Raw genomic sequence first — 62464 nt, forward strand, 5'->3', positions numbered from 1 at the left:
AGTCAGAGAAAAAGCAATCCAGCTTCACAAACAGCAAATGTGAGTAATTCCTCTCCCCTCCTCTCTCTGAAGCCCTGAGAGTACAAAGCTCCATTTCATTTTAATCCAAATGTGTTTCTCTACAGGTTGGTGGAGATCTAGTTAAGATTTTCTCTCTCCTTAGCTCTCAAACCCTGTTTGTAATTCCTGTCAGCTTTCAGGGCCCTTTGACCATTCTGCTTTTGCTTTTCTATTTTTAAGCAGCAGTCACCTATGAGAGACACGGGAGGCCGAGACGCTGCCCTTCTGCAGCCCCTTTCCCAGGAAAACACAGCTGCGCTGACCTGGCCATTTTATTTTTGCACTGGCTGCAAAGCAGGGGGGGTAAGGCCCCGGGGAGCCAGGTCTTCCCCGGAAAGGAGGGGCCGCCGCGCCGTGCGCGTCCCCACGTTGCGCGGCAGCTCTGCAAGGTGCTGGTTCCTCGCGGACGGCGCAGCCCAGTGCCTCCCCGAAGTGCTTGAGCTGCTCGGCGCCGGTGCTGCCCTCAGGCCCTGCTGCAACCAGCCATGACCCACGTCTCTCACCTTCTTACGATAAGACGTTGTTTTAAGATCTCTGCCAGTTACCAGAAACTGGCACCTTGCTGGCAGGCACTTTCTTGCTCCACTGGATGGGTGCTCTTCCCATTCCCGGCTGTATGCATACTTCGGGCTTTTATTCCCTCCTCTCAAATGGAAAGAAACGGAGGGGATACTTGTGAAAAGTATGTTTAGCACAAAATGCATCAACAGAGTAACTGCTGTCTCCCTGTTAAAAAGATCTCATAATACCTATTTATATCAAGTGCACGCAGAAACAGTTACAATCTTTCTTCTTTTGAGTTTCCATATTTCAGGAAACTGCTTCTGCAGTTAAATGCAGTTTCCTCATCTGGGGCTTAAGCTAAGCTTTCTGCCTTCATCCTGCCCAGTCTATAATTTAAAAATAGAGCTTTTAAAACTAAATATTCTCAATAGTTTCATGTATTACGTTTACTAAAACCATTCATTCACAAAGTGCTAAGCAGGCAGCTCAGAGGTGTGCACGTTAGCGAAACGCTAAGCGTTCCCTTGGTGCTGGAGGAAAGCCCTGTCCACGCAGACCTTCCAAGCGACACAGCAACCTTCAGGCATTGGAGATGATTTCTGTTGTGACATGCCGCTCTCGCAGGTTCCTTGAGCTGCTGGAAGCCTCATCATAACAGTATTTAAAAGGTGCATATCCTGCCAGCAGAGCATTGCACAGAAATGCGTGGGTGAACGCACATCAGCCTCCCATCCTATCTCAAATAGGAAAATCTCACGTTATATGGGAACAACTTTAATTTGTATTAATAAAACTCAGTTTTATTAAAAAACCCTCTGTATTTAACTGAAAAGTTGGATCCATCCCTCTGCCTCATGTGCACTGTGTGAATCAGCCCCCAGTACTGCTACTTTTTCCAAGATACACCAGTAATCCTACCTTGACACAAATCACACTTTGTTAGATCCCTCAAATCAAAAGAAACCAAACTCCAGTTGAGGAATTGAGCAGGAAGCAGAGTTCAGAGCAGCAACGGGAGAACAGCGCGAGCACCACCGCAGCAAGCCGGACTTGCGGGGGGAGCAAGGTGGCTTCGGGGCTCGAGAGGCTGCCGGAGCACCACAGATCTGCCGCGGCCCTGTGATTTTCACGTTGCAACGATCCCCTCTGCTCCGTTGGTATCAGCTGGATTTTCAGTTTATGCAAACAGCTTGTGGTGGATTGCACAACGCCTGCGTTTGGGGTGAAATTCAGCCCTCCACAGAAGCGAGCACAAGATCCTGCAGCCACGCGCTCCCCACCGAGATCCAGGGCAGCACACAGGCTTGCTGCACGGCTTCCCCTCGCTCGGGCGGGCGCGGGCTCTCCTGCACAGATGCTGCTCGTAAAGAAAAGATTCTTCGTAAACAGCATTCTTATATTTCTTACCTGTTTTAAACAACTCGGGCCGACCATTCAAATTAAATATCCCAGACGGGGACTTTCCAGGCAGTGTTTTATGAAGGCGTTCCCCAAACCCCACCAGAGCGTGTTTGCATCATATCCCCTTGCGAAGGCACTAGCAGAGTTTCCCTGTTTTGTGCCCAGCCTCCTATTTTCACAAAAGTCACAGGATACTTAAAACGCTGGATGCTCCTACTTCCCGCTAAACTGCATTCACAAGTTACGAGGGTGCACAGACCTACACACACACGCATTCACGCACATGAACACTGCGATTTCGTAAGGCTCCATCCTCCCAAGAAACCAGCCGGAGGATGTCTGAGCTTTGCCGGCTCCTCTCCTGCCCTGCACCCAAGGTAGGACCTGCCGTGTGTTCCCGGAGACCGACGTCAACCGGAGGGGGGACGCTCGGCTCCTCCAGGAGCGGCTCGTGGGTTCCCTGATGCAGGTCGGGGTACTTTGCACCCCCCCCCCCCTTAGCCTTAGAGACTGTTGCATGAGCAGTTAGGAAAAGAGTCCTAGGTGTAGTGTAAAACCTTGAAGTCACAAAGAAGCACAAACCAGAAAAAAGTTCTTCAGAGAAGGAAATTCCCACAGGTTGAGTTTTGCTTAGGGAAGTTAACCTCCCTGCCTCGCTCCTGAGGCTGCTCCAGAGAGCAGCACAGGACAGAGCACCGTGAAACTTCATTTAGGAAATACACGTGCGCTGGATAAACAGCAGAGAATGGGGACAGCAGCCAAGGAATGAAAGAAAACGTCACCTCACAGTTAGCACTTCCAGAAACATATGGGGTTGCAGCACACAAACAGAAGCCATGGAAGTGCTTTCTTGCATGACAGGCACCTCATTTGGAGGCATGCCTGTAAGCAATGCTGGTCTGCAGTGTGACTGAAATACAGTTTCCAGGCACCTGTGCTCATGGAAGCTGGTCTGCAGTGTTGTACAGCACTCTGCCACAAGGACTCGGCTCCCGCTGTGCCTTTCCATCGTGCTCTCTTTTGCTGGGCTCTTGAGCAAAGTTGCACCCTCTTCTCCAAGCTTCCTTGATAAGCGGCACTGAGCTGCAAACAGGAACTATTGGAAAAACAAACTCAGACTACCAGGCTCCAAATTGCTAAGTGATAAAAAAAAAGAAAAAGCAGCAAGTAGCTGAACCAATTGCTTCTTAATCTGCTAAAAAGAGAAGAGATACATTTGCAACAGATTCATTTGCTATGCAAGCTGCTAAGGACTTCACTGCTATGCTTCCCTTCCGTGCCACAACTTTCCACTTCATGGCTAGGGCTGAAGCTTTCTGAGCAGCAATGTTTATAACCTCATTTGCTTCACTAAGTGAGCTATGGAGCATGCTCTGGGATGATGCTTCTGTCAGCTAGAAGCACCTGGGAACAGTAAAGGGTGATGTATCGTTGCAAGCAATGTTGTTATTTGCAACTGTGTTTAATTAGGTAACTGAAGCCTGACATTTTCTGTGGTCAGACCTGTGAAAAGAGCAGCTGGGAAGTGCTCAAAGCAACTTTCAAAGGCCCATGAGGCTGCTTCCCAGGTCTATTGTTTCTTGAAAACTCTTATTTTTTTTTGTCTTAAAAAAATGAAAATTACATCTCTGCAGATTCAGCCCTTGTTGGGCAAATCCCAGTGAATTTAGTGAATTAAGACTTGGTGCTTGCTGTTTTGTGATTCTTCACTGCACTGTAGGGGAAGAAAATAAGACGGATGTTCCAGAAAAGAGAGGCAAAGCCGTGTCAGGAGGAGTGCGGCAAAGAGGGTGGCAAGCTGCAGCCTCCTCCGCTGGGCTGGTGGGCAGTGCGCAGCTTGCGTTGCGGTGCAGCTAGCCCGGTGCCTGCTGCCCTCAGGCTCTGCTCACAGAGCGTCCGGGTCCAGCGGGGCCTGCAGGCCACCACCTCTTGTAGCCCTGTCTCCCATGCAGAAGGCGTTCAGGTGTCCTGGCCCGGGTGGGCTGGCGGTGCGACCCGTAGTGTGGCTCCGGCTGCAGGTTGATGGTTTGTGCCCGTGCCCTGCTCTCGGCGTTGCCGGTGGCCGGAGGCCGTAACGTGACCTCCCGCAGGGCTTGCGGGTCGCCTTGCGCAGACGTCTAACCTTCACGTACGCTGCACGAGGGACCCAGGCGCCCTATCAAAATGACCTGGAGTCCACGCTCAGGACTGGGTGCTGAAGCTCAGACCTCGCAGCTGCTAACCCATCGATGCCCAAGCCTCCTCTGTGCCTGGCCCAAAATCTCATGAGCCTGTTGTCAACTTTAGTCACATCCATTCCCCTCTTTGGCCGCAGCACACACCACGCAGCAAAGGGGGGGGGGGAGAGCGACTGGCTGTACTTTCCAGGCCCCCATGCTAAACCGCTCTAAGGAAAGCTCCTGGTGCCAAGATAAGCCCCTTCCTGCTTGTGTTTTCAGGTGCTGCAGCCCAAACGTTCCTGCTTTGGAACTGTGCGTGCTCCGGGCTTGGAGCGCCCCAGCCGCAGCAGGCGCCCGCGGCGGGCGGCCGTGGCGGCAGCGTTTCCCGCAGCCCCGCACGCGCGGACTGAGCCCCGCTCGGCGCCCGAGCGGAAGCACTGCTGCAGGACCCGGCACAAGAAAACCCACAGCTCGTTAGTGTCGCACTTTGCTCCTTAATTTTAGGAGGGGGGATGTGGACAGCGCTGAAAGCAGGGAAAACCCTCTCTGACACAAAGAAAGAAGCCAAGGCGGCAGGAACGCCCCAGCTCCGCAGCCAAGGCAGCCCGGCCCCCAAGAGCTGGCACAGCCCCTGCCAGTCCTCAGCCCCGACGTGCCCGGCCCAGCTCCACCCCGTGCTGTTCATAGCGCCACTTCACCAAAAATTTTGCAGTGGTGCTCAGGACAGTTACGGTGCCCAAGCGAACGAGGCTTTGCCAGAGGCACCTCTTCACCGGGTGAGCCTGGAGAACGTGCAGTGGAGGGGACCGGAGCCCCTCCGCGAGCTACCGAGTCCCCTGGCAGGGGTTAGTTCTCCCTGGGACAAAGACATGTTTGCGCCAGGACCAAGGATGGCGAACCGTGGCCCCTGCAGCATGGAGATGTGTCACCTTGCCTTGGTGCCCAGAGCCGGGCTCAGCCAGGCGTGCAGACCACGGCGGATGCATCCACGGCAGCTGCCTTCGAGACAGCAGGCCCTCTGTGTCAAAGCTTCACGTCCACGCCACTGCGGGACCGTGCCATAGCAGCTCTGCTGTGCTGGAACATGCTTCGGAGGACTGGGCGTCTCTCACTGCTGCAAAGCAAGGCCATCAGAGCCCAGGGTGCAGCTGGTCCCCCGTTCGTCTGCCAGTACCACGACGGGCAGTGAGCAGCTGAGTACTGGCTTGGGAGCTGCAAAATTTCAGGGGGGGCTTTTGCTCTGTTCACTCAGGTCCCTGTGCTGTGCACATCCCTGCGGATTCACCTTGGCCTACTTATGTTTCTGAGCAAGTGCAATGTATTTACTAAATGTGAGGGTTTTTCTAAGGTAGCACCGGGCCGTAGGTACAAGATCCATCGCTGCAGCTGCGCGCGGTCGGTCGCCTCGGCCACCTTGCAGCCCCAAGTGACGCGGTGCCGCGGCGGAAGGTGGGCAGCAGCGGAGCGAGCCCAGGTGCCGCGGCTGGGCGGCGAGGAGCTGCGCGCCCACGCGCCCCGCTGCCCACGCTCGCAGCCGCCGCGGGCCTGGAGGCACCGGCAGGACCTGCCGCTGCTTCCCCGCGGGGGCAGCCGCGATAGCTCGATGCGCGTTGTGGTTGGGGTGAGCAGGAGGACAAGCTGTTAGCTGCAGATCTATAATTTATGGCAGCTTGTAAGTGGCACCCCCTCTCCCTGCCCTCCAGCATCTAAAAAAAGCATAAAAGGTCCCTCATCTCCCCGGAGGAGGAGGAGAGCGGCATCCATTTGTGCTGCACGGTGCAGCAGAAGGCTTTTTATAACTCCCCGGGGAAGCGCTGTCATCTGCCCTCTGCCAGCTCGGCCCCTTCGCACACAGACTTTCAGTATGTGGCAGTCGTGCGGAGCGCTTCCGCCGGCAGCTCCGTGCAGAGCTCCGCAAGGTCACCGCGGGGCTCCCCGCGGCCCCCGAAGGCCCTGGGGCGAAGGATGCGACCGAGGAGCCCTCCCTCAGGAGGCGGCAGGGAGCACGGAGCGTGCCCAGGCATGCAGCGAGGAAACCACCGTCCCCGCCGACGGGGACCCCCGCAGGCTCGCCACCAGCCCGGCGCAGGGATCGCTTCTTGTAACGATCTCTCAGCCTCTATTAACTCTGTTCTGGTAGCCAGAGGAAGAGCAAGAAGATTAGCTGCAATATAAGAAAGCATCACCATACGTAAGGCTGTGAGTGAGGCAAAGCTGAAAACAGAGGTTATTGGATGTAGCAGCTCTTCCCGAGTCTGCTGCTGATTGCTTTTATGACCTTGAAAAGTCACTCCACCTCTGTTTTTCCCCTCTTTAAAAGGGAGTAATTATGCCAGCTTCATGAAGTTCTCTGTGATCTTTAGTTTTTAAGTACATAGGCTGGTTTATACATTAGTGTATCACAACAATGAGAACTGGAAGTAGTCAACCATGTCAAAACACATCAAATTCAAAACTGATAAAAGGAAATACTCTTTTTTTTTTTTCAAACAGCGTCATTAGGCTTTGGAACTGCCAGCCACAAGCTGCTACCTAAAGCCAAAAGATGAGCTGCATGCACCCGGATACACACAGAAATCTGAGATTTTTGCCTGATAGAAACTAAGCAAATAAAGCTTTAAAGAGATGTGGTGGGATAGAGTCGGGGGGGGGGGTCACACATCAATTGCCTCGACAGCCTTGAGAAAACAAACCCAATGCTTCTTGCAGTGACCTAGCCCACCAAGTCTCAAATGTCAGCAGCAAGAAACTCAGCTGTAAACCTTCCTTACTCTCTGAAACAACACAGTTCATTCCAAATTTTGCACTCTTTGCTGGTAACAGCAAGCCTTCCTCCTTGGAAAGGCGAGAGGACAAGTTCCCACAAAGCTGGGCACGTTCAGCCTGTCCACAAGAGCTGACTTTTGTCCGGGCAGACAGAAGCTCTCGCTAGACAGCGAGACTCCTGAGGAGACACCGAGGACAAAGTATATTTGCTGTTTGGCTGGGATTCATTTGAGCTGTTTTCTAAAAGCACGAGCTGAGGCGATGGGGAAGGGCTGCAGCACGCTGCCTCTCCGCAGGTGAGCGAGCACGGGGCCGGACAGGCATGCCAAAGCAGAATGACTACTTCTGCTTTAAAAGTTGCTTCGCAGTTTCCAGCTTCGTGACAAACCACTTTGATTAGAAGACTTTAGGAAGATGCGTTTCATCGGCGTCACCCTTTCAGCGCGAGGCTGAGCTGAGGAAGCCTCGTATGGGCACGTGGAGCGAGGCTGGGGCAGGCGGTGCCTCGCCAGGGCGCTGCCCCCCCGACCCCGCGCTCCGCCTGCAGAGCAGCCTCGTTCAGCATCCTACAGGCTAAGCATGCTGCCGGCTCCGGCCGGAGTTAATCACAACACAAACATCAAACGGAGACTTTTTAAATGAAAGGGAAGGACAGCAGCGTTCTAGCTCTGCCTTTATTTGTTAATTCCGATTATGAGCCCCCCCCTTGCAAGGGAGCGGCCGTGGCAGATAACACCGTTCGCTAGGGTGCTCTGAGTGTTAAGTGGGGAAACAGGCAAGTCTCACATCCTAATCCCAAATCAGACATTGATTTGCTGTGCGGCCTCATCTCCTGAATTTCTCCGTGTATAAAATGGGGGTGTTAGCCTGAGGGGTGCTTCACAGAGGAACTAGCGTTAAGCAGCCTGCGCAGCCTGTGGGCGTCCTGGGACAGCTCCGAGTCCCAGCGCCGGGTCCCGCTCCCGGCGAGGATTACGTGGGAAGGTTCGAAGCATTGAGCAAAAGCGCATTGATTCGGCCTTGTAGTTTGCTGTGGACTACAGAACTATTTGCTTTAGAGTATGGATACTTCTTTCATGTGCATATTCAATCTTGTCCATTGTTTTTACAGTACAACTAAAACAGGCTAGGATTTGCTTAAGGTTTAGAAAAAAAATTTAAAAGAATTTATAGAGCAAATTTGATCATATTTAGCATTAGCTGATATCTTGTCAACTTCATTTCCCATCATTTCTCAATTCTATTTCATCATTTTATTTCATTTCTAATGAGACAAAAATACAATATGTAAGTATTAATCACAGAATGGAAATAGGGAAGAAAACATTAAAAAACCTTCAAACCTTTGGTGTCAGTATAGTTTACGCCAAGCATTGCATTTAAAAATGCCAGAATATTAGATGACGTTATTTTCAATATTGTTCATTTAAAAGTTTGCATTTGGTCAGCCAAGCACAAATCAACATATGACAGACCACAAAAAAATACCAAAGTAAATGGAAACTCTGTTTCTGAGATGAAACAGAACAGAGTAATTGTTTTTTTGCATTATCCTGAAGATGTTTGTCAACATTTTAATTTAGCTAAATAGCTACCATTAAAAAAAAAATTTTTAAAAAAAACCTTTTTGTTGCAACAAAATCACATCCTGTGGGGGGAAAAACAGTCAAAACCACATTTTCCAGCACCACTAAGTACTTCTGAAACATTCCTCTACAAAAGTATGCGGGAATGCGTGTCGCACGTGCAGAACACCAGATGAGCGCGTTACCCACGCGTGGGAAAACAGAAACACGTCGCTGCGACCGAGAACGTTTCCTCTGGAACAGGGTCCCCCCGGCACGGGGACCCCCGGCGTGGCCCGCCCGGCATGTGCCACGCGGCTCGCCCGGGGGCGACTCCGTGTCTGGCGCGCGCAGACGGGCCGCGCTGCGTGCAGGCGGGAGGCTTCGGCGCGGCCGACGTTTCTCCCCGCGCTGGAACAGAGCCCGTCCCCGGTAGACGGCGGCTCCCTGGATTCCACACGCGCACGCTGAAACGCGGCCGCGCTGCGTCCTGCCGCGCGCCGGGGAGCTGTCCCGCTTTCGCAAGTCACGGCTCGGAGCCGGGGGCTGTGCAGGGCTCAGTTTAAACCAGCTGGCAGTTCCCAAAGGAGCTAAACAGGTCGAGTGACTGCACGCCGCGGGAGGAACAAGCTCCCCGGGCCGCTCTGGAGAGCTGAGGCAGCCCAGGCGGGCGAGGACGTCGCTGCAGGTCTGCCGACGTCTGTCCCCCAGGTGGAAAAGGGTAGTTTTTGTGTTTAAATGACTTTTTATAGAGCTGCTGTCAAAACTGGCAGATAGAAAGCTTAATTAGGAGTGATCTCAAGAATGAGGCAACGTGTAGGTGTGCGAGGGACCGTGTGCAGCAACGGCTGCTTTAAACCAGAGCTCGGAGTAAGCAGGTTCGATCTGATGTTTATCAGAGCTTCTTATCTCCTGAGCTGCTAAAATTTTCCCTGTACTGTCAACTGTGTTCTGCAGAGCAGCGAGCATTAAAGAAAACGTGGCTTCCAGCATGAGCAAGGATGAATATACCTGTCCTGTTTCAGACTTCTCTGCTTGGGATGAGAGGCATGAATTAGCTTTCCTCATCGGAGCGACAGTTATTTATCTGCCCCAGTGAACAGAGCCCGGGTCTCTTCCTCATCTGGCACGAGCCTGAATACAGTTCTTCTTGCTAGTACTGAATCATAAATGACTCACTCCAAACTTGGATGTGAGCACAAAGTATACATTTGCAAATTGGCTCGTGAGGCACCGCTTTGCAATGTAGGTGGGATATATTACATACTGTAGCAGTCAAGTTCTGCTCTTTTCTTTCCTCCTCCCTTTTCCTCCACGCAGGATGGTTGTCGGAGCCTAGGATTTTGGTGTCGTTTTCGACGCTGCAGAAAGAAGTCTCAGCCTGCTCGGGTGAATGTATCATGTGGATGTCTCTGGCTCTGCTTGTGACGGGAGTTCTTCGCTGAAGATGGATGATTTAGCTTTACTTGACCTGTTGGAGTGTCCTGTGTGCTTTGAAAAGCTAGACGCCACAGCTAAGGTGCTGCCATGCCAGCATACCTTCTGCAAGCCATGTCTGCAGAGAATCCTGAAATCCCAGAAGGAACTCAGGTGCCCGGAGTGCAGGACTCTAGTCCTCTGCAGCATCGAACAGCTACCGTCCAACTTGCTCCTAATTCGTTTACTGGATGGTGTCAGATGTGGGCAGAATGTTGCGAGGTTTGGTTCAATTCAGAGATCTGGAGTCCTGTCCTCCCCTGCCTCCATCAGGAGAGTCCCGAGAGGTTTACAGCTCAACCAATATAGACTGGCACCAAATCCCCGGATCCACATGGAAGGGGTAAGGAGAGCCCACATTTTTTTACTCTTTCCATAAACATAGAAAGTTGTATTATTGTGTACCAAGAGCTATGAAACTTTCATGTTACTGATTTTGCATGAATGTTTTAAGTAAGAGATCATTAATTTGTTTGCAAATCTGGCTGTTATTTCCCTGTGATATTTGACTATTTTGAACTTGTCACAACAGTAATTGCCTTGATGCTCAAGCTGATTCAAAAACAACTTGTCTTTCTCCTTGCAAAAACTTCACAGCAGCTGTTTTTCTCAGGAGTTTTCAGGTGCTTCCTGACTTTTGGGGGAAGCATTTTAGATGCTCCAAATTTCAGGCAACATATTGATTTTTGATTGACAGCAATTAAGTCAGTTAAGTGCAAAGGTGTAAATGTTAGAGGTGGAGAAGGGTATTATTTCCCTTCTCTGAGCCTCAGTTTCCCCATCCATTAAAAAAGAGGGAAAGGACGTAGTGACACCTAAGTCCTTGGCAAAACACTTTGATACTAACTAATGAGAAATTTGAAACAAGTTACCTGTTATTTTATCTAGGGACTGATTTGCTAGGTTAATTTTAGAATTAACAGTTGTTTCTGTCACTTTTTGTAAGCGTACTAAAGCTTTCCTTAAATAATTAAGTCATGTTACTAGATTTGTTAAAGCAGCTTGGCTCAGATTGAATTTGGGGTGAGACCAGCTCGTGGTTTCATTTGACCTGCATTATATTCCGGAAATTCCACTTCTTCCATCTGAAGTGTTCTTTGTATAAAGTCCCTACAAAGCTTTCACAACATTCAAATGCGTAACTCAAACGTTTGTTACATCTCAGGGCATTTTCAGAATTGCAGAGATGCAAACTTAAAGACAAATATTTGCCTGCATAATGTAAATGTCCATACTTGCCTGTGTGGTTGTACAGAAGCGCATACTTTAAAGTACACTGTACCTTGTGTGAGTGCGATGTGGTATATGTATCCTAAGGAATCTTTGTGGTGTTGATCAGTCATCTGTGATGCATCACACACAAAAAAGATACATCTTTGGAGCGCAGGTCTCAGGTTCTCCCACTAGCAAATGCAGCACATATGAACTAGAGTCTCTTCTTTCCTTCTTTTTTTTTTTCTTTTTCTTCTGTCCATGCCTCAGTTTCAGCCCAGGCTTGGTGGTGCTCAGTAAAAGCAACGGTGTTATTTTTATTCCTGTTGCAGCCCTTACCAAGATCCTTTGCTTCTCTCATTTCCATACAGTGATTTTTTTTAGGACCAGGCAGAAGCACAGCAGGGCTCTAGGCAGCACAGGTAGGCTTGTGCCACCTCTGCGGCAGGGGAAGCTCAGCGATCCCCGGATCTCTTTTGCAGTGCAAAAGGGGAAGATGCCTGCCCACCTGCAGCTCCTGCCGAGGAGACCTGCCTGGCTACGGCCAGTTACGTTTAACAGACAGAACTTAGCTCAGTCCCCAAAGGCACTGAGCAATGTTTGTTAGGTAGCACTTGAGGAGGGGAGGACGGGAGACGCAGCACGAGGAACAACTCCTGTTGACGCTACCGCGGCCAGCGAGGCATGCCAGTGCGGGCTGCAGGGCGGGCTGCAGGCTAGCGTGGTGACTTCCCCAGCTGGAATCTCCAGGCCCAAGATAAAAAGCACAAATGTGCTCATCTTTTCTCCTTCTCTCTATTCATACATTTCACATTTCTCTTACTAGGTCTCAGGACAAGTACAAACTTGTTATTATATAATGATGACATTCATCTATTGCAGCTGCCCAAAACATTTTAAGATCAAATGCTTGGAGTCAGCAGAAATGGTGAGGAGAGAGGAGAGGTCTCAGCAAGAGCACTGCGATTCTCCAGACAGCTCCGGCTAGCTTTAGTGAGTAGCACGGGGATAGTCCTTTAACTCCTATGCCTGTGTGACAAAAGGATATAAAAGTACATCACACTGAAACTCTCTTAGACTTAATTAGTCAGTTAATTATAAAACACTTTGAAATCCTCAGCTGCAAGGTGAAGAATGCAAAATATTAGTCACCTTTTGGATCTGGTGGTTTTAAACACATGCAGAATGGACCGCACGCTATTTCAGCTGCTCCAGCGGGATATTGAGGCGTACAGACCCTTCACTGAACTGAAGCCTGGTGATGTGCAGCTCTTGCTCTAAGAGCAGCAAGGAGTCATCTTGGAAGTGCCTGTGATATAAAGGTACAAAGAAGTAATAAGTGGTGGCTTGTCTCTTCCTCACAACATGGAGCGCTTGAATTTAAGTGTTTTTATCACGGGAGTAATCTGGATAATCAGAGGCCTCTAAACAATTTGGACTTAAGAGCAGATACTTTTTTGCAGTCAGCTTTTATAGAACAAAGTGGTACCAGATTTTCAGCAAATTGGGAGGGAAGGTGGTTTTGTGGTCACTGTGGGCATCTGAAGAGCACCCTCCACCTCTCCGGCCCGGCTTGAAACCCCACCAGCAGCACTCGGGCTGGCTCCAGAAGGACTGTGGCTGCCTGACCTCCCACAGGAGGGTCTCTTAAGAAGTTAGTGTTGGCAGATATTCATAAAATATTCTGAGACTTTAAGTTAAAGGATCCTTTACTAAATCCCACTGATACCTTTCCATGGGCTCGAGACCTTTGAAGTCCCAAACCCTATTGTTATTATCATTTACCAAGCACAAAGGCATCTTCCAGAACAGCAGTCTAGTCTTACAGGTATTTTTAGACATCTTTTTTAGAAAAGTAAGTTTAAGTTTCTGATATGATAGCTCTATCTTGTCTCTTCCTCTTCAAGGTTTTGACAGTATTCTTAAAATGACTTGATTATCAAAAAACACCAAAACAAGGGGGAAAAAAGTGTTCAATGATAAGTAGTAAAATGCGTTGGCCAGATGCACAGAGGACTCTTGAGTTTCTTGATTTCAGCCTAATTGTTTACATTCAAATGATAAGCTATGGCAATTCAACTAATTTCCTTTCCTCTGTTAGAGATGTCTGAAAAACAGCTACCAGTTCTTATGCAAAAGAATAACCTGCTCCTGGGAGGAAACTGGGACTACTTTTCATTTCTGGGATTTCCCATCTGATGCAAAATAGCGCATGCAGTCCCAACAGCCATCTTGCAAAGGCTGTGTAGAACTCCTAGGGAGGATTATTAACATTTCACTCTCCCCGCCCGTTCCCTATCCCTGTTTGCCTCCTGTGCGCCAGGAGGCAAACCCACACGCCCGCGCTGCCATTTCGTCTCCACCCAGCACCTCCCCAGCCCCATTCCGATCTCTTATCTCTCACCAGCACGCGGACAGCGCGTTCCTGCTCCTGCCACGCAGCGAACAGCTCTCGCATTCCCGCAAGCAGGCTGCCTACAGGCTGGGTCTGAGAGAGGTGCTTTGCATGTGGCAAAACTGAAGGAACTGACCTCACCTCTGCTTTGGCAGTGGGGTGCACATTACCTTGCAGGGGGTTTCAGCTCATATACACATAGCCTTAGCGACAGTAGCTTTGGGACAGAGGGGCACAGAGTTAATTAGTTTTAAAGACTGCTTTCTTTGGGCTTGGCCTGAAGTGCTCTGCCCCAGTGCAATGAAAGGCCATTAGAGACGATCCTTCACTTCCTGCTACAAATACTCACTTTTTTTCCAAGAATCACTGTGAGAACTACTTTGTGCAATCCTGCTCCACCACAGTTAACACCACCACAGCTGCTTCCTTGGGTGCACTTAAATGCAGTACCCATTACAGCTGCACTGGAGGATCGGTGATCTCCAGCAAAAGACTGCCCCAATTTGCATCAACTACTAATTATCGTTAATACTATATACTACAGCAAACTTCAAAGCAAATAAAACTATATAATACGCACCATGCTGCACTGCAGTCAGATACATCATCCAAAGTAGGATACAAGACATGTTTTGTTTTCAACAAGAAGTTATTCCATAAATAAATTTCCTTTACTCCATGGAGCAGAGAAAATCACAAGTTTGACTGAAGTTTCTCCTCTCAGAAGAGACATTTTCTTGCTAGCTTGTTGCTCTTCATCCCCATGAGCTCAGGAGCACCCATGAAACCAAAAAATAAAATAAATCCCATCATCATCAAGCAAGTCAAGAGGTCATATGATTCCAAGCATAGAGTGCAAGCAGGAGCCAGCAGAGCTGCTAAATTAATATTATCAATAATATAAGATATGGGCTGCAGTCAGGAATTTCACAGAGTCCTAAAAAATAAGGAATATTTTAGTTACAGCCCATCCCAAATTATTTCTTATCTGGTAGCATTTAAATCACCTTTGAGTGTACTTCATACATACTAGTATGGGATGGGTGCATTCTGGTTGTGTGTATATGGACAAAGCAGCGTATATCCAGGATACAGCTGTACATGCACAAATCAGTATCAGAAAGACACCTTCAAAGTGCAGCCACTTAGCCAGTATTGCACTAAGACAAATTAGCACTGCCACTAAACTATTCCAGAGAAGTCTGGCTAGATTTTTAGATCTTTAACATCTATGCAGAGAGAACAAGACTTTGGATTTTCAACATATAAAAAGCTGTCTGGAATTCAAGAATAAAAGGGTTTGCTAGGAGGTGAATGCATAAATAATTTACATGGAATCCTTTGAACTCTTAAGAACCTCCCCTAGCATGCACAAAGATCTGGTTACTTTTTACATTGAAGTATCTTCCTTATCTGGCTTCAGTCCTAACATAAACTAAACATGATTTTGCCACTGATGAGAAGAACAGAGAGATGCTGCATGCTGAAGCATATACAAAACTGCCATGCTTCCCTGATGAATAACAGACCTAAACTACACCCCACACACAGTGATAATCCATCCAGGCCACTAAACAGCTATTTGGATGAGAAACTTTGTCATGCAAGAAATACAGAGGCAAAGTGAGCCAGAGGAGAAAAATTAAGAGTGTGAAAGTTTGCCCTTGGAGAACACAGAACATACAAATTAAACTGGGACTTATGCTAGTTTCTTTTTGCATGAACTGAGTGCTGTAACATCCCCCTCCAGCATTTTGTGGGAGATAGACAGATACCTCCTCTATTGGGATAAAAATACGCTACACTCCAACGTTGCCACCTTCACATAGACATCTATAAATAGCGACTGCGCCTTGGTATTTTCTTCTCCTCCAGAAACATCTCCAACTCATTTTTTTCAATTTGATAAACAGGATTTAGATTGCTGGATCTTTTTGAAACCTTATTCAAAGCGACCTTCATGTTTGCACCTAGCAGGAGCAAACACGTCTTCTGACCCACACACAGTGCAACATCGCTCCAAAAAAACAAGCGGTTCCTGTGCAGCCGTGGTAATGACTGAATAACGCGAGTCGCATCAAGCGGGGGCCAGATGAATGCTGAGCATGCATACAGAAATTTGTCTCCTACAAATACACATCAAATCCAGCTTAGGAGGTGGCACAGGCTCCTTTTCCTCTGGAAAGGGAAACCGTGCTCCTGTTGTCTCACGGCTGCTGCAGGCAGTGGCCTGCGTGCTGAGCTGATGCACCACAGAGCACAAGCCCTGCCCAGCTGTGCCATCAGCTGAAGATGAAACCCATTTCTTGTGCTAAAAATTTTGTGCGGCCTTGCAGCCGTCTGGGAGAAAGGATTTACCCCAGTTCTCCAGTTCTCCTCCACAAAATTCAGAGTCTGTCTCATTCTTAAAAAAAAAAAAAAAAAAAAAAAAAAAGCTAAGCCTTCTTTGACTAGTTGTTTCCCCACTGCCAGCTTGCACCTTCTATAGATCTATCACTGTATGTCTTTTTCCTCTTTTGCATATAGTTTTAGCATACCATATGTACTGTAAGGAGACGGTCCCTTCAATATTGAGTGCCTGACAATATGCACCCCAAAAGATGTGGCAGGTTCAACAGCACACGAACAAGAAGCTGTATGGCAGCTATGGCCATTGCTGCAGACGCTGAAAAACCAGCTGCTGTTGCACACACCATGGTAGCAAGCCAGTCGTTCCCTTTTGTTCAAGGGTGGCCTAAAGCAAAACTACAGCCTCAGAGTTCAGAAATGAGAGTTATTTCAGGTTCCCTGTGAAAAAGCTTGAAAATAGAACAGAGTTCGTATTATGAAGAAGGATGGAACACCCAATTTTACTTAAAACATGCAGAGCCACTATTACACTCAAGCCAGGATAGGATAAGTGATGGGTGCTTTCTGCACAGAGCTGGAATGGGTGTGTAATAGTCCTGCAATGGTTAAAATCTGCGCTTTGGTTACTGGCAAACTCTCCTCTGTGCTTTCAAGGGGTGAACAAGACTCCTAGCTAATGAACCTGGCAAATAGCAGGGGGCACAAAAATTCCTTGACTGACCTCATTACTGAGTGCTTGGAAAGCCTGCAGTGATATTTATCTTTCTTTTGTCACAGGTCAGCCTCCCTGTGAATTGCACAAATGTTGAATACTGTTACTAATGACTATTCCCCAGCCATTTAATGCTGTCCAGAAGCTTCCTTACGAACTCTTACTGCTTAGCATCAGGCTAAGCATGGCTCCACAGGACAGGAGCAGCAAGGCTCCTCTCCAAGCAAATCAGGAATACAAATAGAAAAGAGGATATTGTGCGGTAAGAAAAAGCAAAACGACCTCCACCATGAAATATCGGGAGCCAGTTTCCCCGGTTTTACAAAATTAGGTACTGAACTGCAAACACGTAAAAGTGTTTTAATTTGTTACCAAGGCAATGAGTCAGACTCAGATGGCAAGTCAAGAATAGAATAACAGGATTTCTGCAGTGTGGTAGGTTCACCTATTAAATACTGCGGTCAGGGGGGAGGCTGGAGGCTGAGACTCTTCGTCCTCCGTGTTAAACCTTCCCCACTGGTAGCTAGCCCTCGTCTTGGGGACCATGAAGCTGCAGCCCTTTAGAGGGGACAGGGAAGAGGCACCTTCATGGGCTGGCTACGCTTATAGTCCGGAGGCGAAGCTAAAAAGTGATCCGAAAGGAGAGGCTAGACCTTGACAAGAACGATACTGACCTATTGCTTCAATTTAAACTCTTCTCTTGCTCTTTCCTTCTGTGTTCTTCTCACAAGTAAAACCAAAGCACTTGTTTTTAAATGTTGGATATTGCTTTGTTATTATTTTTGGTGTAGTCAAACTCCATTTAGCATCAGGACTCCACTGGCAAAGGCACTGTGCAAACGAACAAAGAAACATGACTTTTATTCTTTTTCAAAAAAGCACTTTTCCTCAGGAGCTTGTAAAGTGGATATTTGAGCTTACCTTTGCACTTGATTTGGAGAACCTCCATTTTGTTTTGATGCCAGGATGGAGAAACAATTTAGGGCTCTAAGTGGAGAATAAATCAGATCACTTTAAGAGGATTTGCTCTGGGGCCCAGACAACTGATGTATCCAGAATTTCTTACTAGCTTTGCAGAGAAGAAAAAACAAGCCTATTTGGAAAAAAAACAAAACAAAACAAACATATTTGCTTGGATCTTGCATAGCTCACTTCTAGAATCTGTCTCATTTGGGAAATGGAACTTCGGAAAGGAGAAGAACAGCTTCTTTCTCTTACACCCGCTCTGGATAAGAGTAAACACATGCAAGATCACATTTAATCTTCAATCTGGAACTGATGCTGGTGCAAGGCCCAGCAGATCATCAGTTTCATGATGATTATTCATTTACCATCAAAATGTCTGCCAAGGAGATGTTGCAGAGTAGCAGAAGGACTTATCATCATTCAGCACTCCTCTGAAAAATTATGAAAACCAATCCTCTGGTTGTAGGGCAAACAGCAGTTGCAAGGCTCTGGCAGTTTTTAACAGCGGTAAGAACGGGGCACAAAGACACCTGCATTTTGCAAGCTTGCTAACGCCATGCTGAGCAGGTGGAGCACTGACTAGTTCAGCTCACAGTGCTCCCTTCCCTCCGGCAGGACAGCTTGGACTTGGAAAGCGTTCATCATCTCTAGCCTTGCGTCCCTTCAAGCAAGGGAGCACTGTTATTCCTGGCGGAGGGCAGGAGGTGATAGGAGAGTTAGTGCATTTCCTTTTTTCTAGCAAAAGGAGACTAGTGAAATAGCAGGAACAGAGAATGAGGCTCAGATGAAGGGAACAGAAGCAGAATACAGATTTCCTATTTGTGTTTTAAACAGCCTTTACTAAGAACTGTGACTCTGAAGCACAGAGCATCATGACTGGGCATGCCGAGCACTGACACATTTTGTTTTCGAAGCAGCTTAAAGCCATGACACACAGTTTAACCACTATCCCAGACTGCTGACAGCAGCAGAGACGAAAAATCTGATAGCATAGCCGTGAATGGAGGAGGCATAAAAACTTCTATGCCGACAATGCAGCTGAGACACAGCTGCTGTAGACACCACTAACAGCAAAGTTACTGCACCTCTCAGGAGGAGGTGCCTCACCATAGACAGTCCTTCCCCCTGCTGATCTCGTCTCCTTTTCCTCCTCAAGGAAAGATGCCTTCTTAGGCCTGTCCCTGCTCTGCCTCTGCCTAATAACGCTGTCTGCACAGAGGGATGTGCACTTACGAAATGGAGCCAAGTCCAGGTGTAATCCTTGCTTTGCAGGCGTCTTGGCACTAATTCTGCCTACCTGAAAATCACTCCCTGTGGTTTCACACCAAGTAATGCCTAATATGGCATTGTCCTCAGCTGGAGATGGTGTGAAGCGCTCCTGAGACACAGCCGAGGCGCTCCACCTCAGGGGTGGGTGCATTTCAGCCGTGAGTCATGAGCTTCTGCATGCAGAATTCTCGGAGCTCCTTTGGGATAAAAGCTGCTCTGTTTTCTCTTCAATCATTTTTCCCATGTTCTGTTTCACCTCTGCAGTACAGAACCAGAATGACAGCAGGCAAAGTTCGGAAGTGACGTGAGTTTTGATGTGGATGCATATCAAAAGCATATTAGTTGAAGATTATATAAGTGCTCCCATTTACCACTGATGTCACACCATAAGCAACCGTGGAGGTGCGCAAATGTAGCAACAGAGAAATTAGCCCTGTAAGCCTCAGCGACAGGCTCTAATACAAGGTTTTCGTAATCCTTTGGTTGCTTTTCAACTTTTTAGTCTGTAAATTACACCCACTTACACCTGTAACTTAAGAAACTGTTTTCCATATCCAGTTAAATGCATATAATTTACATCTCCAACTTCCCCATGAGTGAGCAGCTGCTCACACAAGGGTGCAGTGCAGCTCATTAGCTTTAGCCACGAGCAGCTTTAGCCTTATGTCTCGGAGACTTGAAAAGGAAATAAGGCAGATTTGGTAGGCACTATTATGGCACATTAACAGGAAAACCAGCTTTGTTCTCCTTGGTGCACAAACAGTCTGTGCTTGGAAGATGCGAGCAATCCTCCTTCGGGGAGAAATAACGCAGAAACCACCCAACTGTCTGAATCCTCCAAATATAATTATATGAAAAGATAGAAATGACAAGTTCACTTTTGATGGTTTTGTTCTATGTGACAAGGCTGAAGTTATCTCCTCTGTAGAAAAGCAGAAAAACAGAATTGTAATGGCAATTAATTTACATTCAAATAGCGCTTTTCATCCAACCGGATCCTACAGAGCCCTAAAAACTGTGCTAACTGATCACACAAAGGAAACGGGTGTAGGACTCATTCGTCCCATCTAAAATGCAGTCAATCTTTAGCATGATGTTCAGGGATACCTGCAAAAAGTTAGTAATCAAAATGAAGGGTAGTTTTTACAGACTATCTTTCTTTGCAAAAAAGCTGATGTTTCCTTTGGAGTCAATATGTAAATAAGAACCAGTTCTCCATTTACAGTAATTAAATCACTATTCATCATGAATGTGGCTTGGATATTGCTCTCAGATCTGCTCTGGACTTCCTGTTTGCCTTTGGGCAAGTCATTCAAACTCTCCCTGCCAACATTCCCCAAACATAAAGCAGGGATAATATTTCCTTCACCCCACCCTTCATCTGTGCTGTCTTTTTAGATTACTTACTCTTCAGGGCAAGAACTACTTGTTATGATGTTTGCACAGCACTTGGCCCAGTGGTAACCTCAGCAGTGGCCTCCAGGTAATACCATAATATAAATGACAGCAGTGACAGCTGGCCATCTAGCTCTTGTCATTGAGTTCTTAGACTACGTGGCTGGGTCAGAGCACAAGTTTTCCATTTCCTGCGTGCTTCATATATTCTGGGTATTTCTGTGCTGTGAAACAGCCTGTCACATGCACTGCCAAGGTCCCCACAGTGAAAATCACATATATATATGTGCATATGCCATAGATATATAGGCCTAAGCAGCTATCATCCGGCTCTGGATTGCTCACGTAACCAGAGGCTTTGAGAGAAGAGGCCAGCTGTCCTTGCGATGGGGATTCCTGAGCAAGCAAAGTAACTACAAACACACCACTAACAGCTGGCAAACGCTTGCTTTTAACATCACCAAACATCAGTTACATGCAAACTAAGCTTACGCAAAATTCTTTTGCTCTGTTGCACCTCCTTTTGGGTCACAGCACTGCTCCTCTTCACTACAGGGGTGTGCTCTGTTCCCCAACGCCCTTGCTCAGCCTGGGCCAAAGTAGGGACCAGCCTGCCCTAACACATCTACAAACAGCCTTATCCAGCTGCAGTGCTCAGCTGCAGTATCTTGGGCAGTGAAAGGTGCCTTCACCTATTGCTTATCACCTCTTTACGTCTTGTAGGAATTCTTTAAATATATGGAGAAATGTTACGTAGGAAGAACTTCCTCCATCCTTTGATACTGATACTCTTTCTTCATGGTGGGGGCAGGGAGAGGATCTTTCAAACACCTCAGTCAAGTTTAATATTTGAACTATCCTTGGACTCCCGCTGACCAGGCATTGAGCCAGGATGGTGCAGTTAGAGGCACACAGGATCCAGTTTCACGTTTCCCTTAAAAACTCAACAACTACCAGCTCCCAGCATTCGTAAGCTTCAGTGCTCAGCACGGCTGGATTTTGGTCACCTCTAACTGATACCAGAAAAGCTCCAAATGGCTCCAAAGAATTAGAGGCTCCAAAATAAAAAAATAATCAAAAAACACTTGCAAATTGAACCTGAAGTGTCTAGTGGGAGAGAAATCAAACTGGAAGACATCCAGGACTGGATTTCTTTTCTTCCTGGCAATGATTAGCACCATCCTAGAAATAAATTGCTCTTCTCAAGGAGGTTGTTATGTGTTACAGAAATCAGGCATCTATAGCAATATCACTGCCTCTGCACAGCGTGGATATTTAACTCTTTTGCACAAAAAATGCAGTGCTGGAACAGAATACAGAGTTGCAAGCGCAGCGTGGGAGCGTGTCACCTTCCATTTCGGCTCAGGATCACACACCAAAGAATGACTATGTCTCCACTCTGCAGTACCTCTGCTTCTCAATGTCCTGCTATGATTTTTGGGTGGCACATCGGGGGCTAGCCTTGCTTTTCACAGCTCATTTACAATATTCCAGTTCTATTTCTGGTCAGCTGATTTTCTTCCAGCCTGATAGTGACTGCAGCCTGATTCCTTAACACTCAGTGTAGAACAGTTCTCCAACTGCTCCTAAAATTTCTGACCTTCAGAAGCCAATGGTCTATGGACATTTAGCACCTGAATCTGTTTTCTTATACGCAAGACCCTTGGGAATAATTGTCTTCCTGCAAGTGAAGTTCACCCACAAAACCGAGATCAGAATCAGGCCCTTATTATTTAGTGCAAAAATATTTTGTCAGTCTGAGAAGAGACCACCAGCTTGAGATGGCTTTCGGTATTCCAGGGAATAGATGCAGGTAGGAGCAACTCCAGGGCATCCCCTTTGCAGTGTTACTAAAATCAGAGCTGGGAAAACCACTTGGGTGCAAACCCAAACTTGTCTGAGACAATTCCTAACCAAATCTGCCAAAAGCCCCTTCAGCCTCGGGAATCCATCTCTACCACTTAAATCAGCAGTGAGCTAGCACAGGGTTACGTGGATGGGCAGTTAAAATGTTGCTGTCAAACAGAGGTGCATTCACCTCGGCTGAAGTAAGAAAATGTCCAAACAAAAAAAACAAACCAAAACAAAAAGTGTGTTCCTAAGGTTCACTCCTACTGAAACATATTTTCTTCCCCTTTGGAAGGCAGCAAACAGGGTAAACAAAGTATTTGCACAGTTCTTCCCTGGTGGAGACTGCCGTTCACTAAGATGGACACGCGGCCTGATTTTATTTTACGTTACTGGAGTCAGAGTGCTCGGGAAACGGGAGGAATCCGCTTTGACATCCTCAGCCCAGTCTCACGGAGTTTGTTTGTGCTGAGCCTTGTTTGGAGATGGGATGAAAGCGTACTCGGCTTCCAGCTGCAGGGAAGTTCACGCTCCCCTTCCAGTGCCCCCCCCGCGTACCGCGGCAGCAGCCTGCTCTGCTCGCGGAAACGCGGAGCGTCACCAGCCGGGTCACGCTGCCCGGCGCCGCGCTTCGGCGTGGAATCGCTGCCCGGGGCCAGCAACACGCTCCGCGCTGGCCAGAGATCTCTTCAGAAATCGCTGTTCTTCCTAACTGTATTTTTCTTCCTTTCCTGGCAAGTTTTGATGTGTCTCTCTGGTCATCCCTCTGCCCTTTCTTTATACTAGTGCCTGTATATTGTGTGATCCTATAATAATCTGGTGACACTAACAAGGAAGTTATAACTAGTTCATTTAAGATAATTACAGTGTGCATTTCCCCCAGCTATGAAGAGACGGTTTAAATTGCTTCCTTATGCACACACATAACATTTTTAATTTGCTTCTTTGTTTTATATGGAGGGAGACTCAGATGTGTTGGATGATTGCCCTAGCACAGTTGATGCCAGACACTGAGAATAATAATAATAATAATAATAAAATATTTTCTCCCATATCAGCCTCAAATGCACTAGCTATGGGGAAAATGCACTGAAGTGCATCTGCTGTCATCACTGCTGGTGGTACAGTGGCCAAGGAGAAAAAAAAATAACTTGCATAGAGATGGTGCACTACATTGCAGCAGTGACGTGGAGTTTCTTAAGCCTTCAGTTTACCTGCTGTATTTTCTCACCTGAAATTCATAACTGTTCTGTAAGCAGATTCACAAGGTTCTCACTAGCCCCAATGACCAGCCTCACTTGCTGCAAGGAGTGGGCAAAATTGTTTTCTAGCCATGCAGAGAGCTTGAGATACCTCCCAAAGGGCTCTGTAATGAACAATTCATATTTCACTCAGGCATGACGGAAAAAAAATGGAGAGAAAAAAAAAAGTAGTAGAAAAAATGAAGCAGGGTAAGAAGCAGGCAGCTGAAAAAGTTATGCCCAATCACAAACCATGGAGATCGAGAAAAAGGCTTTTTGGGGGAGAGAGGTAGTTCTTTTTACAGTAATCAAAGGCACACATTTCCACTAGCTAGAAAAATTGCATTTCCTCAGCCCTGAAATACACATGAGTTCAGGTTTATAAACTCTAACTGGACAAATTCCCAAAATCTTGCAAATTTGTAAAACATCACATTGGTCTATTCCTACTTGATATCACAAAAAGTATTTCTGGATGCTTTAATGTACTAAATTATTCCCTTTTTAATGTACTAATTATTCCTTCAACTTCCAACTAATTTTAGAAGCTTTCACATAAGAGAATGTGAAAGACATGCCTCTTTTTCTTTAATTTAGTCCAGAAGTGCAGTACTGCATGCCATCACGGAAAAAAATCTTTTCCTTTCACTAGTGCCTATTATTTTTTCATACTTGCTGCTGCTTCAATACTGGACAGCAATTTGGGGTTCTAAATACATGCAAAGTTGATAGGAGTGGAATGATCCTGAAAATAAAATAAACAACCAGAAATTTATTCTGCACAGGTTTTCAACAATTTTTAATTAAGCTTTACGTGGAGCCTTTTGTAGCATTTTTCAAGCTGAATTTAACAAGAGATGCTGAAGCCAATGTTTGGGCAACATTTGGGCTGAACATCTTGCTGCCACCAGCAACTCATGAAAGTTTAAGCAACTAGACAAATTAACAGGAAAAAATCCATCAAAAGTTAAATACAAGGACACCATGTCCGACTCAGGAACTCGGGCACACTTCAAGCCCAGGAACGGGACCGGCCGTGCACGCAGCCCCATCCTACCTCCAGGCATACCTGTTCTTTATTGCTGAGTTTAATTAGCACGCTGGCTTCTGCTGCTACAATTAACCTACTTTAAATAAGGCTAACCAGATTTCTTGTAGAGGATCCAGTGCAAATCTAAGCATGGACAGAAACCAATCACAGCCTGAGCAAGGAATCAGGATTTAGATGTGCTCAGAGCTGCCGGCACTGCTGTGTATAAGCACCGTAGGGAACGATAAGAAAGGACAGGAGATGGCTGTAGAGGGTTTCTACTTGCTTCTCTCAGCAGGGTTGTTTAGTGCAGGTTTATTTAGTTACTTTTCTTTTATACATCCTCTGAACACGCTAAAAAACGGTGACCCGGATGCATGTTTTTCTGAATGCTTCAGCTAGAAGATGGAGCGCGTGAAACTCCTCTGAAGGAGGAGAGCAACCTGTACAGTGAAAACTTCGTCGGTAGCTCCGTGGGGGTAGACAAAGGCTTGTTTTATATCCTAAAAAAAGTTGAGCAATCAATGGGGTTTTTTTTGGCTCAGTTTGGCTCAGTTTGAGCAGACAAACAAAATCTAAAAAGGCAAAGTAAAACTTTGGAAAAAAATGACTTGGATCTTAAAAAATAATAGATTGAATTGAAAGAGGTTTTTGATGAAATTAAGATCTTGAAAAGCTTAATTCCAAGTTAATTTCAGTTGATTCCAAAACGAAGTGCTTTGTTTTGCTATGGCTCTTTTAGTCCTTCTCCTCTTTTTAAATGACATTGATTTTTAAATATTACTGTTATTAAAGTATTAAAATATTAGAAAAAATATTTTGGCAGTTCCAAAGAACATATTGTGAAAATATCAGTTATCAAGTGCTGAAACAGTTCAGCGTGATTACAATTTTCCCTTTTCACAAAATTAGAAACATGCATCAAATCTAATGTGACTCTTCATAACAACATCAGTCCTTTTGAAACTTAATTCTGAGGTGTTTTTAATTGGATGTTCGTGGAACACGACTGGTCTCCTGGTTCTAGCCCCTTCTAGTGGAAGGGGAACATTTGGCTGATTCTGTTTGCAGTGATAACAAAAGAATGAACTGCTGGATTACACCCAGATTTGAGCTACCTCCATTTCTAATCCAAAATCCTAGTGAACTGTAAAGCCAACAGAGACATTCCTTGGATTACAGTGAGCTTTGGAGGTGAATAGAGTCACACACGATGAAGAAGCATCAGCATTCGTGTAATTCGTTGACAAGATGGCAGTGATGGAATAGGCTAATGCTGCTTCGTGGAGCTCAGAATTAGCACCAACTTCCAGAATACAAAAATTCTAACTACTTGATAAATGAAGAGAAATGAATCTCATCTGTGGTCTCTTCCTGTATAATTAAGCATAAACATAAGTGTTTCTCATGAATAATGTGCAAAGGCAAATTGAGTATTTTTTCGACGCTGAAGATGCATATAAGCGTTAACTACTACACATTTATCTCCGTAAAAGGTTTGCAAGAAATGTCGATGAGTGGATAGAAGAGCTCAGCTATCTGAAGTCCTGTGCAAAGTTAGGGCTGTCTCTCACATGCCCAGATTGAATCTGCTGACCAGCTGAGGAATTGTGGAGCTAGAGGGGAAAGCAGAAATGAGAACAGAAGGAAAAGTGCAGAAGACAAAACGTGGCGTGCGGGCTGCTGAATGGCAGGCTTAGACAGAGGCTCTGCCAGGCACAGGAGAAAACCTGCATGAAGGAAAGGCAAGAAGTGAGTGGGAGGAGAGGAAGGAAGCTTTAGGAACCGGAGGATGGCTAGAGAGAGGGGGGCGTGAGAGGTGGCGTAGGAAGAAACGACACAGAGAGAGATGTGCAACCACGACTGCAAAGCCCTCTCACAGTGAATACAGTCAACCTGACCTGGAAGGAGGGGGTAAGCAAGCTGCACAAGCAAATGCTGTTTCCACTTATTTCTGTGCAGTCTAAGGCCGCCAGACCTGCACGTCCTCCGTGAAGCAAGCAGAAGCTCAGCCCAGTCCTCCCGGCCCGCCGCACCACGCAGCGCGTGCTCCACATCTGGCATGAGGAGCCTCTCCCAGCTCCCACAAAGCTGGTGGGGTCGGCGTCAGCTGGCTTAGAGTCAGAAGACCCTGACAGTCTTTTCCAGACAAATCAGCAGCTACTAACAGCGCCAGCTGCACCTTGCCTGCCAGTCACACCACTTCAAATATTACAGCAACTCTGAACAGGACCTACCTGAAGTAGTTTAGCAGCCCGCTCACGTCCCATCAGAAGGTGCATCTCCTGTCCTTGTGCAGCTGAGCTGTGTAATGATTTCTTTTTTTTCCTGTAGCAGCCACAAATGTGGCAGACTTGGTAGGAATTACAGGACATAGCTCCAAACCTGTCACAGCGGACAGCAGCCTGCTGCGGGGCTCCTGCCTGGAGCACGGGATGCTTCGTGTCTCAAGCAAGGACAGCATCACCCCGTGGTTTCTGCGGGGTAACTTGCTGAAAAAAAAACCACATTTTCTCCAATTCCTCAATGGAAGATAGATACTAGGGAATGTGTCTCTCCCACCTGAGACTGACGGGAGGGTTGTTCTTGGGCAGCAGAGTCCTTGGGCCCAGGCTCGCACGGGGCTGGGGCCGGGGCGCAGGACTTGCCATGGGGCAGGTCGCAAGAGACTGCGTCAGCTCTGCGTGGGCATCTCTCGGCACCGAGGTGAGGGTCACAGCAGCATGGTGAAACATCCTTCCAAGCTTCCGAGACCTCCCGTGTCTTCCAGGAGCTCTCAGGGGTGATCGGCCACTCTGCAGAGGCTACCCGACTAGTTCTTTAAGCTAGTGGGGTAAATCCCATGAAGTCCTAACGTCACGCATGCACCTATCCTGTCTAAACAGTCTTCAGCTATTTATCCTGGCTTGCACTCCCATTCCATTAAAATTAATTCATGAAGTACTTGATCACCATTTTCTTTTATCCGAAGGAAAGAAAGAATATTCTACTTTCCTCAGCATCCCATTGCTTGCTCATCTTTCCCCAGGTAGTAATAGATATGCATGTGTGTTTACTACTAGCACAAACTAACAGGATGGCTTAATTAGAATGAAGCATTAAATTAGTTGGTTCCTGTTTCAAATGCTTTGAAGCAAATGTCATGCTTGGAGCGCTTCTCCTCTCGGTTCCTTCTCCGACCAAGGATGAGCGTTGGCGAGCACTGCACGATCATTCCCATGATCTTTTCCACACATCGAGACCAGAAGTCAGATTTCTCCCTCCTGCCCACTCAACCTGGCAGAGGGGAGCCAGCGCTGGGCGATTCAGGGGGCGACATGTCCCCGGGACACCCTGCATTTCACTTCCCTCCACCAAAAAAGATCAAGCTCTTCAGAGACGGGAGCAAAAGATGGTTAAAAGCCTTATATCACTGACAACAGTGAATGAATCCGTTCGTTTTTACCCATCTAAAGGGCCAGCAGAAGGACAGAACACAACTCTTTTCCCTGATGAACATCTTTTCCCAGTGTTTTGCATTTCACATAATTGTGGTGTTGCAAATGACAATAACAAACCAACTGCTTATTTATTTTAGGATGGAGTTTTGTGGAACACACTCACGTCCCATAAATCTGCTCGCTCACTCGTGGTATCTCCATCAGTCTTTAGCACAGGCACCTACAGATAAAAGCTTCTCAGTTTTCCAGATTTACTGTGTGCGCAGCCCCATAAAATGCATATCTAGAACAGCTACATAAAGAGCACAAATCATCAGCATATCTGCACTCATATTCTAGGCAAAATATGTGCCAGACTTTTCTCACACTGTACCTCTTGGGATTGCAGTAATGAGTCCAGGGATGGCTCTAGTTTTCATTCAGCCATCTAAATGATCTGTTGTACTGTGTATTACATGGGAGTTTTCCAGTATTAATAAAGGTCAGTAAAGTGGTTATTTTAAGTTGTAGTTTCATTTTGATGAAATTCAAGATGGTAAAATTCTTTCATCTCTTTTGGATGTGGTATATCTCTTCTTTCCGCTCACACTGTACTGCAACAGCAGCAACATTAAGAAAGTCTCTCTTCCTGTAATTCAGATTAAAGACAGAAACAGAGTCACGGTTACAGTGTTAAAGTAAGGAGATTACCTGGGAAAGTAGTACCCTGCACTTTCTTTGCTCTTCTAGCTTTTTCTGAAACATGCATTGCTGGCCACTTCAGGAGATAGCAAGTGGGTTAGCTGGACCACTGATGTGACCACCAGTTATTCTAAAATAGAAATATTTGAGTTCATTAAAATAGGCATTTGATTATAGGAAAACTTATAGGAGATAATAAGATCCCATGAGAAGACTAGCTTAAGGAATTTATTGTTTCTTGATGTTCTTAAACAAGCTGAGCCTGCTTTTCATCTTGATACAAATTTAGAATAGGAGCTTATCTTCAGTAGAAAAAGACAAGAAGAAAGGTTGTGGGTAGGTAATCACAATAAATGCTTGCCTAAGCCTTAGACCTCTAACCTTTTCCCACTAATTACCAATGCTTTGGGGACATTCTACCTACATCAACGATCACTGTCACAGATGAATTCTTAGGATTCCTTCTCGTCCCACAGGTTCCACGAGCCAAGGCCCTGTACAGCTACCGCGGGCACAATCCCGGGGAACTGAGGTTCAATAAAGGAGACATCATCATGTTACTCCGGCAGCTGGATGAAAACTGGTATTTGGGCGAGATCAATGGCATCAGCGGTGTTTTCCCAGCCAGCTCTGTACAGGTCATCAAGCATCTGCCGCTGCCACCACCCCTCTGTAGAGCACTTTACAACTTTGACCTAAGAAGCAGGGACAAAAATGAAAACAAAGATTGCCTGACATTTCATAAGGTAACACCACCCTTTCAGCAGCCAGAGGCTGGGTATTATGGGTTGGGCTGTTTTTCCACTTTAGATTGTGTCATATCCTACAACTTTACAGCTCCATAGTATCCTTCTTTTTAAAATCTTTAAGCTCTGTACAAAAATCAGTAAGGTCACCAAGCCCCACTAGTGTATCAGACTCTGACATCAGTGGCTGAAAAATCTCCCACCTAACTTCCCCGAGGACACGCACTGATATCTACGAAACGAGGAGCATCTAGAGAGGGATGCAAGCAGAGTCCGTGAGCAGCAGTTTCAGTCCTTTGTCTCAGCTTCTCTGCAAGGCTCCTCTCATCAGCCAGGAATGGGAGACGGTTGCAGTCTACCTTCAGTACCAAAGCACTCCAGTGGTATCTTTAAAAGATGCTTAATGACAGATCAAAGAAAATTGCTTCCAAGTCCAGGGATATATTGTTTAGACACAGACACCTTGAACATATTTGGCAAATCTGTTAGAAACATACAGTCACAGAGCAATACCTGAACTTTGTATTCCCCAAAGGTCACAGAGCTTGCATTTATTATCTGTTATGAGTACACGGTTTTCTGAGTAACTGCACCTCCCAAAGTGTGCTCTCCCTGCAGTGTCAAAATGAGGTGAGGCATCGCAGAGCAAGCAGTGCCTGCAGACATCAGTCTCCTAACAGAAAAGTTACCTCTTCTTTCCAGCTGGCAACACAGCTTTGACGTTCTTCTAGCACTCACTGATGGAAAGAGGCATGAGAGGGAGGCTGTGGTGCCAGCCAGGTGTCTCCAAGGAGTCAGAGCTGAACATGGGGTGGTCAGGGAACAAGAAAAATAAAATAGCTAAGATGCAGCTGTAGTTTCTGACTAAGAAGGAGATGAACTAAAAGAGAAAAAAACAGTTTTCAGAAGAGCCCCAGACATCACCAGCAGCACTATAAAATGTGTTTTTTTCTCCCTGCTAGTGCAGACACAAAGAACCTGGAGAGCCAGCAACCCTCCCTTCATCATTATGATTTACTTATTAACAGCAGGCACCTTCCTCAGTTTTCTGCCGTCTGGATTTGTTTTTTCTTTTTCACTTTATTTGTCTTTGTTTCACTGCTTACTCATTCTGCTTATTTGCTTTAAGAGACTGTGCTCATCTCCACTCCCACAGCAAACTTCACACATGGAGAGTTAGCACACATCTAAAACAAGCAGATGCTTCTTCAAAGAGGCAAGAACATCCTCCTATAGCCATACTTTGCAACACCAATCAGTTGCTGTATAAAGTGTTGGAAGATTGGAGAAGTTACTTTGGTAACTTCCTTCTGCAATAACCTTGAGAAATTGCCAGGGCCGATACTGCATCTTCCTCCAGCTGAGCATAGCACTCCTGGATAACTGGGCAGCTGCAGGGGTGACTGGGGAATCCCTCCTCTCTGCAAGCCATCTTAAAGAAATATTCTATGCTTCCTGGAGCCCTAGCAGACAGGAGACCCTTAACACAGGCAAGCTGGAGCCTTGGATGGGTGATGCAAGACTTGCATTTGTCCGAGGTGAAACACAGCCTGGCTTTAAACCAAAGTTCTGCTGGAGGCAGCTTGATCTAGTTTTTCAAAAATAGGACCTGGCATCTGAACTGGCTGTTTTAAAATCAACAACAACAACAAAACACCTCCAAGGCTTCAGTTCTTGCTGCATGTTCTCACGGGAGTCCTGCAAGTTGCCCCTGGCTCAGCAGGTGGCTTCTCCTCCTCATCACCTCTTACATCTGGACAAGATCCCTCTATCTTTCTGTTTAACATCCTGCTGTTTGCCCCATCTTCATATACCCTTGTCCTACCTCTGGAATAAGCTAACAGTAATTTGGCAACAAACCTGCCTGAATGGTGTGATTGCAGTGATTCTAGTGCACTATCAAGTAGCAATCTCTTAACATTTGAGGAAGGAGCCAGCAGATAGCCTTGATTTGCCTAATTTACTTCACTGTAAGATTAATACAAACCTTCCACCAATTCCAAAAGAAATTTTGTGCACATACTCTGTGTGAAAGCAAACATTTTGGCCAGTAGAAACTAACCTCTTGTGCCACCTGGAAGCTTGGAGCTGATAAAATTTTAGCCCTGAACTTTGTCTATTAGTTCAAAAGAGAGAAAAACATAAATTTGTTCCTGTCAAATATTTCACTCCCTCCCTCCAATACACACACCTCTAGCAGATATCCTTAGAAAAATGAAATTAAAATATATTAAAAATTGAGAAGATTTCATTTCTGCTGGGCTGCTCGTTGTATAGGTCTTTCCAAAGAGGTTTAGCTATCTGTCAAAACAAACTAGCTTTTCCACTTCAATAGTATCAGAATTTTTCAACTCCTAAAAGTGATCTGAGTTTTTTGGCAGCGTGACACCACTTACCTAGACACTTGCACAGTATTTTTTCCTTGGTACATAGCAAAAATGCCATTTCCGTTATTAGTTCTGTGCATGTTCTCCGTGTGATGAAAGCCTTCAAACAAGTTAAAAGCTCGCGTGCTTTTTGTGCATTTTGCATTACATTAACATCCACGGTCCTAATTCAGCCAGGCTTGCACCTTTAAATTAAAAACATGTTTAAGCATTGTGCTGAATTAGGACAGAGAAGCCTGTGTTTCGGAATAAGTACGTACCAAGCGCTTTGCTGAGCAGAGGGCTTTATAGGGGCACAGCGCTGAGGCTGTTTAGCAAAATGACGGAGCGAACCCGCCTTCACGCCTGCTGCGCGCCTCTCCCCCAGGAGACGGCTGGTAACCGTGTCCTCCTGCCTTTCAGGGTGATATCATCGCCGTCACCAGCAGAGTCGATGACAACTGGGCGGAGGGCAAGCTGGGCGACAAAGTAGGGATCTTCCCCATCTTGTTTGTGGAGGTAGGTGCAGTCCGTTCTCAGCCCACCGCAGCGCCGGGCAGAGCCCCGTCCCGCCCCGTCCCGCCCCGTGCCGTCCCATCCCGCCCCGTCCCGCCCCGTCCCGCGCCGTCCCGTCCCGCGCCGTGCCGTGCCGTGCCGCCCCGTCCCGCGCCGTCCCATCCCGCCCCGTCCCGCGCCGTCCCATCCCGCCCCGTCCCGCGCCGTGCCGTCCCACCCCGTCCCGCGCCATCCCGTCCGCGCTGGGACGCGGGGCAGCTTCCCCCTCCCTCGCTGAAACGCGGCCCCCGGCACGTGGGCAGGACGGAGGGGCCAAAAAACACCCGGAGCATCGCTGGCAGAGCACCAAAATAACGCTTATAATTAGTTCGGCTATAATTCTGCGCAATAACCGGGTTTCATCGAGGACGCGTGTCGCGAGTCCAACCACCCGGCCCCGGACCGCGAGGGCTCGGGTCACAGGCAGCCCCGCCGCGTCCGGCACCCTCCGAGCCACCGCTCTCACCGTCGTCATCGTCTTCTTCTTGGTCTAGACATTAATTGTATCCCTACAATTAAGCTTGAGATGCAGGGTGTAAATGGCACCAACGAGAATTCCTAGAAATAAAATTAATTGTAATCGTCGTAATTACTGAAAGCGCTTCTTCATGACAGGACACTAGTAAAATATCTTATTTGAAGTTCTAATATATTTTCTAAAACATCTTTTCATTTAATGAAATCATTTTAATTCAGTAATTACTTATTTAAATCTGGCATTAAAAGAAATATGTTTACTATAACCATATAAAGCCACCAAGGAATTGGAAATAATTTATGAAGGCGGCAAAGGTAGGTCTGGTTTGGCAGATACAAGAGATTTCTTGGCTTTGACACTTAAATTTGTGCCCCATTTTATCCCATCCTCTGCTGCTGAGTGAAGGCAGAAAAATGGTTCTGGTTTAGGCTAAAGTTTAATTACATACAGAAATTATAATATTACCACTTTATATGTGTACACATGCGCACACTATGGTTTTTAAACCTTGATTTAAGAAGTGAGGAGGAGGGAAACATGAAAACAATCCATGCTTTAAAATGATAATGCTTGAGACAAATACCTAGTCTGTGTTAGACTAATTCTTGTTCATCCCAGGAGCCAGGCATATTGCTTCACATGAGTGGGTGAGAATCTTGAAGTTTTGCAATTCGTTAATGTCAGCAGTAAATCATGATTAATTCCTTTGGCAGTCATCGTGGTAAAAAAAAAAAAAAAAAAAAAAAAAAAATCACATTGTCACCACATGCCCTTTGCTATTAATACTGTAGTGATCAGCAGTTTCCAAGAATTACTGTTTAAATATTGCCTCTATGCAAATTCAGGGCTTGACTCTGTTCTCATTAAAACCAAAAAACTGCTTTTTTTCAATGGAAACAGGGTTAAACTATGAATGTTTTGGCCTAGAAAGACATAATTGGATGGATCTAATTCTGCTCACAAACTATGAACTATCAGGGAGGTCTTTGCTAAACTAACGCCAAAAAGATGCCTGTAGAGGTTTAATATCCCGTTATGAAATGCACCCAAGCTTGCTAGCACAAAACGAAGAGGAAGATGTGCCCAGATGTCCCTTCTATTTCAGAGTTAAGTTTCTTATAACACTGTGCTGGAGAGTTAGCCATCTCCTCTTATACCTCTGCAAGTCAAAGGTTTTCACACAAAATGAAGCTTTCAGTAAAGCACTGGAGAGGCGTGAGGAGGCAGGGGCAGGGAGAAGACATTCAAGCCTCAGCAACATTATCTAAGCAACAGATTTTTCAAACCAATTTTAATTTGGCTGTTAGCTTTGAATCAGTTGTTTTGCATTTGGGATTTCTCACAGAAAACATAAGAGTAACATAAAAAAGAGACACAGATTTTTAAAGATCACCTATGATGTCCTCTCAAATGTGAACACAACTGTGCTTCTAGACAGGAAAACGGAGGGGGGCGTGGGGGTGGGGGAAGAGCAGTCACAGGGCTGAATCTGTGAAAAGTGTAACTTCTGAAATAGCATCACTCAATTTTTCTTCTTTCTGTTCCAGCCAAACACTACTGCAAGACAGCTCCTACAGACAAGCAAAAGCCACCAGTCCCCTCAGCTTAAATGCGCATCACCTTTAAGAATAGCATCCCCCAAATCAAAAGGCACAGATTCACCAACTTTCCACAAGATATCGGACTCGAGGAGGAAGAGCCTGAGACAATTCTCGATCACAACTGCCTTAAACACTCTCAACAGGATGGTCCATTCACCCGCCGACCGGCAGACCTTGGAGATCAGCTCTCCTGTGCTCATCAGCTCCAGTAACCCCACCGTGGCCACCCAGAGCAGTGAGAAAGTGGAGTTTCCTTATGGCACACCTGTCCAGGTAAGACAACAGCAGCACAAACGCTATAGGAACAGTACTATGCAGAAATGCAAATTATAGGTAGAAATGCTTGCTGTGCAGATAGACATTCAAAGAGCTAATGAACAGACAATAAAACAGCTCTTTTAGGAAGGATTAAGTGGCATTTAAGAATTTCTATTTGTGGTGATCTAAACAGTATGCCAAAGCTTAGTTGAACTTGGATCATTTATTAACTTAATACTTGCATATTGTTCAGAAGAAAGAAAGATGGCAAAAGACTCCTGGTAACAGCATCTGTAATGGAATCGGTCACCTATGAAGTCCAGCAGCTTAGGGCTTTTTCTCTCCCTTTTGAATTGGAAAGGTGTGTCTTCAGAGTTCAGAAACCCAAGACAATTCATAAAAATAAAGTTATCAAAGTGACTAAACTTGGATAAAACGCATTCCCATTCTGATTTCTTTCTTATGACACTAAACTGCAGGGATAGAATATGAGAAAAATGGACAGCTTAACTTACAAAATAAAATATTTTCCATTTTAGAAAGATTAATACAGAACATGAATTCTCAGGGGCGTTAACTGGGCCTTAGCCTATTTACAGTTACGTGCTAATGTACATGCCTGAATGCATGCTACAAGCGAACATCTATTTTGCCGTATTACGATGTTGCTCCAAGATAGACTACTCTCAATGTCTGCAAAACTAAAGCTAAAAACAATCATGGGCCACATTCAGCTGCATTACTTCAGTGATGAGAGCCTTTCTTGGCTTGTCTCACTGAATTAAGTTGCAAGTATTAGTATGAGTTAGCAAAAATGGTTCTGGTGTTCCAATACCCATACTGCCAAGTTGATAGGTAATGCACTGACTGCGGTCAAGGGGAGTTTTGCCAACAACTTGCACAGGGGAGTATTTCACCATACGACTATGTCAGGTTACCAGCAGCACGGTAGGGCCTGCAGAATCAGGCTGTCTGCTGTGGGGCAATAAAAGCCCAGCAAGATTAATGAAAAAGCTGCATTGCATTGAGTGGATCTGTACTGCCAGGGACTGTTTTAATAGCCTTTTCATCTGACACTGTGCTTCAAGAAAAGTAGAAACCTGCTCTTTTTCTATTGTATTTCAGTTTTGGCAAGCCAAGTACACAAGTTGCTCCCCAACTTCAAAAACTATTGATTAAACTCCCAAATTTATATGCAGGATATCACATGTTTTGATATCCCTACACCCATCCTTAGTTCTGCCTGGAAATTTTGTACAAGTGTAACCTGAGGACTTCGAAGACTTGCATAGGATTCCTGCCACATTCAGCAGCCAAATCAAAGTGCCTTCTGCAACTAGTCTGCTGCAAGTTGCCAACTATACATGCACTGACCAGCATATGTACCATAGGGCTTGTGCATGTGGAATAGATAAGATCTCCTGGACGTGTACTTCACAGCTGCTCTGTACCTGTGCACTAAACCAAACATGCTAGGGGCTTGCTTCACAACTGATTTACAGGGCATATGCAGATATTTGAGGATGGGAAATCCTGTCCAGAAGCATGGAGCTTCATTACTACATTCTAATCCATTACATTTTCTCCAAAGGCATGCAATCTACAGAGTAGGCTTCTACAAAAAAGCAAAGATGTGCTATTCAGCAGTGCTTTAACACCTGCTGAAATAATTATTAGCCTCCTGCTTCTTCTAACCAGGGTCTTTGCCCTATGGTATATCAGCCTGCTACTTGCACTTACCCACTTCCAGATGAATGGTTCCTACCATGAGAGAGTAATTACCATGGAGTCCCTGCCTGTCTACGAGCTAAACCTAAGACTATGCCAAGAGAGGCTGAATTTAGGGCTGAGATAATTCTCTCCTTATTTTAGGAAGAAAAGTCTCATTCCTTCTTCTGATCTAAGATTTCAATACAGAGTCTTTACAGATCACTTGAAATGGGAGGAAAAAAAGCTTTTGTTTAGATTTATATGACATCTGTCATATTCAAGGTTGCTTTAAATGCTTTATAAAGCAATAAGCCAGCCGCTAGTAGTTCAGTCTCTATGTAATAAAATCCAGCAGGGATTTTGTACTTAGCAATAGCCTGCAAAGAGCCTTGCATGTTAGATCCTGTTTTACGTGAGAGGAAATGAAGCCTTACAATACTTGAATTGAATTACTTGAAATTGTATCATGTCTCATGAACCCAATATCGTTTTACCAAAAACATCTCAGTGTGAACTATTGTCAACAGCATAAGCAATAGAGTGAAAATGTTAACTTGTTGCTTTAGAATGGTTCTGAATTTCCTTTTTACTATATGATAACTTTTTTCTCCTGGAGATTTACAGAAGGGTATATTTGTTCTTCTTGTGGCCACACAGGTTGCAGTTTTTCCATTTTTCATATCTGGATTTGAGTTGCTGGATTTGACTAACCTGCAAATTTGAAGTCCTAGTATAGACACAAAGTGCTGGTTAGGTAGTGTTGCTTTTTAATATTGTTTTCTAATATTTCTAATATTAATCAGATTGAAAGTGCAGTGGGGAATTTGTTAATAAGGGAACTTTCATGATCAGAACAAAAATTCCAAGGTTAAGAATAAAGAACAATAAGTAAATAATAATTGTAAAATAATGGGAGAGACAAGGGTTGACGTTAATTCCAAAGGTTACTTTATCCAGAGCTTGTCAACTTCTTGTGAAAATTTTTCCCTGATAGTAACAAACTTTTGAAAAAATGGTAGTGCATCTCCAAAAGCATGGTTTGGACATGACAATTTTATATACACATCATCATCTGGAGGGAAAAAAGATCTCTCTTGGATTTAAACAACTCCAGATAAGATAGAAGAAGTTTAGAAATAATGAACAACTGTGCACCCAATGCTAACGCTGAAAGTTGCCTTGGAGTCTGACCATCAAACTGGGGCTTTTTGTTATTAGCAATGACATAAATGAAAGATTTACACAGACTGAACTGCACCCTTAATTACTTCTGTGCATTTTTGTGCCCTCTAGTAAGTTTTCCGAAGTTGAGTAGCCTAGATCTTTGTGGGTGGTCACAATACGGTGTGCCAGATGGAGCTGAATCTCTAGCTCAGCTGTTTCAACTCCTGGTTGTTATCCTCAGCACGGTTCATCCAGGTGTCAAGTCTGTACTCAAAACTCTGCTGAGTAATGAATATGGAGCCTTGTTCGTGATCCATCTGAGAGTCACCTGCAAACTGCACAGAGTCTCAGAAGGATTTTCCAAAACCGGGCAGCCAAGACTGAAACATTTTTGAGAGTAAAGCATGTAAGGATTTCACTGGTTGTTGAATGGAAGTTGTCCCGTAGGACAATGTATAGGGTTGGGTAGTTTTAGCTGAAGAAGGGCTTAGCTATGCAGTCGCCTTTGAAAGGGGAAAAAAATGAACACGTAGAAGGGTTGGAAAACACTTGCCTTGCCAAGCCCTCTTGAAGGAGTGCTGATGCCATGCTTTTTGCCACACAGAAGGAGGTATGGTGCTGGAAGGGAACAAGTATTTGCATGAGAATGGGGAGCTCTGGGTGAAGCCGCAGAGGCTCTGCTCAGGCGGTTAGCAGGTGAATCACTGGCATTAGGAATGCACGCCGCAGCACCCGCCCACCCTGGGAGCGAGGGAAAGTCCATGTTCTCCTATCTGGGGCTTCTATGCGAAACCCAGTGAAGTCTGAGAGCAGCCACAGTGCTCCACACCCAAACACCAGAGCTTTTCTCCCTCTGAGAGAGAAACTGCCCTTGTCAGCAGCATCCCTGAGCACTGCTGCTCACACCTCCCTTGCTGGGCAGGTGCTTGCTCCGTTGGCACACACCGTCCTAAGTACGCCTGACAGTGAATTTTGTCCTTTCAGGCAATGACCTAGTTTCATATCCTCTGTGAGATAAGGATTAAAGACCTTATTGCTGCAATTAGGTTTGAAAGAAACAAGGCTTAGGATTGCAGAAGGGAGAGTCTTGGCATCAGAAGTCATTTGGGGATGGTGCAGAAAAGGACTTTAGCAATCCAAAACTGAAAAACAAGTGACCTGTTAGCAGCTGAGGCTTTCCATCCATCTCCTCTGCAAGGACATGCTTCCAGACAGATACTGAAGATAGATTTAGACCTATTAATTAAAAAACTAACAAACAAACAGGCATTTTGAATGGAGGTGTCCATCCTTTAATTTAGGGTGTTTAGGGTTCCCCCCCCATACACACATGAAAGTGGGAATTTTCCAGTAGTCTTTAGTTATGTGACACTTGCCCTAAGCTATAAGGCTACCTATGTTCCAGGGAGTCAAGGAACAGTGTTAGCATCTTGAAAAGCCCTGTGCTGACATCCCCAGGGAGGCTGGCACTTGGCTGGGAAAAACACAGTTCATATCAGGAAAAAGAAATGAAGGTTTAAAAAGCTGTGCCAGGTATTTCTAGAGTTTCCCAAACAGTATGTACCTGACTGCCTGGCATTTCCATCAATGGGGATCAGGTCAGACTCATTTCAGTCCATAAAAGGGAATAAACTGGGAGAGACTGGCATTCCTACAGGCCCTCCTACTGCCTCTGTAAGTGCTGGCTCATTAAAATACTCTTCCTTCCTTCCAGCATTGCCAAGCCATGCACTATAGTGGAGTTAAAACCAGTTTGCAGAGCTTGCGGCTCACCCTGTCCGTGCATGTGTTACGTTGTGCAATTGAACAGGCTGCAGGGGAGAGGGAGAATACTCCATTGCTAATCTGAACCTTTCCTCTCTGCTTCCAAGAGAAAATACATGAAGCTACAGGAATCCCTTGTCAAACTGCTGATCTCATTTCCCAGTCACAACTAAGCTTATTGCTGTGGGCCTGGCAGTACTTGAGTCAGGAAACATTTGACCAGAAGTTGCTGCTACTCTTTACTACTCATTAAAGTGAGCCAATAAATCTGACATGCACAATCAAGTACATTTGGGGGTTTTTATATTAGAAAATTATCTGGAACATGAAGGACTTTCATGCACCAAGAGCATTTCCTGTCTTTGCAATGGAAATGGGAAAATATCCCTAATGCACAAATCATGTCATGAACACTCTCTTGCCAAGGAATTCTGCCTGCTTCAGCAGGGAGAAGTAAGAGCTTTAGAAGAAGCCACACTAGAAAACATGTTGGAGAAGAGCTGGATAGGGAGATGGAATAAGAAAAGGTGTTGAGACAGAAGATAAAATTTTATACTTTTAAGGGCTTGCAAGGTACTTGTAGGAGATGCAACAAAACTAAATGCTGAAATCATCTTTATACTTATACCTAGCTAGAAAACATTCAATGAAATGTTTTTTGTTGAAAACAACAACAACAACAAAAAGCAGTTTTGACACAGGCTCTGAAGGGATTGCTGCTTATGTGCTGAGTGGGAATGGGGAGAAAAAAAATTAACCTCTCCACTCAGGAGTGACAGTTCCGTTAGGAATACTAGCAAAAGGTTTTACTTTTGCTCCAATACAGGAAAAGAAACCCCAGTTTTCAAAGCTTTTGATTATCAAAATTATTTAAACAGAATGATAATTTCTAATCAGCTTCATTTATACGAGAGGAAGGTCTGATCCCCACCAGAATGGGAAAACAAGAAATGCAAAGATGTTTGAAGCTTACCTGCCATTCCAGGTCCAGAAACAGAGGCTGTAGTTGCTGGGTTTTAATTAACTAAATTCACTGCAGAGAAACAGAGCTGGTGAGTCACTTTTTTCTTGTAGGTCCATGCTAAGAAAATGCCCCAGCAATGTATCAAAGACATGACCACTAGAAATTAGGTTTGAAACGAATAAGAGATGAAAAGCTCTGACTACCTGCATCATGAAAGATCCTGTGGTCTTTACTGGAGAGCACAACTGCTAGTCAAATTCTAGCCCGGTAACTTTCCTCTGGCCTAAGATTTCCCAGGGACTCTCCACTGAAAGAGTTCTAGTGCTGAGAACCTTGTTTTCACCTCTGAAAACAGCTGCACTCCAAGGGTGCAATATGGCTAATGCCCTTCAGTTTATGCAGGACTGAATTTCAATTGTGGATGAACTGATTGCTCACATTAGTTTCACCCTAGGACACATTTTTATGTTTTAGAAGGGATAAATTAGCAGAACAGAGTATCACGAAAATGCCAGATTGAACAATGCCATCTTTTCCTTCAAACCCTTGGGTCCAGTCTGTGAAGACAGGCCAATACACTGCTTACTGTACTCCCCCATGACAACCTACCACCAGAACCTCTTTGATCCAGATGGGCTGTGTTTTAAGGATAAAGAAGACAAAAAGAAAAGCAAAGTTCCTGGGTAGAAACTGGAAGGAACATAAGGAATGCACACTGATGGCACAGATCACCGTGTTCAGTTAGACCTTCCTGTGCAGGGCTCAACAGCACCGCTTGTTTTCACAGTTCTTTCAGAAACAAATTTTGGCTGTGAAAGGTGGTAGATTGATAACCCAAGAGAACACAGTTCCCAGTTCTCAGAGCTGGTGCAGTTCCAGGTGTGGCAATGCTGCCTCTTCCATCTCATGAGATAGACCACAGCCTTCCCATCTGTGAAACAGAGATAACAAAACCTCCCTGCTTCTGAGGGTTTTCAGAGACTTCACTAATCTCTTAGTGTTTGTAAGCACTTGGAGATCCTCCAAAGCAAGGCATTACAGAAGTGCAGGCTATTACTGTTACGTACTACTATGTGCTTCGTGCCTGGAGAGACCACCTCTGGAGGAAAGAGATTTCAGTGTCCTTGTTGCATTTAATCCTCTGCCTTGCCACTGAAAGGGTAAACAAGAAGGCAGCTAAGGCTGGTGAAAAAAAAGTCCAGATTAAATTGTTTTTCTTTTGCTATTTTAACAAAATTGGACTTCCAAGTGAAAAGGAATGGTCTGCTTTCTCTAGAAAATTTTCAGTTTTCATTGAAAGACCTTACATCTCAATTGCTAAATCAGTTTGCAACCCATAGGCAAAATATTTCCATTAAACCATGCTGTAATACAGCTCCCAGCAGAATATAGCCCAGTGCCTTCATTTTTTGATGTGGCAGGAATTCCCTAGTCAGATAACTTTCCCATGACACAAGTCTCCTGTTCCAGGAGATGTAGCCCAGCTAGAGAGGTAAAAAAAGTGAGAGGAGACACTTAGACTTATATCATCCATTGAGCACTGCAGTAGCATTTCTTAATCAAAGTATTTTGTATAGTTGACTAATATAATTTAGGTTTTTTAAATCTTTATATGTTTTTGGAAAAGGATTAACATTTTCTATCTCTAATAGCTCTGGTATCAGTTTTTCAAATCATTCAATAAAACAGCTATAAAATGGTAACCAACTGCACTGGAAATTAAATTAAAAAATCCCCATGTCTTATTCTCTGCATCTGGGAGGTTCCCATCCTCCCTCTGCCATGTGAAGTACACTAGAGATGACGCTGCAGAATCTACTAGCTCCAGAGAGGTCATTCTATTTGCCTAAGTTTAAAGCCTTGAAATAAACTGCTGAACTAATGAAATAGCCCTCTCATTAGCCATGAGTAGTTTCCCTATGCTTTTACTCACACCATCTCTCTAAGCTCCTTTCCTAGAAGAGTTCAGAGGTATGCAAGAGACTTTAATCTGCATATGCCAGCTGTTTTTTGCTACTGGCCTAGATAGATTAGTTATGATGCTCAAGAAATGTTTTCTCTCAAGGCAAGCAAGCCAAAGTCATTATCTGCTAGTAGCTAGTAGAGTACAAGCAGATTTTGCAGGATGAACTGGCACTAAGACTGTTACTGATGAGGAAAATGAGTGAGACAACCTCTTAAGTTGATGGACCTTGTCTGAAGCTCATCTTTTCTGCACAAATTGAGTTAGCTTTGTGCTCAGGTCTCTCCTCTGCCTGTTTTTTGAGCACCCTGTGACAGATGGGGGTCCTGAGGTGATATTCCAACCTGGGTCTCTAAAAAGTAACTGGGCCTGAGTTCCTGCCTATAGAGTGTTCAAACCCTCCAGTAACTTGTGCAAGCCCCACTTCAAATAAACTCATCTCCAGAAGAAGTCGGGGTGGGAGGAGACCAAACAGTAATGACTGCCCCTATGGTTCTCAAACAAAGCTAGTTCACTGCCAGTTTTGCCTCACCTCCCATACACCACACTGAATTCTCTTAAATGGCCAGATTTAATTCCTTCATGAATACTAAGAGCAATAAAAAGCAAAATGTGATCTCAGTTATAATCATGCACCAGTGTGGCTTTAGCTAGGACAACTGCAAAGGATTAACTCAGAAGCAAACATAGTCCCAAATTTCTTTTGTTTGTAGATGTTCAGTATTTGTGCTTCACTCCTCTCTGGGGCAAACTTTGCCCATGAACAGTGCTGGAAATCAAATGTTCAAAATTAAACATTAACTGTATCAATAACTTGAAAGTTAAAGTTATTGATATTGATACTATATCAATAACTTGAGGACATACAAATGAGAGAGAAAGTAGGAAAAACTCTGGCACAGCAGAAAGAAGTTGGGTTTGTGAACAGTCAAAAAAATCAAGTGATGAATTAGTTGCTCGTTTGTTTTTTCAAAGACAAACAGAACCAATGACCCATGTGAACAGCAGCATCCTGACTAGCTGCAATTTCTACCACATACAGTTGCTTTGCACATACAAGTCTCAGTCTCTTCTGGTCTCAGAAGCTAACAGGAAGGAAAGGTTATAGCAGCATGGATCTGTTGCACTCCATTTACCTTCTAAAGCATTCTAAAGTAAGGAAATTCACTATGGTAATAAGACCAATTTCCAGATCTCTGACGAATAAACCTAAGGTGAATGAAGTAAAGCACACAGTGACTTTTGAGGAATTTCCATGTATGCTCTCCTCCATTAGGCTGAACAGTAACTTTTCAGTCAATAAATCTTGACATTCACTTCAAAAGAAACCAGTATCTACTTATCCGTGTTCAACATCTAAAAACCACTCATAAAATGTATGACAACAGGGTTGCAGTGTTGTTAACTGCATAAGGATTAAATCAGAACATCAAGGGACCCAAGGCAGGGATGGAAATGCCAGGTCTTCATTGCCGTACAGTGGCAGGAGGGTGCAAAGTTCTGTCATTAAAGATAGTGGATGTGCAGGAATTCTCTGCCTTTCCCCATACTAATTACTGAACAGGTCGTGCTGGGAGAGATGTGGGCTGCTGAGTGTTGTGAGAGTCTAATGGCCTCTCCGGAGCACATTGGCTCAGCCCCACTGCACTCCGCAGTGTCCGTCCCACGCAGGACTTGTTAGATTGCCTAGGTGACAAGATGAAAACAGTAAACAGCTTCAGGTAGTTTTCAATAGCAGGGACCAGAATGAGCCTACATGTGTAGCCTCCACGCGGAGGCTCAGCTGCTGCAAGCATCAGCGCCACGTGAGAGGGAAGAGCTGCCTGCCACGAACGCTAGGTCTCCCCAAAGCGAAAGACCTCCCCTCTCACGCTGAGCGCACGAGCCACAAAGCCAGAGCCCACTGAGCACAAAGGACAATTAAAACAAAACTCAGGACAAGAAAAAACCCACCAGGCAAGTTCTGAAGTCACAGGTAAACAGCAGGAAAGTCAGAGGGGAAGATTAGGCAAAGAAAGTTAGACAGCACATGCCTCTCCTCAAAAAACAGAATAAGCTGATCATGCCACATGAAGAATTTCCAACGCTAAGTGTGAAGCAACAGGGGAAACAGCCCTAGTACACCGCCCTCAGTGCTGGTGTCTTACCAGGACTACAGAGAGGTTAAAGATTTATCTTCTGACTTGCAGCCTATTTGCAACAGAAGCAAGAGCTTTTTTACCTACCTCAGCAGCAGATGTGGCAAGGACTTGTTCAATACATAGTGGCCAAAAATTATTTTGACAGCAAAAATGATGCTGAGGTTCCTCCTTTAAACATGAAAGACTCCTATGAGAGAAGGACAAGCTGAGCATTAGGTTGAGTGGTACCTCTCCTTAGATGCAAAATGATGGTAGGGAAACAGCTACCTCAAACCATATGCACATGAAAGACTCTCCTTCCCATCCTCTTGTACCACAAGTTGTACAGCAGATAGTTATTTTGCTCTACCTGGCAAGACTGGCATCGTATATATGCAAAGGTTTATGGAGCTCTTCAGAAGAAGGATACCATAGGCATAGTAAATAGCTTTAATGATGGTTATTAAAAGATCACTGGGGCAAGGACTGTATTGTTTGTTTTATACAGTGCCCACACACCCAGGTGGAGCTAAATAAACAGCAAGTGAAATGATAATGATTATACAAGTCTCTCACCTGGCAGACATGACAGTCTCCTACCGGTTAGCAGGTCTGGATTTTACATTTGTTTTTTGCCAAACTCCTTTTTCTTCCTGCAGTGGGCATTAGACATAGTAAATGCATCAAAGGCATTCACCTTATTCAGAGCTTGCCAAAAAGGAGTGAAAAAACACAGAACACAATGTACGAGTGTGTCCCCAGCTCAAGTGGATCTCCTATTTAAGCCTAACCATGATTATAGGTTTAGCAGATTTATGGCTCAAACTTAACATTTGAAAGTCATTGCTGCTAAATTAAGTTTATTCTGTTTAATCATTGTTCTGAAAAACTCCTCAAACACAAGATCAGCTGTCCTAATAAGTCTGCAGGTTGGCATCTTTCCAGTAAGAGCAGACTCCCCACTCAGACGTGTCCCCATTCTGAGCGCAGAATTCAATCACAAGCAGAAAGGAATCAAAGATAAAACTGCACTAAGAGCAGCGCACTACAAACCTAGGCAAAGCCCATTTATTTCTGTGCTATAAGGATATAGGAGTGATGCTTATCTATTTGATATCCATGTTATTTTACTGGCCTTAGTGGAACTAGTTCTCATTTTTGGTACTGTAAGCACAGGGTGCAAGTACATCAGCCACTGATGAGTAACCTCAGTGAAAGTCTGAGTTCCTTATTTATTTACAGAACAGGAGGAGCATGGTCAGCCCTACCAAACTCTACCTAGGAAATTGTCTCAATGTTAAAGTAGAAGGACCACCATGAGTCCTCCTGCTATTGCATTTTGAATTTAAACTTTTTCACCAGATGCTCCAAATTCTTCTTTCCCCTGAAATGCCTCTGTAAACAAATCAAAGGCACTTTAACTGACCTTGAGTCAATGATAGTTCTGCTTCAAGCAGGGGATTGAACCAGATGACCCCAAAAGTCCTTTCCACATCATTTCTGTGACTCAGAGATGGTTTATCTTATGTTTGCATTTGTTTCATGACTGCAGCTTCACTGCTGCAACTGCACCTGACTGAAAATGATGATCAGCATTAATTGGCATGTAGTCAGGGGTTTGAAACGTAGATGTTTATCTCCTAGAAAATGAATGGAGATACTCTCCTCATTCCATGCAATCTGCTGGAAAGATGTGAAGGGAAGCAGGTAATTGGCACTGAACAGGGTTTCATTTGAATCAGTTGTCCTCTCTAGATCTGTCATTACATGGTATTTATCAGAGCCATAGACCAACAGAAATCCCCTTGTTAAGAAGCTTGATCTCTTTTTTGAAGTGTTCATGAGGCCTGTAAAACTCTCTTAGCTGCTGTTCCAATGGCTAAAACAAGCCTATATTCAGATTAATATTTTGTTTTCATTGTTTTCTTTTTTTCTGTAGGTCAGTGCATCTTACTACCCCACACCAGGATCTCTGGGGCATTCAGCAGCTATTGTGACTCTTCCCCACCTGCAGCATCACATATCAGCTAATATGTACGTAAGGAAACTGAAACTTGGTGGTGGTGTCATGCAATTCTCAATACCTTCTCCTGAGGCTTATCTAACCATAGCAGAACATCTGCCTGAGTTTTCAGAGTTGAAAGATAAAAACAGATTAGAATGCAGGATTCGTTATGTTCATTCATACTTTTCTGTTCCAACACACAGGTCACGGAGACTTGATATGACAATATGACTCAAAGATTAATTTTAGGGAAATCAAGGGCTAGAGGAATTTAGGTCCCCTACTGGAAACATTCAAGGTAGATTCTGACCATTCCCTAATTATTAAGCTCATCTATTTGAATTATTATATTCTCAGCATGTGAACCTTCTTTGCAACTTATTACCTCACTTATTTCTAGATATCTAGTTCTGCCCATTTATAAGCAGTATATTTTAAATTTTTAAATATAAAGAAACAAATTACTCCTTAAATATCTTTAGTGAGCTTTACTATCTTAAAATAAATAGCTAATGTTTTGTATGATCCAATTTGATAAAACTTTCCCAAATAAGTAGAGTTAAAATTTGCAAATATACTTGCTGATTTGTTTTCCTCTAGATAAGATTCATCAACCTGGCACTATATTAAGCTACCCAGTAATAACAAAATAGCAACAAGCTGCCTACATGGTAATTAGCACCTCCACGGTATGAAGCTGGACCTTGGGAAACATTAATATACATGAGCAATATCTATAAATCTTTATTGCCCTCACAATATTTGCTATATTTATGCATTAGCATAGATTATCCAAAACATTCATGCATATCTAATCTAAAATACAAGAAAACTCTTAAGACCTTAAAATAGTGAAATAACGAGACAGAATGAGGACTGTACTTTAGTGTTTACAAAATCAGCTTCCTGTTTCATACAGCTCCTTTTCAGCCCTACAATATCAAACGAATATGTGCATGCCCTGTCCTTGAAGTGAATCCTGTACATAAAGATGAATTAGTGCCAAATTAGAACACCCTTGTACTGAACCTTGCCTGGTTTGTGCAAGAAATAAAAGGAAAAAAAATCACTTCTGTAAAGAAAGACTTTTCAAGTCAAATTTTTAAGTGATTGTTCTGAACAATAGGAGTGAGAACAAGCCTTTTTTAAAGTTACGGGGTAGTCCTTGTCAGTCTGCTTTTTTGTTTTCTTCTCTTCTTTAACAATATCTGGTTTAGAGGAAATGATAATTGCTGTAGGATCTGTAACTCATTACTATTTAGGAGCAGGGCATATCCCCCAAAGAAAACAACAATACATTTTAAAGGTATTCCAGTGGAAAAAAATGAAAATTCTTTAAAACACGAGAATCCTATATAGGAATAAACCCCAAGAACAAATAGAGGAGAATTGGGAAATATGCCTTTTGTGTTGCTTCTGTTTTGCTGTATGTTCACGTATGGTTCACTGTGGAGAATAAATAATCTCATTGCCTAGAGAAAATCTCAGAATAGTGACAGAGATGTCTAGAAAGAATGTTACGTGATCTTTGCCATCTGATTTCCTCAGTCCCCAGTGACAGTAGCTAAAGCGCAGCTGGTCTTTTAAACTGCTATGGACGCCTGGTCATAGGAGAACATGGAAAGCAAGGAAGATGGGGTTAATACACTAGTACTTCTTCAGAAATGCTTTGTGTGGCTGCATGAGGAGTGCTCCTCGCCACTCCTCTTAACACCTCCAGATGATGCTCAAGACAAGCAGATGCAAGGCCTCTTGCTCACCATGTACTTCAAAGGCAGAATGTATTCTTGATGCTATCACTTGGATAGAGCATCTTTAACTGCACTCTTTTATGCTGCTTTGCCTTAGGACAAGTACATGTTAGTCCTTAATTAGTTATTTCAATGGAGTGCTCACTATGTAAGGTCAAGAACAACAACTTTCTCCTCCCTAATCCTTGCTTGTCGCCTTTGGCTGACTTGGCTTACACTTCTGGGACAGAAACCATTGACAAGATCGGCTTTGTTCTGTATGATTTCCATTGTCTTTTCTTTTATTCATATTCCCTTCGGCCTCAAGTTATAGGCAGTTTCTTCCCTGTAAGTTCTCTCCACAATAACAGCAGCACCCAAATATTTGATGCAAGCACTGGTTGAAGAGGCTTCAGGTAAACAGCTGCCACTCATCAAAGGCAGCAGCATTGGTTCTTCAGCATGATTAAAACCAGGAACTTCAGGATATGCTCCATTTTGCGTTAAGGCAGTTACTTCCCTACAGCTCGTGTTCCCTTCCCTTCATCTCCCTCTCTTTTCTCCAGGTGTGTGGCTCTCCATTCCTACATGGCTCATGGACCAGATGAACTGGAGCTGCAGAAAGGAGAAGGGGTCCGTGTCTTTGGGAAATACCATGATGGCTGGCTGCGGGGAATGTCACTTGTCACAGGAAGAGTGGGGATCTTCCCTAGCAATTACGTTGCTCCTCTTTTCAGGTCTGATTTTTCTAACATAAAACAAAAGCATTTGCAGAAGGGACTGGGCTACACATGGGCTATTTGTTCTTCTCATCCTTGTGGTGAGATTACTAAAACGGGCTCTTGACTATTAATTATGACTATTTAATCCTCCTCTGGGTGGGATGACCTCTTACAGCTCTCACTCCTTTTTATTTATGTACTGACCAGACTGCATGTACTACATGGGAATCTTTACTGCTGCAAAGAGAAGTCGCGCAGCTGGAGGGATTCACTGCTGCTCCCCTCAGAGATGGCACATGGTCCAGATTATACAGACAGATTAACAGTGCAGCATCGACCTTCATCTGCTTGTTTTAAAACTCATCAGAAGCTTCTCCTAGGACTGTTTAATTCAGGCCAGGAGTTCAAGTAGAAACCTGTAGGTGACACAGTGCAACACGTTTTGTTTAGTTAGTCAGGGAGCCAGGACAAACAGTAGGGCTTGTGTGTGCTCGGCCTTACCTTTATTCATTTTGGATGACTCCAGTCTTTTTTTCTGCCAGAAGGGAAGAGCTGAAGGCTCTTTTAGACTCAAAATCCTGTCTTTAGAACAGGCATTTAAACATTGGAAACTGTTGATCTAACTAAATATATATGCATTAGCAGGATAGAATGGTAATTGAAAATACACGACTTGGGAGAGACGAAAACGTTTGGGCCCTTAGTTCCCTTGAGAGATACTCAGGTTAGGCAGAGAAATGAGAAAAATGGATTAGAAACATAGTGTTCTGCTTCTACAAATGGAAATTAAGTACAGGTCAAAAAGCTGCTTTTGGGATTATCATTTCATTATTTGAAGCAGAGTTTCTACAGCTGAAAACTCCCTGTGACTGTTGGAGCTCCCCAGGCCCCACCCAGGAAAGGCAGTGTGAGCCCTGCCGGGGAGATCTGCTCAGAGGAACGGCTGAGACCCGGGGGATGATATCCAAACACACCTACTTGCCTTTAGAAGAGATCACATCAAAGCACCCAGCACAGCTGGTGGGCTTGTCACTCAGCCTGCTCAGGTTGTGAGTACCAAGGTGGGAGAGAAATTGTTTGGGCTGATTCAAGGAGCAGAGAGATGAAATTACAGCTCTGAAAATGCAGCCTGCATATCAGTTTGACTTCTGATGGTTCAGTGACACAAACACTTCCCAAGGGGAATTACTGCCACCCCCACGTCATTTAACACTGGATCTGGAGGAGGATCAGCCTCTTGCACCACCCTGAGCTGCAGGTTGTCCCAGCCTCAGCTAGCCCTACATCCAAGCATGGGACTAGTCTCGCACCAGCACTAAGAAAAGCTTCCAAGCCTAAAGCACAGTTTACCCCCTTACTCTCCCCGGATTTAAAAACAGGTCAGTGAAACACATTGCCCTGCCTGAAAGGTGAGCAGAGTAACATGGGGCCGATCTCTTAGCTGCCAGACTCTGTGCTTTTGGTTACCTACCTGCAGCTGGAAGCATTTGGTTGTACGTCGTGTACTTTCCATGGCACACACCAAAAGGAAATTGGACTCTGTCCCCAGAAGTCACCATCTGAATCTTTCCTTTTCGCCCTTCTGTGGAAAGGTTGGCTGTGTGTGCTTCTGCTCATGATTAAACAAACTGTCACATACAATCAGAAAAATAGCACCTGGTATCTTGCCAGCTCCCTCTCTCATGTTTTCTTCCAGTGGGGTTAAAAGAATAAATAAATAAGAAAATAAATAAAAACGAATTACCACCAAGGGAAGACCCAGGGGAACTCAGTCTTAGCCTTCTTGAAAGCCTTCTAGTGTCACAGCAGAAATATACCTTAAATTCTGAGATACTCCTGCCACATTTGGTTCCCTCTTGCCATCACTTCTCTTTCCCTGCTTATATTTTCTTCTGCCAAGTCTTTCATTTCAGAATGGAGGTCCCACTGCTGTTTTAATCCCAGCATTGCCTTCCACACGCCCTCCCTGCAATCAAGAGCACTGGTGATTAGTCTTTGTCTCTCCAGCTCATTTCTTCGCAATATCGCCTCTGATAACACGAAGGCCCCACCTCACCAATAAACAGAGCAAGCAAATAACCAAAAGCACAGCTCAGTCACCTTAAATAGCCCTACAAAGTGTTCCAACCATAAGCACTGATTTTGAAGCTGCTATTCCATCATCCTTAGGAAATTTCTTCATAATAAATTGATGCTTCAGTTATTTGATGAATCACTACTCTTATTAAATCATAAATCATTCTTCCACCCCCAAGAAAGGAAAGAAGAGCCAGAGGATTGCCTTTCTCTTCCTTTGCAGAGCTAGCAAAGGGACTTCATCATGGCTCACTGTTCCAAAGAATTTGAGGTTATTTCGCCAGCACATTGATGGGGAAGACTGATGGTCTTTTTGGCAATTTAATGTATTTAGGTGAAAGCATATACATGACCTCCCTAGGGAATAAAGGAGAGGGGAAGAGTAATCCAAAATAGCTGCTATGCAGTAGAGAGTTGCCTAAACAGCAGCTGGGAAGCTACAGCCAGAGAATAAGAAGCACAAATACTGCCTCAGCCTTTTCCTTCCAGACCTGCTCTCTCTATCTCTCTGCATTAGGATGAGAGAAGCCTCTTAAAGCTTCAGCTAAAGGTACCGTCCAGCCTTTTCCTGACCTTGCTCCTTCCATGCAGGAAATGGGGTAGGATACACAAGTTTGCTTTTGCCTCCAAACAAAACCAGTCTAGTTTTGTTGCACAGGATTTTTACAGTCACCCAGAGACAAAATCAAAGAGGAACCATTCAGAGTGTTAATGGCACTTCACGCTCTAATAGTGCCCAAGATGCTCTAAAGCATCTGTGGAAACAGATAGTTCCTATTCTCTTTTGTCTAATAACTGTAGCTTACAGGCACTAGCATCTACAGTCAGAGAATGACTTTTAACAAAGGAAGCAGGACAAATTCCAGTTTTCCATGATGCAGGGAGCATGTTTGGGCAAGTTTCAAATGGAGGCCTGGCATCTGAAAGTCCTTTTTTGAAATGCCATGAGGTTACTGTAAAGAATTCTAACCGTATTTGAGAAGACTTTCTTAGCAATTGAATGCAGAAAGCCCTTGTTATAATGGAATTAGAAACCTTCACTAGCTATAGAATTTCACCAAACCCCTGATTTGAAGTGCAAAAGTATTTCATAACCATTGAACATGCTCTTGGACAAACCTATTTTCCTTACAAAACTCCAAGACTGAAGGACTTGCAGACTGCATGAATGTCAGCTTATTTTCTTTTCCTTTTCAATCTCCACAAACAGGAAATCTAATCTCCCTGACTCAAAGATGCCTTCCCTGTATGCCTCGTGGACGTTATCGACCTCCTCGCTCTCTTCTCAGGGAAGCATCTCAGAAAACGGCCAAAGACAAAGTAGGCCTTTGAAGCCAACCTTGCTGCCCATGCCTGTGACCTTGCCCGGGAGGAACACAGCTGTGCTGACTGCCTCGGGACAAGCATCATTGCGGCGCGGACGTGGCAGCACCAGAAAGAGTAAGTGCTTAGGAAGGGTCTCCAGGAGAGAGAAGCCATACATGTCCCTCCCAAACTGGGCTGGCTGCCTGCAACTAGAATCCTGAGCCATAAAAAAAAATGTTGCATTGCCAGGAGTGCTTGCCGCTTTCATGAATGCTCCCTGCCTGTGGCCCATCTCTGCATTCAGGCTAAATACTACTGGAGAAATGAATAACGACTAGCAATTTCCCCAGGGGCACTGACAGGATCTCATCTCACCCAGGGAGTGAGCTGGACAGAGGCAGGCATCTGGTACTAACATTGCAGGTTTCCCTACAGAAACTGAATGAGCTGCCATCCAGCTGGTGCTCTTCGCCCTTGTGTAGCAGGCTATTGGAAAGGGTCTTTTCCAAAGAGTCATTAAAAGCACAAGGGCTGCAATGTAAAGGACGGGGAGCATTAGTTGTACCAGTTGGCAAGAGGAGTAAACCCCACTTCTGAGTCAGGCACATTGATAAAAATTGTTAAAAAAGAGAATTAGTAGACCAATACTTAAATGTTATGTACCTTGGAAGGTACAGTATCTTGCTTGGAAGAAAAAAAAATCACTGTACTTTCTGTACAAGGAAGTTCCATGTTACAAGTCCAGTTCAGTTCCTTGAGTTAGAATGCATAAATAGATAATTTGGTTATTACGGTGAACTTGAATCTATCTACAACATCCCTTATCAACTGGTTTTACAGAAGCTAAGCTTGCACAGAATACAAGGGAAGGCCGTTGATAGCTTCATGGCTAGTTAGAACATGCAAAACAATGGGTAAGAACAACGATTGCATTTCCAAAGCACAAAGTTTCCAGTATGGATCCAAAGAATACGTACTAGAACACATAGTATTCAGTTTACTCACAAATGATCTGGAACCAGGCATGGGGACTAAGAGGCAAAGTTTGCTGCTTGATTCTGGATTGTTCAAAATAAATCTACAGCTGGCTTCGAAGAGCTCCATGGTAATTTCACAATATTAAGCAGCAGGGAGATAAAATGGTAGCTAAAATGTCAATACACAAATATGGGGAGAAATAAGCCCTAATTATGCATATATACGTTAGGCTCTAAATTAGCTTTTATCATTCTAAAGAAAGGTTTTGGAATTGTCACAATTCATTGGGGCTCCAACTCCATGCTCAGAAGCAATTTTAAAAGGTAATTTAAAATATTAGTAAAGGACTGACAACAAAACAGGAAAAACTTAGCTATACCACTGTAGGAGTCCTGGTAAATTTGCATCTTGCATACTTAACACATTTTGGTTAACTCAAAAAGAATATAGCAAAATTAGAAAAAGTGTACAGAAGGATGATCAAGAGAATGAAATAATTTCTATTTGAGGAGCAAAATTTTCCATCTTGGAAATATCCAAGATGCAAAAATCATGAATAGCATGAAGGCAAGGCAGGATACATCACCAAAAAAAAAAAAAAAAAAAAAAAAAAAAAGAAGAAGCAAGAAGCATACAGTAAAATTATGGACTTGAAAGCCTTGATAGCAGAGAGCTAGATGAACAGAATACTCCATATGTGGTCTATTTTTTGTCCTCCTCATTCCCAAAGAGCCAATACTTGCTTCTCTTGGAGGCAGCATCTCAGCTCAGCTGGCCTGATCCCATCCTTCTGTCTCCAGGCTCTGAGCTGCAACTGCAGCAGAGGTGAATTCATCTCCAGAATGCAAAGTCTCTGCTCTTCAGAGCAGCTTGGCCTGTTATTCTGTATCCCAAAATCTGATAGAATTACAGGTAAAATATAGTGAACACAAATATTGTGGCATTGGATATTACTTCTTACTGTTTATCTTCAGAAGCCATTTTCTGAAGGAAAGTACTTTGCACAGCTTTAATCGTATAAACTTAATGTTCTAATCAGCTGCTTCCTTAAGCAGGAATAGCTGCAGCTCACCAAAGCTATCAACATATTGAGGTGCTAAGTTAATACAAGGCATGTTTATTGCTTTACTTTGGCTCTCAGTACTGCAATAGCAAAGCACAACAGAATTACTCTTAAACTCATTCACAAACACTCAGGGCTGTAGGAAACACCCTCCCAAAGATGGAAAGCAAAGACAAGATGCCTTACAGAATACCTACTGTGAGGCTGGCAGCAGAGCCCAGGGACCTGACACCACTGTTTTTCTCCATCCATGGTTATTCTGGTAATTCCAAATTCTTGACTTGGCACAGACAGACTCTTTGTGAACGTTTATGCAGAGCACAATTAGTTATATTTTTTCCAGTGAGGCTGGCAAGGCTAATTTTCAAATCATACATGCTGCTTTGGAATAAATTTCCAAGTATATTTAAGCAACTAACTGGCATGTTCTTTAATACTTGCAGACAGAGCTGCTGCTAGAGATAGGCAGTGTCACTGGCAGGAGATGAGGCTCATTTGTAAAAGCCATTGTCAGTGTTTAGACTCAAAATTGGATTTATCTTAAAAACTGTTTTACTTTAAAGGACTCATTCCCCTGTGGTGGCTCTGTTTAAAAAGCAAATCTTGTGAACAGGAAGAAACCACAGAAGAAATAAAGCGTGTGACTTCCAGTGTTGTTGCCTGAAAAGTAGGTATGAGATGGAACAGCCAAAGTAGGAACAACAAATAGTACCAAACCAAGAGGACTGTTTGGCAGGCTCAGGTGCAAGGACTTGCACTCATGGTTATTACATGTCTGGCAAGAAAACACAATGGGAGGAGAGCAAGAAGCACCTCTGAACACCATGGGGACTGAGGACACTATCTTACTGGAGGCCTTTAGCACCTCACAAAATCAGGTATTTCCAAATTAGGAATCTGATGAGGCACAGAATTAGCAGGGAAAGTGATTTCTGCCCCTGCTTCCCCCAGCAGCAGTACATGCTGGTGGCACAAATACTCACGCATCACCTAACACAGCCACCCACCTCTGCAGCCTCCCTCGCCCCTTTTCTACTGGGCTACTTCTGGTCCTGCCCACACATTGCAGTGCCTTCCATGCAGCAGCCCACTCCTGCACCAGTATATCCTTGCCTTCTCCCATCAGGGACCAGAATCAGCCTGTGGAGTGCTAATGCCATGACTCACTGACTCAAGAGTCAGGCATGAAAATCCAATATTGTCATGCTGTGACAGTGAAACCTAATGTTCAGCATTAATGCATTTCAGTGTTTGGTGTTCTGCAGTGTATTTACTGTCCAGAAGTCAAGGCAAACTCACAGAAATTGAATTTGCCCTACCCAAGACAGGAGAATTAAGAATTTCTTGGCCCTCAGTCGTTTAGGGGGACTACTCCACCTCCAGGCAGAGGTCCTCAGAGTACAGCAGCAAGTCAGACAAACAGCGACAGAAGCAAAAGAATATGCAGCAAATTGTAGACACCTGAACAGCTTACCATCGGGCACTTGTAGTTGAGGGAAGCCATGTTCATTCCATCTCTTGTGTGGAATATGATAACACAACTAATCTAGCAGGGAGCAGATTGAGCCATGGTGGTAGCTGTTGTGCCAATATAGAGGGACGGAGGATTTAAGCTTATTAGGCTTGCCAGCTTTCAGCAGAGCAATAGTCTGTTAGGAAAGGGCTATGGAGGCAGGACTCGTTACTGCATGCTCATTCATTGTGCCCCAGCAGTGGGCTGTGGGCAAGCCCCAGGGAGCTCCAGCCCAAGAACAGACAGAGGATCTGACACTATCCCCTGCAAACAGGGCTGCCAACACAAATATAACTGCTGCTCATTTCTGCATCATTGCTCCAATATATCATCTTCCCTTTGGGATCTATTGAATTTCTGTTAAATTTATGTTAACTTTTATCTCCTTCAAACTGATCTTGTTCCCCAGATGGATCCCTGCAGAGGCCTGGGCAGCCAGGAACCCCTATTCATGTTGCTGGCTCCCTCCGGCGTCTTCCTGCCACTGCAGTGCGACCTCAGCAATTCCAGCTTTATCAGCACATCAGCCCTCAGCCGCACAGCATCCCTTCAGGAGCTGGTATAACTGATGTAGGAACAAGGCCAAACTTCTCCCACGATGCTTCACCAGCACTTGTGGTCAGAGGAGGGGAAAGCAGAACTCCTTCTGTATGTAGTTCAGTGATCCTGGATGCCAAAGATCCTCCAGCAAAAAGTGAGACTACTCCAAAGCCACCTGCATCAGCTCCACCATCCATCCTGGTGAAACCAGACACTTCCCGGAACAGCACTGAAAAGGTATGGCCAGAAGCTACCCCCTACCTTCAGAATATCCTCAGTCCTTTTGGGACTGACATTCAGTGTCAGCTCAATATTGACCTAGGTCCAAGTTTCCAGAGGGTTCTGCTCAATTTTACACTAGGTTTTCTTCTGACAGTGAAATAGCGGATTGGTACCTGTATTAAGAAATCAGATTTGTGTTATTGATGAGTCTGCTGTTTGAATTCAACCCTTTGGAGAGGTGAGATGCTGCAAAATCTCTTTCAGCATAATCTGACGTTCAGTCATAACCAAACCTGGAGACTTTTTCTGAGATTTTAAATCAAGCAAGAATCCCACTGAGATTCCCCAAGAGTCCAAGTAGCAAATGAGCAAATGTCTCAGAAATGGGAATATAGACCTTACATTAGACTGGTCTCTACAGAGATTCAACACGTCCCCCCAGCTCCCTTCAGTTGCATACTTCACATCACTTTGGGTGAGCTGTTTGGAATGGAGATTTCTTTTTGCACTAACAACAGAGGTGAAATTTCCAGAATGATTTTATACCATCTGTGAAACTGCGTGACAACTTTCCCTTCCTGTGGCACCCAAAAAGCAAATAGCTCCATGAGTCTCTCCAAGTACAAACAACCTTGGAGCTTCTAGGAAGAACATTAGCTAGAGACAAACCCTTGCATGTGCTCTCAGTGAAGGCACAGCAGGAGAGAGGCCACACTTTCTCCACGTGTTCTTTCCCTTTGTTTTCTTGCACTATTTTGAGTGATAGCTCTTCAGACTGGCTTTCATACGTATTCATAATACCTTGCTGTAATATAGTGATTATGCTACTATACAAAGGTGTGCAATTTCCTGATGTTTTCTTTCACATGCCATAAGCTGCACATCATGTCAGGCAGATGGACATACAGCTTCTCCACAGACATCATCTGTCCCCAAGAGCAAGCCAGTCTTCTGTCCTAGAAGCACAACATCCTGATTCTATAGAGCAGATCAAGCAAAAACTAAGGGTCTTTCTGTTTTCCTGATGTTATTCTGGGTCCTGTTCTCATTGCAGCAAGTGAAAACAGTGAGGTTCCAGAACTACAGCCCCCCGCCATCCAAGAGGCACAGCCTGCAGCCATCCCCAAGCCTGCCGCGTGGCAAAACGGAGCAGGGAGCCGCAGCAGACGCTCTCTTGTCAGAAGCAAACCTGATGGGCCCTGACTTGACAGTGTTGTACTCACCCAGGATCAGCTCCAGTCCTGTGCACCACCGAAGGGTGTCACACCCAAAGACATCATCACTGGACCTTTCTGGCCAGGCAGGACAGTTGACCTTCCCTATCAAAAAGAACTACAGCAGTATTTCTGCAAACTGACAGGTTAATTCCCTCTACTTGCTTTTCCTTCACAAATGTGCTTCTCTCCTGTGTTCTGTGAGGGGTAAGCATCCTTTGGACTCCACACCAGCCTGCCACCTCCACTGCTTTCCCTCTCCCATGGCTAGAGTCAGACACTCTCCATATCCCTGTGCCTCTATGTGCCATGCTGCCAGACACCCTCAGGATCTGCAAGTTTGAGGTTTACAGAGAACTTGGGGAGCTCCTGAGATAGCAGGATAGGACAATGTTGTATTGCATAGGAGAGTTCTGAGGCACACTTCAAGCTACACCTTCACATCCTGTCAGTGCACCAAATAGCCACACCATGCTGAGCGATGGAGCCCCACTGCCACACCGGTTACTTCAAACACTGCAGAGAAACAGGAAGTTGGGTTTGTGGCATCCACAAAATAGATATTATTTGGTGTCGTATAAGGCTGCCTGTAAGATAATTGAGAAGAGTGGGAGAGGGAAGAAAGCATGCAGGTATCAGAAGTAATTAAACTTGCTTTGATCTCCTGGCTACTACAGGAAAGCTCACTGAGATCAAAACACTGGTTCATTATCTTCCTACTTCTACAAGATAAAGGAACCATAAATCAAAATCAGTCAGTTCCTGACAATGTTCAACTTCCCTTTTGAGGTGTTTTCACTTAATCTTTTTTTGTTAGGGGTTCTTCTGTTTGCTTGCTTGCTTGCTTTCAGTCCATGACTTTTAACTTAGAATACAGTTTAAAAGGTGATCTGGAGAGGCAAGAGACAATAGAAAGGAATATGTCATGAGTCATTTAGACTTTGCAGACAGGCGTATTGGATCTTGCTTCTCTTGTTCAGTTGGTTTCCTCTAATTACCTGACAGCTACTTCCTAGCAGTCCATCAGTTCACTTCAGTGCTTCGTTTTCCACCACCCAGCCATTTAGATATTGCTTTTGTAAATATCCTAAATGGAATTTATGGGTCTAAGTCTACATTAAGATGCATGAAACATTGTCTAAATAACGGTACAGTGAAAGCTGATTTCTGCTTTCTATAGACCATCCTTCTGCCACAACAGCACCAACTCTAGTTTTCATCTGACCTCTATTTCAGACATTATTCTGTGAAACCACCAAAAAATAAGCAGAATTGGAGAGCTGTACCCAGCTATCCAGCTGTGACTGCTATTTAGCAAACTGGTGCACAACAGGTTTTGTTTTTCACACTTGGTTTTTATTGGTGGTTTAGAGACCACCAATTCCCATTCTAGCCACAACAAACAAACATTAGATCTCCTAACAGCAGTTGTTGTGCTTCTTCCAGAACTGCTGTAAAATAACATCCTTAGTTAATTGCATACAAAACCCAGGAAATAAACTCCACCGGTCAATGGAAACTCTGAGGCACTGGCACAGCCTTAGATAAGGAAGTTTTCTTTTGGAATTAAGCAAATAGAATAGATAAAGACATTTACTACCCTACAGCACTAATTCTTTCACCCTTTCAGACTATTTTTATTTTGGTGAAGCTGGCTTCTGCCTGACCCCAAAAAAGGGATTTTTCAATAGCACAGAAACAAGTGGTAAATTGTGTTCTTCATGTTGAGCTATCTGTCACTATTTAAGCTACTGAAGAAAGATTCTGTGAAATTAAAAATGTGCACTTTGCCCAGCCATAAGAAATGGTGTAAGTTGCAAATAAAAGGATAAACATGGCTCTCAGCAATGCCACTCCAATGACAATCAAGCGTTTCAGAGAAAATATGCTTGTTCTTTGCTAAAAATTCCTCTCATTCCCTTAAAACTAAACTAGAAAGCCTCATAAACTGGCTCTATAACCAGGAACAACTTCACTTCTCCCAAACACATTCAGATTTCCAGATGAGCTCATTTTGTAATTTATAGTGTTAGTGTGGAGGCAAAGGAAGGGGTGCCTGCTCATGCCTGGCTCCAGATGATCATTTACTGCAGATAGGCTAGATTGCTTGGTGTGACCTAATCTGTAATCTACTGAAGAAGTAACTAATGGATTTCAACAGCTGACCTCCCAGGAGACTCATCGAAGACAGTGGCATGGGAGGTTGAAGCTACACATGAGAATTAATTATGCACATGCTGTTAAAGAAGAGGGAACAACAGAAAGTGTGAAGCAGAGTTGAATGTAGAGAAGAGAGAGTACATGTAGAGAAGTAAGGGGAACTTTTGTATTTTACTGCCTCAAAAAACAAAAACAACAAAAAAACTCATTTCATAACAACATGATAGTCAAATTCTAATGCGACTGACTTGATAATACCATTTGCTGAGCCAAAGCTGAAGCTGCTGTGAACCATATCTGGCCACAATGCCAACAGCAGTGATCAGCACACCATAAGCCTTGCACCGAGCTCCAACTAGCTGCCTGCTTTCACCAAAGCTCTGAGGGGAAGGTGGCAAACGCCTTTTGGGATGCTGTCCTCCCTTTGGGCCATGGCTGTCTAAAACACCAAGCAGCTCCCTGCAGGAATCACTTCAGGACATCTGTGCAGAGCCTCCCCTTAAGCCCTAGTTAGAGGCTGTGTCCTCCAGAGCTGAAGACCACCCCAGCTCCTCAGGTGTGAGCCAGGATTGGGGTAAGGTGGAACGTGGCTATATTGAGACTGAACTTTATATACTGCTGAGGAGGGTAGGGAACCAGTGTGTTTTGCTTGCAGGAGCACAACCTGTTCCTGAACCTGGATGAACAGACCGACTCTCTGCATACATATTGTGGCTGATACCATTTTCTGAACTTTTACATTTTAAAAAGAGTAAGCAAGTTTGAACCAAATAGTTCCAACAAGAGCTCAGTATCCCTTAAGAGCTAGGAATGAGATGATGAACAGGGAAGCAGTGAAGATAAAAGATCTTCACTTGTTATTAGCAATGAATCCTGCCCTGGCTAGATCCTGGTGCCTGTTTCCATCAGGATCTCAAAGAGAGTATTACTTGAGACCAGAGGAGAACACAGCAATAATTTCTGGAGCTCAGGGCGGGGGGGAAGTTCAGTGCAATCTGTATGCACTGTGTATACCCTTTAAATAGGTATTTAAAGATGAGGGGGGAAAAGGAAACAACATACTGTAATTCACTGGGGCTTAGACAGAAACATATGTTTCTGTCAAGTCACTTTGTAAATTTAATCTACTTGTGGGGCAGATTTCCCCACACAAGGCAGGCATGTTAGGCAAGGCAATGATGAAGACTTTGAAGTTCAGTCTGGGGCTGCAAAATGAAGTGCTTAGGAACCAATCTATAGAACTGACTGTAGCTCGATGTCTCATGCCTCAGTCCAGCGACCCAAGCCCACATACCACAAAATGTGCACAGCAACATCTTCTGTAGCCTCTTTTGTCAGATGCACTAAGCCTCAATGGACACCAGGAGCACCAGAAAAAATCTAAAGGTGCTCAGCATGCCTGAAGACTTTATAAACCATAAAGTCTTTCTGCATGTCTGAGCTCACAATTGCCAGATCCAGCTCATATTGTCAATTTTAAATATTGCTTTTCATGGAATGAAACAAACCTCTCATCCTCTTGCATCAGGATAAGCAGCAATAAGGTTTTGTGGTGCCCATGCACATAGAGAAACTTGTAAAACTGTTCAGCCATTACATAGTACTGAAGACTTGACACAAAGACACCAAAAAGCACCACAGGTCTCTTCTGGTTTTAGTCCTTTTCCCAGTGCATTATGACAATGAGCAACAGCATCAGGATGATCAGGAAAGAAAAACACTTACACATGCATGCGCACACACATTTGGTCATGAGCTATGACAGGGAAATACTGACAGTGAAATTAGCACTTTGGTAAAATAGCAAGAAGCTATTTTGGGATAGATCTCGGTTTCTTTCACAGAATATTTCAGTGCTTTGATGCTATGGTGATAAGTATCCTAAATATATCCAAAATATAGAGAGAGACAGAGCTCCAAATAGGACATATTAAAGCAACGGATCTAGTGAGCATCTTATTTCCATTGTTCAGTCCCTCCTAGCTGCAAAGACACCTGCCCAGTTGTTTAATACCGCAGCGCACTATGCAAAATGGTTGAAGTATTTTCTAGCCTTCTCTCCTTGCTCACCTGGCAACACCTAGGAGCAAGGAAAAGGGACTAAAATTCAGCTCTCTTATCCAAATATGAACACCAAAATGCCAGAAAAGTGGTTCTTGACTATGAAATGAAGCCAATCACGTCAGGTAAAACATCAACTGGATTTGCAGTAGAACAATTTTCTAATTGCATCAGGACAAAAATGACCTTGTTGCAAAACAATTACCCTAATCACCTTTATTCTGCAAGCAGAACATCCATGCAGGGAGTTCTTCTAGCATAAACACACACAGCATTTCTGTAGTTCAGCTGCTCTGCTCTGCCCCTGTCATGAGCAACAGCTGACCTGGACCCCCGTTCACCTCTGGCTGCTCTCATGCAATGCTTTCTCTCCCCCTCTTTCCTTTCCTCTCCCTCTTCCCGTCCCCCTTTTTATAGGCAGCAATGAAAAGAGAGACATCACATGTTGGAAGGAGGCTGGTAGCTTTACACGGAGGTGGGCGAGCTCCTCAAGGGTTTCTGTTCTTTTTCTATGTATTTTTAAACTACCCTCCTCTCTTCTCTTCCCCCAGACTCTTTTTTCCCAATTTTCCCAGAGAAGAGAGGTTAGACATCAGTATTGTGACCCTATTCTGTCATTCCTGAGGTAGCCAGAAAGGGGCAAGATAATCCCCGCCCTCCCCGGGAACGTGTCATCTCTGTAGCTCTGCACAGACTTGATGGTCTAGAGGGACCACT

General features: G+C 44.5%; 1 protein-coding gene and 4 long non-coding RNA genes across 8 annotated transcripts; 1 reads left to right on the plus strand and 4 right to left on the minus strand.

Annotated features, from left to right (window-relative positions):
• Nucleotides 1-7633: 7633 nt before the first annotated feature.
• LOC134146752 (uncharacterized) lies at nucleotides 7634-15934 on the minus strand. Its single transcript, XR_009959876.1, has 3 exons — nucleotides 14119-15934; nucleotides 12296-12452; nucleotides 7634-12172 (listed from the first exon to the last, which is right to left on the minus strand). It is a non-coding gene; the product is annotated as an uncharacterized LOC134146752 (long non-coding RNA).
• Nucleotides 9903-57669, plus strand: SH3RF2 (SH3 domain containing ring finger 2). The gene is made up of 9 exons (XM_062587262.1): nucleotides 9903-10274; nucleotides 28946-29215; nucleotides 32005-32100; nucleotides 34162-34488; nucleotides 46098-46192; nucleotides 51902-52131; nucleotides 55960-56039; nucleotides 56070-56327; nucleotides 57367-57669. Exons 1-9 carry the CDS (start codon nucleotides 9903-9905, stop codon nucleotides 57667-57669), a joined length of 2031 nt encoding a protein of 676 aa, XP_062443246.1.
• LOC134146753 (uncharacterized) lies at nucleotides 17279-29609 on the minus strand. The gene is made up of 5 exons (XR_009959877.1): nucleotides 29442-29609; nucleotides 28894-29164; nucleotides 26586-28416; nucleotides 17521-17692; nucleotides 17279-17430 (listed from the first exon to the last, which is right to left on the minus strand). It is a non-coding gene; the product is annotated as an uncharacterized LOC134146753 (long non-coding RNA).
• On the minus strand, nucleotides 29930-45649 carry LOC134146751 (uncharacterized). 4 transcript variants are annotated; one of them, XR_009959874.1, is made up of 6 exons: nucleotides 45585-45649; nucleotides 33198-33318; nucleotides 32603-32694; nucleotides 31863-32058; nucleotides 31612-31787; nucleotides 29930-30095 (listed from the first exon to the last, which is right to left on the minus strand). It is a non-coding gene; the product is annotated as an uncharacterized LOC134146751 (long non-coding RNA). The 4 variants fall into 4 exon arrangements; XR_009959873.1 differs by lacking the exon at nucleotides 45585-45649 and adding an exon at nucleotides 34277-34492; XR_009959872.1 differs by lacking the exon at nucleotides 45585-45649 and having other exon boundaries at nucleotides 33198-33740.
• LOC134146754 (uncharacterized) lies at nucleotides 37900-40384 on the minus strand. Its single transcript, XR_009959878.1, has 3 exons — nucleotides 40279-40384; nucleotides 40085-40144; nucleotides 37900-37965 (listed from the first exon to the last, which is right to left on the minus strand). It is a non-coding gene; the product is annotated as an uncharacterized LOC134146754 (long non-coding RNA).
• Nucleotides 57670-62464: the final 4795 nt, after the last annotated feature.

This window comes from Rhea pennata, chromosome 14 (assembly GCF_028389875.1).
Source record: "Rhea pennata isolate bPtePen1 chromosome 14, bPtePen1.pri, whole genome shotgun sequence".
NCBI lineage: Eukaryota > Metazoa > Chordata > Aves > Rheiformes > Rheidae > Rhea > Rhea pennata.

Bases quoted from the DNA above. Each gene is read 5' to 3' on its own strand.
- SH3RF2 (XM_062587262.1), top strand. From the start codon at position 9,903: ATGGATGATTTAGCTTTACTTGACCTGTTGGAGTGTCCTGTGTGCTTT. The intron at 32,101-34,161 runs GTAGGTGCAGTC...TTTCTGTTCCAG, and splicing joins TCCCCATCTTGTTTGTGGAG to CCAAACACTACTGCAAGACA. The intron at 52,132-55,959 runs GTAAGTGCTTAG...CTTGTTCCCCAG, and splicing joins ACGTGGCAGCACCAGAAAGA to ATGGATCCCTGCAGAGGCCT.